The 72089-nt window shown below is 37.4% G+C and overlaps 4 protein-coding genes and 1 non-coding gene across 8 annotated transcripts; 3 read left to right on the top strand and 2 right to left on the bottom strand.

Moving 5' to 3' along the window:
* Nucleotides 1-34216: 34216 nt before the first annotated feature.
* Nucleotides 34217-44036, top strand: LOC120073318 (probable envelope ADP,ATP carrier protein, chloroplastic). Its single transcript, XM_039026088.1, has 10 exons — nt 34217-34693; nt 35187-35243; nt 35975-36037; nt 36155-36211; nt 41808-41891; nt 42100-42168; nt 42241-42353; nt 42437-42606; nt 42737-42815; nt 43464-44036. The coding sequence occupies exons 1-10, from the start codon at nt 34331-34333 to the stop codon at nt 43573-43575; spliced, it is 1167 nt and encodes a 388-aa protein (XP_038882016.1). The 5' UTR covers nt 34217-34330; the 3' UTR covers nt 43576-44036.
* A 2014-nt stretch (nt 44037-46050) lies between these two features.
* On the top strand, nt 46051-51665 carry LOC120073167 (protein root UVB sensitive 5). Of its 2 annotated transcripts, none has more exons than XM_039025826.1 (15): nt 46051-46337; nt 46526-46585; nt 46912-47066; nt 47719-47819; nt 47954-48012; nt 48253-48299; nt 48375-48453; nt 48544-48616; nt 48774-48863; nt 49066-49125; nt 49227-49340; nt 49497-49557; nt 50677-50789; nt 50979-51071; nt 51153-51665. In XM_039025826.1, exons 1-15 carry the CDS (start codon nt 46180-46182, stop codon nt 51372-51374), a joined length of 1485 nt encoding a protein of 494 aa, XP_038881754.1. In that variant the 5' UTR covers nt 46051-46179; the 3' UTR covers nt 51375-51665. The 2 variants fall into 2 exon arrangements, with proteins under 2 accessions (XP_038881754.1, XP_038881753.1); XM_039025825.1 differs by having other exon boundaries at nt 46180-46337; nt 50671-50789.
* Nucleotides 51666-52376: 711 nt separating this feature from the next.
* On the bottom strand, nt 52377-55485 carry LOC120074747 (high mobility group B protein 1). Of its 3 annotated transcripts, none has more exons than XM_039027976.1 (8): nt 55328-55485; nt 54395-54491; nt 54027-54155; nt 53867-53924; nt 53726-53770; nt 53265-53345; nt 53098-53172; nt 52377-52723 (listed from the first exon to the last, which is right to left on the bottom strand). In XM_039027976.1, exons 2-8 carry the CDS (start codon nt 54460-54462, stop codon nt 52664-52666), a joined length of 516 nt encoding a protein of 171 aa, XP_038883904.1. In that variant the 5' UTR covers nt 54463-54491; nt 55328-55485; the 3' UTR covers nt 52377-52663. The 3 variants fall into 3 exon arrangements, with proteins under 3 accessions (XP_038883904.1, XP_038883906.1, XP_038883905.1); XM_039027978.1 differs by having other exon boundaries at nt 54395-54478; nt 55328-55473; XM_039027977.1 differs by lacking the exon at nt 55328-55485 and adding an exon at nt 55155-55176.
* A 7150-nt stretch (nt 55486-62635) lies between these two features.
* Nucleotides 62636-63256, bottom strand: LOC120073585 (extensin-like). The gene has a single exon (XM_039026405.1). The coding sequence runs from the start codon at nt 63254-63256 to the stop codon at nt 62636-62638; it is 621 nt and encodes a 206-aa protein (XP_038882333.1).
* Nucleotides 63257-68468: 5212 nt separating this feature from the next.
* On the top strand, nt 68469-68571 carry LOC120074864. Its single transcript, XR_005481141.1, has one exon. It is a non-coding gene; the product is annotated as a small nucleolar RNA R71 (small nucleolar RNA).
* Nucleotides 68572-72089: the final 3518 nt, after the last annotated feature.

Here is a 72089-nt window from a genome sequence, read left to right as displayed (position 1 = left end):
TTCAGGCGGTTTGGGTCCGGTTCGGGTCGGTTCAAGCAGTTCTTCATCAAATTAAAGTTGTTCTTGAGCCATTTTTGTAATAATTTAGCTTATTTGTTTGCTTAGAATGCCAAAGTTGAACCATATTAGTGTTATTTAATTATTTTATGCATATGGTGTGTATTATTTTTGAATTAAACATGTTTGTGCATAATGTATGCCATTTTAGATTTAAAATCCTACCATAGTTAAATATGTTACATGTATTATTGTATGTTATAAATTAGTTATAGTATATAGTATGCATGCTTAGGGTTTGTTAAAAATTGATGTAATTTTTAAGTTAATTTTTGCTTTTGAAGCATGTTATGGTTGATTTAAAGCATGATTATTTTATAAGTTTGTTATAAAATGAAATTAGACTTTAAAATCCATAACAAAGATAAACAGCATGCTCACTTAAGTTAACAACTAATTTTAACTGTTAAAATAGATTGTTACCTTATAAAATTTGGTTACAAACTCAAATCGGTTCATAAACCTGTCTAAGGCTGGGGGTACTTAAGTTGACGATTTACGTAACACATCCTACCTGGGGATTATGACTAAAATATTGAGCGTTGTTAACTGATTTTATGAGCTTGCATAAGCGGTATGAGGTTTAAAACTGGTTTAAACACATAGACATCCTAGGTTAATATCCAAATATAAACGTTATACTTGGATAAAATCACATAGACTTAGGTTCTTCTTATTTAGCCGTAATAAAACCTAAGTAAATGAATACCCAAACATTTAGAACACTTCAGTGGAAGATTAAAAAATATTTGATATAAGATTAATAGCTCTCAGTTTCCAAGAGTTCACAACATGAAATCCATGCTCGACTTCGTGTCGCTTTTACCACGACTACTCCATACGGAAAGTGTTTGCATGTGTCAATAACAAGGTGAATGAGAGAAGTAGTTCATAGTAAGTGAGTAAAGGAAATGCGTCAACATTGTCCTACGGTCTCTTCCATTAGTTTAAACCATGAGATTCCTATGTTGCACCTGCTGTCGTTTTTAAGCAGCACTAGCTAATCGTTAACCACGACGATCCCCACGGAAGGTTGTAACATAGGATTCAGAACAACCCAAGCTTCAGAAATGAATAGGTTTTTATAACTCCGTCTTGGATATTGTCTTCATCTCGGGGGCGTATTCATACCGTTCTATAAAATATGAAAATGGTGGGTCACACTTACAAGAATTACTAATTATTAGTAAAGATCTTGACCAAAAACGATAAGCAAAAGAACTATAGGAATAAAAACTTATTCTGATATAGTATTTGGTTAGGATTGTCTTGCTTTAGTGAAAGAATTTTTTTACTGCCCCACGGTAGCAACTATTCTAAATCACTAAAGTATTGTTGCAAATAAATAAAGGCTTTTTAGGTACTTTGTTTTTTTTTGCTAAAAATTGGATTTAGATGCATAAGTTTAATAGAATTTGTTTAATTTTTTTCAGCAATGTCAAATTCAATTATACAATTGCTCGCTTCCAATAAGTTTAACAGGGAAAGATATTCAAACTGAAAATCCAAATTAATACGATATTAGTTGTGGATGATTTGAGGTTTGTGTTGACGGAGGAATGTTCTCCGATTCCCAGAACAACAGCGAACCGAAATATTCGGGACATCTATGATCAATGGGTTAGGGCTAACGAAGAAGCCAGTGCTTATATCTTAGCAAGTATATCCAATGTACTTAACAAGAAACGTGAGGTAATGCCCATTGCCCATGAGATAATGGCGTCGCTCCAAGAGATGTTCGGGCAACGGTCATCCTCTGTTCGACATGAAGCCATTAAGTATGTTTATATTACTCGCATGAAAGATGGTACCAACGTTAAAGAACATGTTCTCGATATGATGGTCCATTTTAATATTACCGAGGCTCATGGGGCGATGATAGATGAAATCAGTCAAGTCAATATGATATTAGAATCTCTTCCGGAGAGTTATCTATCTTTTAGAACCAATGTTGTTATGAACAAAATTACTTACAAAAGACAAAGTTGTACAAATGAAGAAGAAGGGTAAAGGGAATAAGAAAAACACTGCAAAGAAGTACGAAAACAAAAACAAGGCTCTCAAAGGCACCTCAGACTTGATCACATTAATCTCAACAGGATTGAGAGATTGGTAAAAAACGGCCATCTAAGTTAGTTAGAAGATAATTCTTTACCTTCATGTGAATCATGTCTTGAAGGAAAAATGACAAAAAAAAATCTTTTTCTGAAAAAGGTCTTCGTACCAAAAAGCCTCTCGAACTTATACATTCAGACCTATGTGATCCGATGAGTGTAAAAGCACGAGGAGGTTATCAGTATTTTGTCAGTTTTATTGATGTTTACTCGAGATATGGCTACATTTACTTAATAAGTCACAAGTTTGAAACTCTTGAAAAGTTCAAAGAATTTAAGACCGAGATAGAAAATTATTTAAGTAAAAGAATTAAAATACTTTGACCTAATCGAGGTGGTGAGTATATGGATTTACAATTCCAAAACTATCTAGTAGATCATGGAATTCAATCCCAACTCATAGCACTTGGAACAACACAACAAAACGATGTTGCAGAAAGGAGAAATCGAACCTTGTTAGACATGGTCTGATTAATGATGAGTTATGCTCAGTTACCTCAATCCTTTTGGGGGTATTTAGTACAGACTGCAATATATATTCTAAACGTTATTCCTTGTTTCAGAAACACCGCATGAATTATGGAAAGGACGCAAAATTAGTTTACGTTATTTCCGTATCTGAGGTTGTCTAGCACACGTGTTGGTATAAAATCCTAAGAAACTGGAAACACGTTCGAAGCTATGCCTTTTTGTCGGATACCCTTAAGAAATAAAAGGAGGACTATTCTTGATCCCCAAGAAGACAAGGTATTTGTATCGACAAATGCTACATTCTTGAAAGAAGATCATGTTAAAAATCGTTAACCTCGCAGTAAACTAATATTACAAGAAACGACCAAAGATGCTGCAGAAAAATCAACAAGAGTTGTTGATCTAGCTGGTCCATCAACAACTATTGTTTCCTCGTCACGTCCTTCTCAAGAGTTGAGTATGCCTCGACGTAGTGGGAGGGTTATTCAACAATCTGAATGCTATATGGGTGTAACAGAAGCTCAAAACATCATACATGATGATGGTTTAGAGGATCCATTAACCTTTAAAAAGGCAATGGTAGATGTTGATAGGGAATAGTGGATAAAAGTCATGAACGTTGAAATGGAGTCAATGTACTTCAATTCTGTCTAGGAACTTTTAGATCAACCATATAGGGTCAAACTTATAAATTGCAAATAGATCTACAAAAGAAAACGAGACCAAACTGGCAAGGTGCAAACCTACAAAGCCAGACTCGTGGCAAAAGGTTTAACCCAAAGAGAAGGGGTTGATTATGAAGAAACCTTTTCTTCTTTTGCCATGATAAAATTTATAAGAATACTTCTATCCATTGTCACATATTATGACTATGAAATATGGAAAATGGATGTCAAGATAGTTTTTTTGAACGACCATCTTGATGAAATTATTTTTATGTCTCAACTGTTGGGATTGGTGTCCTAATTCTCCCAGAGTTTCGTAGTTTGTACACATTGTTATTAATAAAATAAATCTTATTTTATTTGCATTTACTCATATTCAATAAACTAAGATCTGTGGTTATTTTATGTAGACTTAAAGATGTATGTGAGACATACAAGTGAATCATGCCTTAAGTAATAACCTAAATGGTCTGTAGTATAAGGATAAAGGAGGGATACTTTATCCTGGTGACACTACGGATATAGCTCGCTTTGTAGGTATTTACAAGTGTTGTAAAGTGCTACAAATGGTCTGATCCTGACCATTCATGTGGAGACATGGGAGCGGGGGTATCCTATACAAAGAGTTTGTATAAGACCGGATCACGAGATGATTAGTCTCTTTATGTAACGAAGTTGATAATTGAGACTTACATTTCACTAAAACGATCATAGGTGACATGACCTTAATCCTAAGTGTTTTGGGAACTCCTACCTATAAGGGCGGTCCTTTGATTAGTATAGGTGAGAGTGGCTAGATTGTCAACTCAACAAGCCTACCTTTTTTAGAATTCGTCTTATTAGGGAGTTGGGAACTCAGTTACATGAGACGAAATTCACTCCTTCCCCGAAACAGGGGTAAGTAGATAAATTGCTCCTTTAAGGGTTGATTCTGGGTCTTGAATATAATGGCCACACCCTCTCTTTGGAAGAGATGACTCAGCCCTCGTAGAACTGTGACTTATTGTTGATTAGAGAAATCAGTGGTGCTTAAAAAGTTAGATGTAACTTCAAGGGAAAAACGGTAAATTGATCCAGTTGTACTTATGAGCGATTTGTGAAGGGTTATCGCACTGTTGATTTGTTATATGGACACATAAATATATGTGTAGTGAGAAGAGTGCAATTGTCGGTCTTTAGTAGAGTGCTCGGCAGTTAACGGATGGTAGATCTCGTGACTAAACATTTTAGTCAGTTATTCACGTACCGTTGGAGCTTCAAGCTACAGGTCCATAAGGTCCCCTTGGAGCTCAATGGGTTCAAGTTATTGAGAATCAGATTTTGGGTTAGTTTGAAGTGTTCAAATTAACAAGAGGAAATTCAATTTATATGTGATATAATTGGTGTGACGTATTAGGTACATTATTTGGAGGAATTAATGTAAATATTGGATTTACAATAAGTACCATAAAATAGAAAAGAACTATGGTTTATATGTTTCATATGATGAATGTTAAAAACATTATAGGTATAAATATAATATATGATAAGTTGGTTATCATATTTATCTATAATATGTTAATTATGATGATAATTATTTCTTTTTCTCTAATAACCGATTGAGTGGAGGTTAATGAGAAGTTTTTATGGTAAACCGTGAGATAAAAGAAATTATTTCAAAATTTTTTTGGAGTTACTTCATTCGGAAAGTACTCACGGAAAAAGGGTTGTCAAGTAAAATTGTTTTATTAAGTGATAGCCATTGAGAGACTATACGATCGGCTAAGCAATCGCTTAGAGTTGACTATACGTAGTGAGTCAGCCAATCGTTGCTAACACGATCGAGTAGCAAAATTTATGCCGATAGGCTTCATTTCTACGTCATCGAGTACATCGTCTATGCGATAGACAGTATTTTATTCCCACTTAAGGTTTCTGCAATGCATTTAAAAGGTCTAAATGTGTTTGTGGATGGTGTTGATGAATGTTTATGGGATGGTTGCCTCTGTTTAAAGAGCTTTCTTTTAAGTTTACCAAGTGTAATTTTTAAAGGGCGCCTTGTGTTTTTTGGGCATAAATTAACAAGTAATTGAGTCTGTATTCAATACTGTTGAATTTGTTATGAGTCATCCGTGATGAGCTACTTTTGAATTTTTCAGGTTTGAGTATTTCTATCATCTTGCTGATAAACTTTCTAATTAAATTGCAAAGCGTTTCGAAGCCATGGAGAATGCAGTTCTCATCAAGGAAGAAGACCAAAGGTGGTCGTATCGTGTAGCCCAGGTAAAAGATCGTTGAAGATTTGACTTAAATACGAGTCGTGCTTAAAAAAAATCTTTCATCTGACTGCGAGATCGTTTTATAAAAGGCCCTTCGTGTTGATAAGTGATTAATCTATCGCGTGGATGCTTGGGGTAAACGATCACGTAAAGTATTTGATGCTCATCGTTTAATAAAATGTGCACACACTAAACGATCATGTAGTTCAACATGCTTCACCGCATAGTCACTGACTACACGATCACCCGGTATACAATACCTCACGCTTGCTCTACGGTCGTTTAGACGATTATGCTTCACTGCACCGTTGTCGTTTACTTGATCGTTTAAAGGCTTGTGTTACATGATGCGCACTGCACGATCGCGTGGCCTTCATGCTTCATCGTATAGTCAAAGGTACACAATCGTTGTTAGTCGATCATTTATGCTTATACGACGTTGCTAAATGATTGAGTAAAGAGTTTACTCTATCGTGTAAGCGATCACAAGGAGTTGGTACACAATCAAGGAGACGAGTTCTTTGCCCGGACGGTTCAAGACCTGGTTCGCCTGTTTGAATCAGTGACTCATTGCTCTTTATAATAGTTAACTTAGTTTTTTTAGGATTTGAAGCTAATTATCCCGATTCATCAACTTTTATTTAATGTACATGAGATGTATGTTTGTTTATATGCCATAGTGTATGACATATAGATTTAAAACCCACCTTAGGTTATGCATTTTATTCATGCATCATATATTATAAGTGTTATAATATAGTTATTAGCATGATGAAATTACAAGAAAGTATGCTCATGCATCATGAAATATAAGAGTTTTATTTATGCATGTAATAAACATATTCATGCATCATCTTTATATTATAAGAGTTATGGTATAAGGGTGAATGCTTGGTTCATTGCTTTGTTATATAAGTGTTATACACTAGTAGTAATGAATGAATAATGCATGGAACATGACATTTAGGCTTATTTGTAAGGGTTATGAATGCCTTGTATGTGTTGCTTTGCATTGTGGATGGTTTTGGTTGTTTCTGGTTATAAGCGTTATAATGGAAATTAGAACTAAAATCGATAAGAAAAAGTTGCATGCGAAGTTAGGTGAACTTATGTTTTAAAAGGGTTTTAAAATTGGATTGAGATAGACCTAAGTTCATGATTCTAATGAGATTAGATACCTAAGTTAATCTTTTAAATCGGTTTAATAGGATTAAATTGATTTCCATAAAAGGTTAAATTTGTATTAAATCTATTTATAAGGGACCTTTTGTCTAAGGTGAGTTCTGGCTAGGCTGGGGTATATAAGTTGACAGAAACGGAACACCCCTATCTGAGAACCTACCTAGAAAGATGAATTAGATAGATTTGCTGCAAGCATGGAACATTTGATCAAAGACTTCATTAAAAGAGTTTAATGGATGATGATCAAAAGTTGTTTGACTTTCCAAAGTAAGAGTTACTTTTGGGAAAACCTAAAAAGTCACTTAGTTAAAATCCTTAGCTGTGTTTTTTCTAAGTAAACTAAACCTTAAGTTATAAAATACTCGGTGGGAGGAAAAGATATATATGATATGTCAATTCTACTCACGTTTCTCCCTGAATGTTCACACCGTGAGATTTATGCTTGGCCTCGTGGTGCCCTGGGAGCATCCCTCATTCGGATGGTGTTTGCATAAGTCAATATCAAGGTGGACGGAAAAAGTATTTATAGTAAGTGGGTGAAGAATGTGTGTCAATATGTCCTGCAGTCTTCTTCATTGGTTTACACCGTGAGATCTTCTTCCACGGCCTCGTGGTGCCCTAGGAGCGTCCCCCTTCGGATGGTTTTTGTGTGGTTGGTCAATATCAAGGTGAACTCTAAAAATGGATAGGGTTGCTTTAATTTTTGCCCAAATCTGATTTTTCCCCTTCGGATTGGCTGCTTGGGGCGGAACTTTAGGATTTAAAATGAAGGGTTGCACTTAAGGGAAATTGTTAAGTAAGTTAATGATTTCTTGACCAAATCAATGATGGCTAGTCGTTATAGGAACAAGAGTTGTTAATGGCATTAATGACTGGTTGAAAGTGTCAATTCAGAGGAAGGATAAATTGACTACCCTTCAGTGGCTTTTGTCCTAAACCACTGAAGCTTCATTGCGAAACTAGATGTCATACGAGGTTCATTTCAATTTTGCTAAACCATATTGGATTTTTTTTTAAGAGTATTTGGTAAAATTTAATGTAGATTAATGTGTTTGTTTTTTCAGCAACATGTATGATTTTTCGTTAGTTGCCTCTTTTAATTTGACCGATTACATACATTGGAAAGAGTCTCTTGAGACATGTTTTATGGTAAACGACCTCGAGTTTTTCATGGTTGAGGAGTGTCCTCAAGTCCCGACCCTTGATGCACTACAAAATGTTCGTAATGCATTTGAGGTGTGGATGAAGGGTAAGTAGTTGGCCCGAATTCACATTTTGGCTAGCATACCTGATGCATTGGCCAAAAGGGTTGAGAACATGGTCATTGCACGTAAGATCATGGACTCGTTGAAAGAATTTTTTGAACGCCAGTTCTCACTTTTTTAGCACAAAGGGATGGATTGAAGGAACTCTTATACAAGAGTGCCTCTGAACGGAAGTGAATCGTTCCAAATACATTGTGACGGAATTTCCACATTTACAATCTAACAGACAAGATATGCATCATACTATAAATTACTGGCATACTTTGAAATTAAATAATAAGATAACAATAAAACTCACCAGTTGAAGAAGCTTTCTCCATAGCAAATCTCGTTCTCTTCAAGGGACTGTTGTCGCTCTAGCTGAAACGTCCAAGTAATCGTTCAACAACACTATCGGTCGTCTACTCACGAACAGCCTCCTCATAAACAGAACAAATGGGGATGACACAACCACTTGGAACCCTTAGTATTCTCAGTGTGAGAATCCAAAGACTCAGTGTGAGAATCCAAAGAGTGGGCTCCGTTGCAATTTGGTAGAGGCGAGGAGGATATGAAGACCGTATACAACGACCAAGCAAATGGGAGAAGGGCAGGGTCTATCATATAGACAATGCTTGATCGTTTAGAAGAATGTACATGATCGTGTAGTAAATAGGCTGCGATCGCATAGACGATCGTTAGTAAATGCTCGGCGCTAAACGATCGTTTAGAAAAACATAGGCGATCGTTTAGATGAGGCGTGCGTGCATACGATCGTTTAGAAGAGGCACGCATGTATACGATCGTGAAGCAACTTTGAGCTATCGTATAGTCTCTCAGTTAACTAAGTGATAGGCAGCATACACTTTCCTTGAGCGAATTACATGATCTATTGCAAAAGGAAAACAATTTTCATTTTATTCTTCAATTACGAAAACTGATTGAAACTTCCCACTATCACACGGTGTAAACCTCGAACTCTAGGTTTTCTAGATAAGCATGTTAGCCAAAGGAATGTTATATTACATATTTATTAAAGTAGAAATTCATGTTTATTTATAGGTATTAAGATGGAAGGGAAGGAAAAACATATTAAATGAGGGATGACGTGGTGGTTAACCCTTGAACTCGGGAGGCGGCGGGAAGTTTCTGGAAGAGGAACTTCAAAAGCATGATTATGACAATTGACATGATTAAATTTAGTAAAATCAGTGCCATTTGAAAACTGAGAGAAACTAGTTTGCGAGGTTGTCTTGCCGGAGAAAGATTGCAGGAGGAGAAGAACAAGGAGTGAAGAGAGTTCAGAGGAGGCAGAATCTCGGGTTAGTCAAGGCCTGAGGTGAAGATTAGAAGTTCTAGGCCAAACTATAAGGAATGCTTGGCTGAAATTTTAAGGTAAGAAAGTTAACTCAATTCTAAACAAGTTTATAAAAGGAAGTATCTTGAAAAAAGCTCCAGATTTTGAGTTATGAATTTTTGAAGTTATAATAGGGAATCAGTGCATAAGCAAATAGCTACTTGGGAAGAACAAACAAACAGTTCACTGTGGGGAGTTATAGCGAGATATAGGAATGAGGATCTCGCTTATAAACTAAATCTCGCTATTTTTATGATAAGGATCTCGCTCTAGAAGGAAATCTCACTAGAAATTGGGCCGAGTATCGCTAAGATGAAAATTTTCCAGGAAAAGCTTGATCTCGCTAGCAAGGATCTCGCTGATCTTGCTAGCAGATCTCGCTGATCTTGCTAGCAAGGATCTCGTCGATCTCGCTTATGGGGATCTTTCTAGTAGAGTTGTCTTTATTGATGAAAGTTTCTTTAGTAAATGAATTGTTTGAGGTATTTTACTAAGAATTCTAAGTAGTATAACTGGGAATTATGTCCTTTTAGGCCAAGAAGAGCTAGAAGATGCGTATAAACCATTAAGAGCTCTGAAGAGCAATGAGTGACTAAGTGAATTAATGTCTCCAATACTTATGTATATAAGATCAAGTAAGTTACAGTGACATTAATGATGAATTTATACTCCCCCAAACAACAAATGATTGGAGAATAACTTAACGCATGTTTCCCGGCTTGTAAAATAGGCCAAGGTATGTCATGTAGTCACTACAAAAGTTAAGTTTCTAATTTTATAATATGCTTCCTAGGGGAAGGCTATGAGAGAATGAGTTCTTGTGTAAATGATAGGCAATGGAACTTAATTTGATGTTACAAAATACCCTGATACCGAAGGACATTTGAGAAGGTATCTGACCAAGTTGATACTGAAGGACATTTAAGAAGGTATTTGACCAACTTGGTACCGAAGGACATTTGAGAAGGTACCTGACCAACTTGATACCGAAGGACATCTGAGAAGGTATCTGACCAACTTGGTATCGAAGGACATTTGAGAAGTTACCTGACCAACTTAATACCGAAGGACATTTGAGAAGGTATCTTAATAGCTTGATACTGAAGGACAAGTTTGAGAAGGTATTTGAGAAGAAGTACTTAAGATATGATGGTACTTAGCATGGCGCGTACACGTAGGCAGTTATGAATGAGAGGCTGAAGTATGGGTCTCTTGGTCAGTAATAAACGTTGGGAGCTAGAGCGGTTAGGCTCGTTCTCAACTAGGGAATAATAATGTTTAATGATGTCTAAGAATAGTTTAAAGCTACATTTAGAGACAATTGCTTGAGTTACTCATTAGTATATTTACATGTTTATAGTGATGGAATGCTTGATGTTGTACGATTCTATAGTCGCTCATTGGGCTTTTAGCTCACAGAATTTCTGTGTTTTCCCTTTTCAAGTAGCGGTCAGTTTCCTCAGGGTTGATGCTGCTGCTGCTTGCCACTGAAAGACTCGGCCTATTAAGAAGACTTAGGTTGATGATCTGTTTATGTACACATGTTTTAAGAGGGACTAGGGCTTTTTTAGGAATGTTTAGGCCATCTGTGAATAATTTTCTGTAAATGTTATGTCATGACTGTATGCATGTATTTATGTAATTTTTGTAGAACCTTAAGGGAGGTTTGCTGTGTACGTATATTACTAATGTTTTAAACAGGTAGTATTTAGATTAAAAGGCTTGAGCTGTGGGTGTTGGCAGTAGGGCTAGTAACTACCATGATCATATCCTCTTCTAGAATAAAAGGGTGATCTGGGTGGAGGTGTGACACATGGTTACAGAGAAAACGGCGGGAACAATTATCCTATAATTGTCCAATTAAAATAATAAATATAATCATATTATATTCATTAACCTATAATTTAATATCACATATAAACCATAGTGTTCTCTCCTCCACTAGATATAAATCATATTTATATCCTTTCCAATTAATGTATCTCATACATAAAGTCAATCATATCATATATAATTAAATAGTTCAATCATATCATATATAATCAAACTCTCTCTTGTCAATTTGAATATTTCAAACTGACCCAAAAGTTGATTCTCAACTTGAATCCATTGAGCTACCAAGGGGACCTTATGAACCTATAGCTCGAAGCTCCAATGGTACGTGAATAGCTGACTAAACTCTTTAGCCACGAGATCCACCATCCGTTAACTGTCACGCATTCCACTAAAGATCGACAGCTAAACTCTTCTTAACACAGATATATTTCTATGTCCATCGGATAACAATCAACAGTACGATAACCCTTTACAGATGCTCGTAACTACAGCTGGGCCAATTTATCGTTTTTCCCCTGTAATTACATCTAACTTCTTAAGTACCACTGATCCCCTTAATGAACAATATAACTTAGTCCTACTATGTGTGAACATCTCTCGAGCCATGAGAATGTGTGTAGTGCCACATTGTTCAAGACTCGAGATCAGCCTTTAAGGGAGCAATCTATCTACTTACCCTTACTTCGAGGAATGAGTGAATTCCATCTTAGCTGAGTTCCCAGTTCCAAAATCAAACGAATCCCCAAAGTGGTAAGTTTGAGTCGGCGATCAGATCACTTGCACCTATGCAAATCAAAGAACCGCCCTCAAATATAGGAGTTCCCAACTCACTCAGGATTGACATCATGTTTGGTCATCCTAGTGAAGTGAAGTCTCTGTCATGAACGACGTTATATAACGAGACGTTAACACTTCGTGGTCAAGTCTTATACAAACTCTTTGTTTAGGACACCCCCGTTCGCATGTCCTCACATGAATGATTAGGATCTGATCATCTGTAGCAAGTCACAACACTTGTAACTATTCTACAAAGCGGGTCGTATCCGTACGTTACCAGGCTAAGGTTTCCCTCTTATATCCATATACTACAAATCATTTTTATTATCACTTAAGACATGAACCACTTGTATGTCTCCACATACATGCTTAAGCTACATAATGACAACCAGGGATTTTAGTATATTGGTTTGTGGTAAAGCAAATAAAACATCCAATGTTCAAAGACAAGATGTGAAGAAAATATCATATATTATACATCACAAGCGTTTGTTCAAAACTGTGTTTACAAACTACATGACACGAGAGTTTAGAGCATCATCTTCAACAATCTCCTACTTATCCTAAAGCGACTGGGGTGTACATATAACTAGTATAAAACAATAAACAAAGGCACTAAGGCGCAGTACATAAATATGTCCCACTTGCCCTAGTCCAGCCGCAGGTGGTCCCGTAGACCCATGCTCTGAAGGTGACCCTCAAATACTGTAGCCGTGAGAGCGTTCGTAAACGTGTCAGCAATGTTGTGCTCCGAAGTGATCTTTCTGACTATCACGTCCCCTCGATGCACTATCTCGCAGATCAGATGATACTTCCGCTCTATGTGTTTGTCACGCCTGTGACTCTTGGGCTCCTTGGAGTTCGCCATAGCACCACTATTGCTGTCTCTTATACACATCTAGATGTGTATAAGAGACAGCCTATATCCATATACTATAGACCATTTTAGTTATCACTTAAGACATGATCCACTTGTATGTCACCACATACATGCTTAAGCTACATAATGACAACCAGGGATTTTAGTATATTGGTTTGTGGTAAAGCAAATAAAACATCCAATGTTCAAAGACAAGATGTGAAGAAAATATCATATATTATACATCACAAGCGTTTGTTCAAAACTGTGTTTACAAACTACATGACACGAGAGTTTAGAGCATCATCTTCAACAATCTCCTGTCTCTTATACACATCTAGATGTGTATAAGAGACAGGCCTGTGACTCTTGGGCTCCTTGGAGTTCGCCACAGCACCACTATTGTCACAATAGAGGGTGATGGGCCTAAACACTGTCTCTTATACACATCTAGATGTGTATAAGAGACAGCATGTAGTCCCTCGTTCTCCGAAGATACTTGAGGATGTTCTTAACTGCGGTCCAGTGACCCTGGCCTGGGTTAGACTGATACCTACTGACTATTCCTACAACATAGCAGATGTCTGGCCTAGTACAGAGCATCGCATACATCAAACTGCTAATGGTAGATGCATACGGGATCCGTCTCATCTCCACAACCTCTTAAGGCATCTTAGAACACATGTCCTTATACAAAGTGACTCCATGCCTGAACGGCAGTAGGCCCTTTTTGGAGTCCTACATCGAGTACTTGAGCAACATCTTGTCAATGTACGATGCCTGAGACAGCGCTAACACTTTGTTTTAATGATCCCGAAAGATCTGTATACCCAGAACAAACTGAGCCTCTCTCAAATCTTTCATTTGGAATTAGGTCGCTAGCCAGTTTTAACTGCAGTCAATAGACTTAAATCATTCCCAATGAGTAGGATGTCGTCTACATACAACACTAAGAAAACTACGGAATCGTTAACGATCTTCTTGTAGACACGAGATTCATCAACGTTTTGGTCAAAGTCGTACGATTTAATCGCAGAATCAAACCGAATGTTCCAAGATCGAGATGCCTGTTTCAGCCCATAAATGGACTGATTCAGTTTGCAAACTTTTTGCTCTTGACATTGGGTAATGAATCCTTCAGACTGCACCATGTAAATTGTCTCCTCAAGATTGTCATTCATAAAGGTCGTCTTGACATCTAATTGCCAAATCTCATAATCATAATAAGTGAAAATGGATAGGTGGATACGAATCGACTTCAATATGACAACAGGCGAGAAAGTCTCCTTATAGTCGACTCCCTCCACCTAGGTATAACCCTTTACCACAAGTCGAGCCTTGAAAGTTTGCACCTTCCCATCGGCACCCTTTTTCCTCTTGTAGATCAATTTGCAACCTATAGGTCTTACCCCATCAGGCTGATCTACAAGATCCCATACTAAGTTGATGTACATCGACTCCATCTCAAGATCCATGGCTTTGACCCATTCATCCTGGTCAACATCTTCTTCTGCCTTCTGATAAGACAACGGATCCTCAACGTCTCCATCAGCTACCATAGCCAGGATTTTCGTGAAAACTAAATAGCGAACGGGCGAGTTCGTAACCCTCCCACTACGTCGAGGTTCCCTCAAATCTTGAGGTAGAACCGACCTACTAGATGAACTATCATCAACAACTCTTGTTGACAAAGCAGACCCTTCAACAACTGTTGTTGAAGTTTCAGTAGTTTTGTTGGAAAGCTCACGTAACATGACTTTACTACGTGGACTGTGCTCCCTAATATGATCCCCCTCTAGGAAAGTAGCGTTTGTAGAAACAAACACCCTATTTTTCAATGGATCATAAAAGTAACCCCCTCGTGTACTTTTGAGGTAGCCTACAAAGAGGTACAACCTCGACTGTGGTTCCAACTTCTTGGGATTAGCCTCAAGCACATGTGCTAAGCAACCCCATAGACGAAAGTGACGTAAACAAGCTTTATGCCCGTTCCACACCTCCAGAGGTGTTCTTGCAACACTCTTGGAAGGAACACCATTGAGATGTATACCGCAGTCTCCATTGCAAAACCCCGAAAATGAGTCCAGTAAGGAAGCGTAACTCATCATAAAACAAACTATGTCCAACAAGGTTCTGTTTCTCCTCTCTGCTACACCATTCTGCTAAGGTGTACTCAGCGCTAAGATTTAGGAAACGATTTCATGTTCTATCAAATAGTCCTAGAACCCTGAATCCAAAAACTCTCCACCTCGTTCCGATCGAAGTGTCTTAATCAGTCTATCCAATGCATTTTCAACTTCAGCCTTGAACTCTTTGAACTTTTCAAAGGATTCAGGCTTTTGTTGCATTTGATAAACATACCCATACCTAAAGTAATTATGAGTAAAACTAATGAAATACTCATAGCCTCCCCTAGCTCGCACATTCATAGGACCACAAAGGTCAGAATGTACTAACTCTAGAGGCTCTTTGGCTCAATAACCTTTTCCAGTAAAAAGGTCTTTTAGTCATCTTACCCTCAAGGCAAGATTTGCACACCGGTAAAGAATTTTCTTCTAACTCACTTAGAAGTGTTGGGGTTGATGCCCTAAAGTCTCATGTCCTACAGTTTGTATGAACGCTTGTGATGTATAATATATGATATTTTACTTCACTTCTTGATTTTGCTCAGTCATTTGTTTTATTTGCTTTACCACAAACCAATAAACCTAAAATCCCTAGTTATCTGTATATAACTTAAGCATGTATGTGGTGACATACAAGTGGATCATATCTTAAGTGATAACCAAAATGGCCTGAAGTATATGGATATAGGAGAGAAACCTTATCCTAATAACGCTACGGATACAGCCCGCTTTGTGGAATGGTCACAAGTGTTGTGACTTGTCACAGATAGTCTGATCCTGATCATTCATGTAGGGGACATGCGAGCGAGGGCATTCTATAAAAAGAGTTTGTATAAGACTAGACCACGAAGTGTTAATGTCTTGTTATATAATACCATTCATGACAGAGATTTTATTTCACTAGGATGACTATAGGTAACATGACCTCGATCTTGAGTGAGTTAGGAACTCCTACCATTGAGGATGGTCCTTTGATTTTCATAGGTGCAAGTGGCCAGGTCGCCGACTCAAACCTACCACTTTGGGGATTCGTCTGATTTGGGAGCTGAGAACTCAGCTACACAAGATGGAATTAGAGGGCTGATTTCAAGACTTGAACGATGTGCCTTCACACCCTTCTTTTGACCCGAGAGGTGTTCACACATAGTTGGACTATGTTGTATTGTTTATTAGAGAAATCAGTGGTACTTAAGAAGTGAGAATTAACTACAGGGGCAAAACGGTAAATGGCCCAGCTGTACATACGAACATCTGTGAAGGGTCATCATACTCATGATTGGTTTTATCTGATGGACACAAAAATATATCTGTGGTAAGAAGAGTTCAGCTGTTGGTCTTTAGTGGAATGTCTGGCAGTTAACGGATGGTGGATCTCGTGGCTAAAGAGTTTAGTCAGCTATTCACGTACCGTTGGAGTTTCGAACCACAGGTCCATAAGGTCTCTGGTAGCTTGGATAAAGTCGAGAATCATTTTTTGGGTCAGTTTGAAATGTTAAAATTGACAAGAGGGAGTTCGATTAGATATGATATAACTAAAATGGTTAATTATATATGATATAATTGACTAAATGTATGAAATACATTATTTTGGAGGAAATTAGATATAAAATATGATTTATATCAAGTAGAGAAGAAATTACTATAGTAGATATATGATATCAAACTATAGGTTAAGAATATAATATGGTTATATTCATTATTTATTTAAATAGGCGATTATGAGATGATTAGCCAGGAATTTCTCCTAAATCTTACGAAAGTGGGAAGATTGATTTCGGTTATTGTAACTGAAGAATAAAATGAAAATTGTTTTCATTTTGTAAAGAGTTCGAAAAATTTTCTCACGGTGTGGAAACTTCACGATCGTTGAATTAAGAGTCTATACGATAGCGCCCATCGCCTAAACGATCGCACGTGATTTCTAAACGATCTCTTAGCACGCCGATCTTTCCTAAACGATCACTTAATATTTACTAGAAGATCAATTAGTAAAACCTACACGATCGTATACCTTTCTCTAAGCGACAAGCACCCGACTATACAATAGTCACCTACTATTTCCCACTTGTTTATTCGTTCTACACGATCGTCCTCTCCTCCTTCCTCTACCAATTCCATCAAAGTCCACTCTTTGTATTCTCACTCTAAGAATATCAAGGGTTTCGTGTGGTGGTGTCATCCTCGGTTGCTGCTTGTTCGTGCGCTGTCGTTCGTGTAGACGATCGTGGTGCTGTTAGGAGACTGATTGTTGAGCGATTTGGACCGTAAAGGTGTCACTTTCACTGGATTGAGTTCGAGTGAAGATAGCCTTCAACTGGTACGTTTACTTAATCTGTTATATTTTATTTGTCAAAGCATACCTTTAATTAGTGTTTAAAATGCATACCTATTTGTTAGAATATATGTGTGGTAATTTGGTCACAATGAATTAGGAAAGATTCGGACCTCCTCATGGATACTCTTGTTTAAGAATTCCTTCAAGAAGGTCATTCTTCACCAATCTCTGAATCTTATTGAGATTGATGTGCCGTAATCGAAAGTGCCAAAATTGGACATTTTCTTTTGGAGAAACACATTGACGTTTAGATTGAGTTACAGCAGTTTTAAACATCTCCATGTTATGGAGGGAACTTAAGGCTAACGATCTTAGCAAATACAAGTTATTTTCCAATTTTGCTGTACAAATTTCTACTCCATCTTTATGAATAAACACTTTATCTACATCAAAATTAAGAGTATATTTACATTGTAGCAAGTACTTTACAGAAATTAAGTTACTTTTCAACTCAGAAACTACAAATACATCTTTTAGAACAAGAAATCTATTCTATAAAATTAACTGGACTCCTCCCACTACCACAGTTGAGACGACGTGCTCGGTGCCTACTCGCATCGTCACCTCACTAGCCTCCAGCTGCCGCTAGGATCTAATCCCCTGAAAAGAAGAATAAACATGATTAGCGGCGCCCGAATCAATAATCCAGGCAGAATCATCATTCTCCACTAAACAAGTTTTAACATTAGTAAATCATATTTACCTTTGTTCGCTTTGGTCGCCTTCTTCTCCTTCAGATAATGAAGACAATTCTTCTTCCAGTGTCTGTCTTGGTTGCAGTGGAAACACTTTTCTTTGTCAACCGGCATCGGACGCCTATTCTGTTGGACGATAGGTAGTTGGTTAGCAGGTGTCTTCCCTTTTCCCTTACCACCCTTCTTCTTCTTCCACTTTGCAGTGTTAGAAGTGGAAGGTGCAGACTTCGTGCCTGAGGTCGAACCTCAATAGAACATATTTGAAGACGAAGCAACATTTGCCTCACCTCCTCTCTTCTCCTTACTTTTCAGCAAGGATTGAAATGTCTGCAACTCGTTGAGGAGAGTTGTAAGGGTATATTCCACTTTGTTAAGAATCACATTGCTAACAAAGTGGAGGAAGCTTTCCGGCAATGAATGTAGGATTATACTAACCTGACTGCCCTCATCGATTCTCGACCCATTCATCTCTACCACGTTAAAGTGGACCATCATATTAAGCACATGTTCACTAACAGAGGTGTCTTCCTCCATTTTGGAGTTGAATATGTTTTTCAGAGCCTCATGCTTGAGCTGTCCAGACGATTGTACGAACATCCCCTGCAGGGACTCCATGATCTGATGCACCGAGACCATGGGCTCATGCTTCTTGGCCAACACGTCACTAAGACTAGCCAAGATATAGGCTCGGGCCTTCTCGTTCACCCATGTCCAACGCTCGTACGCCTCCCAAACATTTTGAGCGGCATTTGGAGCTAGAATAGGAGGAAGCTCCTCCATAAGAACGAACATAAGATCCTCGATGACCAGTATTTTTGTGAGCATATATTTCCAACTAGCGTAATCGTCGCCAATTAATCTTTCAGCGCTCAGCAAAGCAATTGTGGCTGTAGCCATTTTAAAACCGTTGCTGAAAAACAAACAAACTTTTACAAGTCTTTTGTTAAACCATATTTTAACACAAATTAGTTTTAGCAAAATAGTTACCAAGTACCCTAAGTGAAAAAAACTTCTATTTTGCAATGATGCCCCAGAGAGGCAGGACAAAAGTCACCGGTGGGGTGATCAGATGTCCCTTCACTAGCATGAGACACTCTCAACCATAAGGCAGAAACAACTCTTGTAACTAACCCTAACAGCTGTCTCTTATACACATCTAGATGTGTATAAGAGACAGCCATTAGGCAGAACAAACTCTTGGAACTAAACCTAACAGCCACCATTTGTTCGATCCATAACTGTTAACCCTTAACGATTCCACGTAAGTGTAACCCTTCGTTTTCGACCCCAGAGTCCCGCCCTAATGCGCCCACCATAGAGAATAAGCATATTAGGACAAGAGACTAAGTAACCTTATCCTATACAGGAGATCAAATAAAGAAACGCGCAAAACTGCCATCCTATAATAGGACACTCCCAGGGTGCCTCGAGGCAATGCGCAGAAACTTTATTCAATCTAACGAGAGAGTCCGTGGGATATGTTGTCACACTTCCCACTCCCACTTACTATGAACATTCTCTCCATCCACCTTGATATTGACCTACCCAAACACCATCCTTTAGGGGGACACTCCCAAAGTGCCACGAGGTCAAGGATAAATCTCATGGTGTGGACAATAAGGAAGAAACGCGAAAGGTTTAAATGAAGCATCAGATGTCCCAAGTACCTCCCACTGAATGCTCTACTTAGGGGTTCATTAACCTAGACAATCCAGCTATTGATTTTAGTCTAAGTCATTTTAATCCGCTCAAAAACAACTTTTGTCTTTGAAATAAACAAGTTCAAGTAGTCACATTAAACTCTTTAATGGACAGTCCTTAACCTTGCATGCATGCATCAAATTTATCTAATTCACCTTTCCAAGTAGGTTCCCAGGTAGGGGTGTTCCGTTTCCGTCACCTTAAAAACCCCAGCCTAGACAGAACCTGCCTTAGACAAAATGTCCCTTATAGATAGATTTGCTACACTTTAACCTTTTATTAGTCAATTTAATCATATTAAACTGATTAAAATATTAAAGCCTAAGGTTGCTAATCATATTAGAACCGTGATCTTAGGTCAATCTCATCCAAGTTTTAAATCATTTTTAAAACAATGATGTAAACCTAAGTTGGCATGTATGTCTTTCTTATTGATTTTAGTTATAATTTCCATATAACCTTTATAAAAGAAACAACTAAAACCATACATTGCCACACAACGAGGTATTCATAACATTTATAAGTGTAACATATGTGTCATGCTTCATGCAATGTCCGTTAATTACTATACATAACTTTTATATACAAGTAAGGAACCAAGTATACATGCTCCATACACCCTTATACTGTAACACTTATAATATAACGATGATGCATGTCAATGCTTTATGTATGCATAAATATAACTCTTATATTATATGATGTATGAGCATGCTCTTAAGTAAGTTAAATCTAAATCATAACACTTATAATAAAGAGATGGTGCATGACCAATGCATAACCTAAGGTGGGATTTCTCTATATGGCATACCATATGACATATAAATTAAAAGATACATCCTATGTACATTCACAAGAATTAATGGACCGGGATGAATCGCCTCAAAAATGGAAAGAAAAACCCTATTTATTACATTTTTCCATTGAGCAAACTGGTTTACAGACAAACCGAGTCTTGAACCGCCAGATGAAGCTCCCTAAACGTGGCCAAGTATACGATCGTTTAGTGCACAAGACAAAAACATGTGGATGTTAAACAATCGTTTAGATAACAACGAAGCTGTGAAGCTCGATCATCTAGATGATCACTTAACACGCGATAGGTAAACGATTTACTCCGCGATCGTAAACGTCTAGATGAAGCGATAAAGCTTATTGAGCTACACGATCGTCTAGTGCGCGTGCGTAAACCAGCTCCCAAGTATTCGATACTCAACGATCGTCTACCCCATCGTTTACACGACCCCTTGGTCGTCTTCATCCTTGAAGAACAGCAACCCTTGCTACGAAGCTTCTTCACGAACGACTCGGACCCAAACAACTTTGAAATTACAGACTCGATAGCATTTAATAATCCCAAAACATAGAGGCCCTTACAATTAACTTCAAATATAAAAGAATTTAAACAATCCAGAGGCTTAATCCCAGAAACTCCATTAATCTCACACATCCACAAACGATTTAATGCTTAAACAGGGAGTAGACATGCTTCACCTACCGAGAAAGTAAATGCAATTCTTTGCATCAATGAATTTGGAATATCAGAACCTGGCTCTGATACCAATTTAAGGAACTCTTATACAAGAGTACTTCTGAGCGGAAGCGGATCGTTCCAAATACATTGTGACAGAATTTCAACATTTACAATCTAACAGACAATATATGCATCATACTAAAAATTACCGGCATGCTTTGAAATTAAATAATAAGAGAACATGAAAACTCATCAGTTGAAGAACCTTTCTCCACAGCAAATCTCGTTCTCTCCAAGGGACTGCTCTCGCTCTCGCTAGAAAGTCCAAGCAATCGTTCACCAACGCCACCGGTCGTCTACTCACGAACGACCTCCACACGAAAAAAAACAAATGGGGATGACACCACCACTTAAAACCCTCAGTATTCTCGGTGTGAGAATCCAAATAGTGGACTCTGTTGGAATTTGGTAGAGGTGAGGAGGATATGAAGATCGTATACAATGACCAAGCAAGTGGGAGAAGGGAAGGGTTTATCGTATAGACAATGCTTGATCGTTTAGAAGAATGTACACGATCGTGTAGTAAATAGGCTACGATCGTATAAATGATCGTTTAGTAAACACTCGGCGTTAGACGATCGTTTAGAATTATATAGGCGATCGTTTAAAAGAGACGCGCGTGTATACGATCGTGAAGCAACTTTGAGTTATCGTATAGTCTCTCGGTTAGCTAAGCGATAGGTAGTATACACTTTGCTTGAGCGAATTACGTGATCTTTTGCAAAATGAAAACGATTTTCATTTTATTCTTCAGTTACGAAAACTGATTGAAACTTCCCACTATCACACGGTTATGGAGAAAACGGGGGGCACAATTATCCTATAATTGTCCAATTAAAATCATAAATATAATTATATTATATTCATTAACCTATAGTTTAATATCACATATAAACCATAATGTTTTCTCCTCCACTAGATATGAATCATATTTATATCCATTTTCCTCCAATAATGTATCTCATACATAAAGCCAATCATATCATATATAATTAACCAGTTCAATCATATGATATATAATTGAACTCCCTCTTATCAATTTGAACATTTCAAACTGACCCAAAAGCTGATTCTCTACTTGAATCTATTGAGCTACAAAGGGGACCTTATGGACCTATGGCTCGAGGCTCCAACGGTACGTGAAGAGCTGACTATACTCTTTAACCACGAAATCCACCATCCATTAACTGCCAGGCATTCCACTAAAGACCGACATCTGAACTCTTCTTACCACAGATATATTTCTGTGTCCATCAGATATAACCAATCAACAATACGATAACCCTTCACAGATGCTCGTAAGTACAGTTGGACCAATTTACCGTTTTACCCCTATAGTTACATCTAACTCTTTAAGTACCACTGATCCTTCTAATGAACAATACAACATAGTTCTACTATGTGTGGACATCTCTCGAGCCATGAGAAAGTGTGTGGCACCACATCGTTCAAGCTCCGAAATCATACTTACCCATGTTTTGGGGAAGGAGTGAATTTCATCTTGTGTAACTGAGTTTCTAGCTCCCAAATCAGACGAATCCCCAAAGTGGTAGGTTTGAGTCGACGATCAGGCTACTTGTACCCATGTAAATCAAAGGACTGCCCAGGGTAGGAGTTCTCAACTCACTCAGGATTGAGGTCAGGATACCTATGCTTATCCTGGTGAAGTGAAATCTTTGTCATGAATGGCGTTATATAACGAGATGTTAACACTTTGTGGTCAGGTCTTATACAAACTCTTTGTATAGGACGCCCCCGCTCGTATGTCCCCACATGAATGATCAGGATCTGACCATCTGTAGCAAGTCACAACATTTGTAACTACTCTACAAAGCGGGTCGCATCCGTAGCATTACCAGGATAAGGTTTCTCTCCTATATCCATATATTACAAACCATTTTGGTTATCACTTAAGACATGATCCACTTGTATGTCTCCACATACATGCTTAAGTTACATAATGACAACTGGGGATTTTAGTTTATTGGTTTGTGGTAAAGTAAATAAAACATCCAATGTTCAAAGACAATAAGTGAAGAAAATATCATATATTATACATCACAAACGTTTGTTCAAAACTGTGTTTACAAACTACAGGACACGAGAGTTTAAGGCATCATCCCCAATAATTGATAAAGAAACCAGTAGTGTCAGTTCCAAAGATAATCTCCAGTATTTCTTGAATGTCAAAGGGCTAAAAGAGAAAACAAATGTTGTTGACTCTGTTGAAGTTCATCGACGAGAATTGTTCTCTGAAATATAACTTGGAGCTTATTTAGGTTCTGATACTGATCCCACTACTCTTCAGAAGAGGAAGAAGTCTAAAGATAGTAAATGTGATTTATTTGTCTTGGAGACGTGTTTGGTAAAGAATGATGATTCTACCTGAATACTTGATTCAGGTGCTACTAATCATGTGAGTTCTTTCTACCAAGGATTTAGTTCCTGGAAAACGTTGGAAGATGGAAAGTTGACTCTTTGAGTCCGTACTGGTGAGGTTAGTTGTTGTTGTAGGCAGGCTGAAGTTATTTTTGGACAAGAAACATTATCTATTACTGGATAATGTTTTTGTAGTTCATCATATTAAGAGGAACTTAATCTCAGTTTCTTGTCTGATTGAACAAGTCTATACCGTCTCTTTTTCTGAAAGTAAAGTGTTTATTTTTAAGAATGGTATGGATATTGGTTTTGGTTCAATGAAAAATTAGCTTGTATGTACTAAGGTCGTTAGTCATAAAAGCCTTGCTTAATACTGAAATGTTCAAAATAGCGACAACTGTAAAAAGACCAAAGGCTTCTTCTAAGGAAAACGCCCATCTTTGGCATCTATGGTTAGGTCACATCAACCTCAATAGGATTGAGAAGTTGGTGAAATGTGGACTTCTAAAAGGTTTAGAAGAAAACTCCTTGTCGGTATGTAAATCATGCCTTGAAGGCAAGATGACCAAACAACCTCTTACTGGAAAAGATTATAGAGCCAAGATTATACATTCAGACCTTTGTGGTTCAATGAGTGTTAGAGCTCGAGGTGGGTATGAATATTTCATCTATTTCATAGATGATTATTCAAGATATGAGTATCTATACCTAATGCAACATAAGTTTGACGCTCTTGAAAAGTTCAAGGAGTATAAGGTTGAAATTGAAAACTTGTTAGGTAAAAAGATAAAAACACTACGATCTGATCGTGGTGGAGAGTATATGGACCTCGAATTCCAAAACTATATGATAAAACATGGAATCGCATCCCAACTTTCGACCCCAGGTACACCTCAACAGAATGGTGTATCAAAAAGGAGAAACAGAATCTTGTTGGACATGGTTCGGTCTATGATGAGTTATCTTCATTTTCCAAACTCGTTTTAGGGATTTGCAGTGGAGACTGCATGTTATATTTTGAACAGCATTCCCTCGAAGAGTGTTTCTGAAACACCTTTTGAGCCGCGGACAGGCCTTAAAGGTAGTTTATGCCACTTCAGGATTTGGGGATGTCCGGCCCCTGTGCTTGTAACTAACCCTAAAATGTTGGAACCGAGTTCGAAAGTTTACCTTTTTGTAGGCTACCCTAAAGAAACAAGGGGTGGATACTTCTATGATCCGAGTGAGAATAAAGTGTTTATGTCGACAAATGCTATCTTCTTGAAAGAAGACCACATCAGGAATCATAAACCACAAAGTAAGCTTGTTTTACATGAGATTTCTAGTGAAACTGCTGAGAGTTCAACAAGAGTCGTTGAACAGACTGATAGATCAACAAGAGTTGTTGATGTCGATTTAACTAGTCAACCATCTCAAGAGTTGACACTGCCTCGACGTAGTGGGAGGGTTGCGAACCCATTGGAACGCTACATGGGTTTGACTGAAGCCCAAAAAGATCATGTCTGATGATGGAGTTGAGGATCCATTGTCTTATAAACAAGCAATGGAGGATGTTGACAAAGATGGGTGGATTAAAGCCATGAATCAGGAAATGGAGTCTATGTACATCAATTCTATCTGAGAACTTGTGAATCAGCCTGATGGGGTAAACTCTATAGGGTGTAAGTTGATCTACAAGAGAAAATGAGGTGTAGATGGAAGGCGCCTACCTTTAAGGCTAGACTCGTGGCAAATGGTTATACCCAGGTCGAGGGAGTGGATTATGAGGAAACTTTCTCACCTGTTGTCATGTTGAAGTCTATCAGGATACTTCTGTCCATAACCACATTTTATGATTATGAGATATGGAAAATGGATGTCAAGACTGCCTTTCTGAATGGTAATCTTGAGGAGACCATCTACATGGCTCAACTAGAGGGATTCATTGTTCCAAATCAAGAGTAAAAAGTTTGCAAGCTTAATAGGTCCACTTATGGGCTGAAACAAGCATCTAGATCGTGGAACATTAGATTTAATAGTGTGATCAAATTGTTTTAATTTGATCAAAATGTTGATGAGCCTTGTGTTTACAAGAAAATCATCAACAGCTCAGTAGCTTTCCTGGTACTGTATGTGGATGATATCCTACTCATTGGGAATGATATAAGTTTTTTTATTGATATTAAAAAGTGGCTAGCCGCCTAATTCCAAATGAAATATTTGGGAGAGGCGTAATATTTATAGAGATCCAGATCATTCGGGATCGTAACAACAAGAGGTTGGCCTTGTCTTAGGCATCGTACATTGACAAGATTTTGATCAGGTACTTGATGCAGAATTCCAAGAGAGGCTTATTACCATTCAGGCATGGAATTGTTTTGTCTGAGGAGTAGTGTCCTAAGACACTTCAAGAGGTTGAGGAAATGAGACAGATTCCCTATGTTTCGGTTATTGGAAGTCTTATGTATGCAATGTTATGTACTAGACCTAACATTTTCTATGTAGTAGGGATTGTCAATCGTTATCAGCCCAATCCAGGATTAGATCAATGGACGACAGTCAAAACGATTCTCAAGTATCTTCAGAGAACGAGAGACTATATGCTCGTGTATAGAGATAAGGATTTAATCCTTATAGGATACACAGATTCCGACTTTCAGACTGATAGAGATTGTCAGAAATCGACATCAGGGTCATTGTTCACTCTGAATGGAGGGGTTGTGGTTTGGTAAAGCATCAAGCAACGATGCATCGCGGGCTCCACTATGGAAGTCAAGTACGTAGCTGTTTGTGAAGCTGCTAAAGAGGCTGTTTGGCTTAGGAAGTTTCTTATGGATTTGGAAGTTGTTCCAAATATGTCTTTTTCGATCACACTCTATTGTGATCATTGCAGGGTTATGGCAAATTCAAAGGAACCTTGGTGTCATCGTAAAGGCAAGCATATCGAATGGAAATATCATTTGATTAGGGAGATTGTGCATCGCGGTGATGTGATAGTCACGAAGATCGTGCCGGAGCACAACATTGTTAATTCGTTTACAAAAGCTCTCACGACTAAAGTGTTTGAGGGTCATCTGGAGAGTCTGGGTCTACAGGACATGTGGCACCTTGTTTAGGGTAAGTGGAAGATGATACTGGGGTATAGAGTATGCCCTAGTTTATTGTATATTTTACTGTTTTATGTATTCTACATTAGTCTCCCGAGGCAGTAGGACAAGTGGGAGATTTTTGGGATTGGTGTCCTAATTCTCCCGGAATCTCGTAGTTTATAAATAGTTTGTACACATTAAATAATCTTATTTTATTTGCATTTACTCATATCCAATAAACTAAGATTCGTGGTTATTTTATGTAGACTTAAGCATGTATGTGAGACATACAAGTAAATCATGCCTTAAGTAATAACCTAAATGGTCTGTTGTATAGGGATAAAGAAGAGATACCTTATCCTGGTAACACTAGGGATGCGCCCACTTTGTGGTAACTGTGAGATAAAAGGAAAATTGTTTTCCAAAATTGGTAGTTGCTTCATTCGAAAAGTACTCACGGAAAAAGGGTTGTCAAGTAAAATTGTTTTACTAAGTGATAGTCGTTGAGAGACTACACAATAAGCTAAACGACTGCTTAGAGTTGACTATACGATAACTACTTAACTGATCGTTGCTATATGATCGAGTAGCAAAGTCTATGCGATAGGCTTCATTTACTAAACGATCGAGTACATCGTATATGCGATAGACAATGTTTTATCTTCCACTTACTCGATCGTAGACCTCCTATCTTCCTCAAGTCAAGATCATACAGAGCCCACAACTCCTAGATTCTTACACTGAGAATACCAAAGTAACACTTGTGGTGGTCTCTTTACTCTGTTCGTGAATCGAGTTGGACTCGATTGGGTTCGATGAGCATTCAGACGATCGTTATGTTCGTAGTTCGTGCTGTTGGTGTTTCTATTCGTTATGCTCGAGTGTTGCTGTGGACGCATTGTAGACTATTCGAGGGATACTTGAAGAATGGTCTTTCATAGGTACGCATACTCTATCTCATGATTTATATTTAAACATGCTGTAATTTTTGTATATGCATGACCTGTTAATTTCTGTTTTAAGACTGTAAATGTTTGTGTTCAATCAGAATGGAATTTGAAACGATCCCTTCCGTTGCTTATGGAAATCCCTGTGTTAGATTTCCTTCATCAACCAGAAGGGTTCATCAAACAAGGACAGGAACAAAAAGTCTGTAAGCTTAAAAGATCTATTTATGGGTTAAAACAAGCTTTAAGATCCTGGAATATAAGATTTGATACTGCGATAAAATCTTATGGATTTGAACATAATGTTAACGAACCTTGTGTATACAAGAAAATAGTCAACAAGACTGTGGCATTCTTAACACTTTATGTTGATGATGTCTTACTCATTGGGAATGAGATTAGCTTCCTTGCTGACGTAAAGAGATGGTTAGTAACACAGTTCCAAATGAAAGATTTGGGTGATGCTCAATATGTTCTAGGGATACAAATTTTTCAAAATCAAAAGAATACAACCCTAGCACTGTCTCAAGCATCTTATATTGACAAGATGTTGTCAAGATATAATATACAAAATTCTAAAAATGGTGTGTTGCCTTTTAGACATGGAATTCATTTGTCAAAGGAATAGTGTCCTAAGACACCTCAAGATGAGGAAGAAATGAAAATAATTCCTTATGCATCTATAGTTGGGAGTTTGATGTAAGCAATGTTATGTACACGTCCTGACATATGCTTTGCAGTTGGAATCGTCAGCAGGTTCCAATCCAATCCAGAACACAATCATTGGACTACTGTAAAAAACATCCTCAAATGTCTAAGGAGAACAAGGAACTATATGCTTGCGTATGGACCTAAGAATTTGATCCTTACTAGATACAATGATTTTGTTTTGCAGACTGACGTTCAAGGAAATCTACTTCATGATCAATTTTCACTCTCAATGGAGGAGCTATAGTTTGGAGAAGCATTAAATAGAGTTGTATCGCTGACTCCACAATGGAAGCAGAATACATAGCCGCATGTGAAGCCGCTAAAGAAGCAGTATGGCTATGCAAATTCTTGGTTGACTTGGAAATAGTTCTAGATATGCACCTACCCATCACATTGTATTGTGACAATAGTAGTGTCGTTGCCAACTCGAAAGAACCAAGGAGTCACAAACATGGAAAACATATTGAGATAAAGTACCATCTCATCAGAAAGATAGTACACCGAGGAGATGTGATTGTCACGAAGATAGCCTTTAAAGACAACCTTGTTGATCCATTTACGAAGACCCTCTTGGTTAAAGTGTTCGAGGGCCATCTGGTTGGACTAGGACTCCGAGCAACGTAATCTAGGGCAAGTGGGAGAATATTTATAGTATTAGTGATGCCCTGGTTTATTGTATTTTTCCTCTATGTTTCTCAACATTGTATTATATATTTATTCTCACTGAGTTTTAGTCTAAGTGGGAGATTCCTGGGAATGTCCTAGAACTCGTAGTTCGTAAATTTTGTGTTAAACATTCTATTTATCAATAAAATATTATCGAGTATTTTATTCAATAAAGTCATTGATATTGCATTCTATTATGAAAATCCAATAAACAAATCCATGGCTATAGTATGAATATTTTAACTTTATGTGGTGACGTAAACAGGATCAAGTTATAGTACATAGTCTAAATGGTCTATAAGTATATGGATGAAGTTGGGTATTTCGTCCCGGTAACACTATTAGATGCGACCCATTTTGTATACTGATAAAAATGATGTGGTCCACAAATCATTCATGTAGAGACATGTGAGTGGAGGCATCATACGCAATGAGTTTGCATAAGACTGAACCTCAAAATAATCATTTTTCTTTATAACGACCATTTACTGTTAAAACTGACTATTTCAAACTAAAATAATCGAGGGTAACACGATCTTAATCCTGAGTTAATTGTGAACTCTTATTTATTTCAGGATTATCCTTTGATCTGCATAGGTGAGAGTAGTCCAACAACACTGCTCGATAAGCCTCCCATTTTTAGGATAAGACCGGGTAGATAGCTGGAGACATAGCTATGCGAGATGGAATTCATTCCTATCCAACTTAGGGTTAGCAGATAGGTTATTCTTTTAAGTGTCGATGCCTAGTCTTGAACAACGATGTCCTGCCCTCTCTTGTTAAAGAGGGATATGATTTATAAATGGTATTACAAATCAGTTGTTCAATAGAGGGTCAGTGGGAGCTTAAGGTGCAAGATGTATTTATAGGGGTAAAATTGTAATTTTGACCCAGCTGTAAATACGAACAACGTGTGAATGATTGACTTACTGATATAGTTGAAATGGACAAAAACACACCTACAGTGAGGAGAGTGTAACTATCAAGCTATAGTGGCGTGCCTTTATAGTTAACAAATAGTAATTAATTCGGTTTAAAGAGTTTAACCAATTAATTACAAATCGTTGTAGCTCATGATCTGTAGGTCTATTAGGTCCCTCTACTAGCTCGTAAATTGGAATAACAAATTGAGTATTAATTGGATGGATTTTGGAATTAAGGTTATGAATTTGAAATGTTCAAATTCAATTTAGGGTTTTCGATTAATTGTATACGATACAATTGAAACGTTTAATTTTATCGAAATTAAACGAAATTAAAGAATCAATTAATATTTAAATTTTGATTTAAGTATTAATTATATGAAATTGAATCATATTAATGGAATTGGTTTATTAATTTAATATTAAGATATTAAATTAATATTTTAATTAAAATTAAAATTAGTTTTATTTAAAATTGATTATTTTGAATTAATTTTGTAAAACTAAATATTTAAATAAAATAAGTTTATTTAAATATAAAATCATTTTTAACCAATTTGATTAAAAAAAATTAAATTAGATTGAGTGGATTTTGGAAAAATCCACTCTGTGATTAAATGGTTAATCACCAAATCCCACTCGAGTTTCATTAAATTGGTGAAGTTGAAGTTGGTCTCCATGCAATTTTCAGCTTATAAATTTAAGTTCCATGCTGAGAAGTTGGTATAGAAGCTGTGATTTTGAACCAGAAAACTGCTGCTGTGAAAACCTACAAAACCCACTTAAGTTCATCCAAAATTCAACTCAATTTGAGCGTTTGCACCACACAATCCTCCTTGAGATTAGTAGAGAAGATCTTGGTGGTGGTCTACTTGAAGATTTCTAGCTTAAATTTCTAGATTTCTTGCTGAATTTGTGGAGTTTTCTTCAAAGGTAAAGTTTGCTTCAAACCCTCTATGAATATCACTTGAATAGCATGTTTAAAACTCAAATTAAGAGTAGTTAGAGTGCTTATTGATTCTAATTTGTTTTATTGCATTCCTTTCTGTATTGTAGTCACTACGCAGGTAACAGCCCCGAGGGCGAAGATGGGGTGGGAAAGAAAGGTTCAGAAATCGAGTTTTTTGCTCGAATCCAGTGGCAATGAGGAAAGGAAGGACGGGTAAGAAAGGGTTTAGCTAATGAAGATATTAACTCTTCCAGGAACTAGTAACGTGTAAACCATGTCAAACCAAGATTTGAATCCTTTGGATGACTTAAAGGAAAGCGATGAGAGACTTCGCAAGGGCCAAAGACATATGAACATTTCGGGCCTCAGTTTCTACATCATGAGAGTCGCTTTGAAAGTATTACCTAAACTCTTCTGACTGAATATAATAAATGTTGTTGAATTAGACCACGAATTAAAAATGTCTGGAAAAGCTCTATTGTGATTTCGTAGTGGGTGAAAAAAGTAAATAGAATAGCTTACTTACGAAGGCGAAGGGAACGTGTGGAGTATACGAAAGGTGGTGGGTGAAAAAAGTAAAGAGAATAGCTTTCTTCTATCTATTGGTAAGCCTGAAAGCATGTTATATTACTCATTCACTATGATCATCTTGGTGAAATGTAAGTCTCTATTATGAACAGTGTTATATAATGAGATTAGTCATTTTGTGGTCCGGTCTTATACAAACTCCTTTATATAGAAAACCCTCATTCACATGTCTCCACATGAATGATCAGGATCAGATCATTTGTAGCAATTTACAACAATTGTAACATTTACAAAATAGATCGTATTCGTAGTGTCACTAGGATAAAGTATCCAATCTTATTCATCTACTACATACCATTTAGGTTATCGTTTAAACATGATCTACCTGTATGTCTCTACATACATGTTTAAGCTACAAATGATAACCTTGGATGTTAATTTATTTGTTTGTGGGTTTAATGTTGGGTCAAACTACTGTTTTCCCCTTGTAATTACATCTAACTTCTTAAGTACCACTGATTCCTCTAATGAACAAACAATTTATAGTCCAACTATAAACTAATATCTCTTAGGCCAGTGAGAGGGTGGGGCCTCATTGTTTAAGACCTGAAATCAACCCATAAGGGAGCAATTCATCTACTTACTCGAAAGAAGGGAAGGAGTGAACTCTATGTTGTGTAGTCATGTTCATAGCTTCCTACTTGGACAAATCCCCAAAATGGTAGGCATATTGAGTCGGAGAATTTGGCCACTCTCACCCATACAGATCAAAGAATTACCCTCATAGACATGAGTTCATAACTCATTAAGGATTAAGGTTGACTCACCTATGGTCATCCTATGAAATGTTAATCTCTTCAATTAACGATGTTATAAAGAGAGATTAATTATTTTGCAGTATGGTCTTATATAAACTCTTTGTATAAGATACCCTAACTTACATTTCCCACATGAACGATTATGATAAAATTGTATGTAACACTTTACAACTCTTGGAACAATTATGAAGTATCCGTAGTGTCAACAAGATAAGACACCCAACATTATCCATATACTACAAACCATTTAGGTTATTACTTAAACATGATCCATATGTATGTCAACCACATACATGTTTAAATTACCTAAAATATCCTTGGATCTTAGTTAATTGCATTGGGTTAATGCAATCTAAATATCGAATAAAACAACTCATTATTTTATTATAAATAACTTGCATACAAATACAAATTACAAGAACCACGAGATTTAGGGCACCAACCCCAACATATTTAAAGTTGGTTGGCCTAACATTGAGTTGTATATGCCAACTCAACCCAACTCATGTTGGTAAGCCTAACACCCTTGTCATTACCTTGATAAAGACAAAAAAATGAACATACCTAAACTATCTCTTCATAAGTCATGTCATCAATTTCTACTATAATAATAAACTATTCAACATCTCAAGCATCATTTTAAGATGTTGATCATAAGCCTACAAAGCAAGATTGCCAACAACATAGAAAAAAATATCAACGGAAAATCAATAAGCATAACCATAGTTTTTACAAATTTTCATTGCATATTTTTTTAAGGAATCGAATTCCTCAGCGGAAGCGCGTGTGTTTTCGAAATTTGTTTTGGAAAACAAGAAACAAACAGAGCAATACAGGATAAATATAAAACTCATGAGCATTTTGTTTATGGGAAGAAGAAGACTTACCCTTGATGATAATCTTTAATGCTTCCTTCTCCGTGTCACGAACACTTTGTACCACGAACATCTCCCTTGATCTCAACGTACAACCATGAACAAGGACACCACCACCTGGTCTTTCCATGCTATTCTCCGACAAGGAATGTGTTTGTGGGAACTTCTTTTGGAATACTTAGAGAAGAAGAGAACTACAAAGAAAACTTTTTTCCCTCTTTTTGTGTTTGTGTTGAAAGTTAAGAAGAGAGAATGAGTCAATGAGAGAAAGTTAGAATTACAAAACTATTATGTGTTCTTCCACCAATATCATGTTGACCAACCATTTAGAGAGAGAGGGTAGTTAATTAAATTAACTTCCCTTAACTAAACTTTATAACAAAATATAACAAAATATAATATCTATCAATGTTTAGACGGTGATAGACATTTGATAGTGACACGTTAATTAGTAAATAACTTTACACTTTTTAAATAAGTTAAAATATTTATTATCTATGATATTATAATCATTAACGTTTTGTTATTTGTTTTTTTTTTTAGCAAATATCAATTTATACCCCTAAAATTTGGGAATTGTATCAATTAAAACCCTAAACCAAGAAGTGTACCAATTTAAACCTTAAACCTTGAGGGATCGTGTCAATTTAAACCATGAACTTTGAGATTTGTATCAATTTGAACCCAAAATTAATAATTATATCAATTTAAACTCGGAATTTTCATAAGTGTATCAATGTAAATATCGAACTTTCGTAAATATATTAATTTAAACCCTGAACATTCACAAGTATATCCAAAAAAACACAATGGAGGAGTTAAGTTGATACAATTAGGAAAATTCAGGGTTTAAATTGATACACTTATAAAAATTCAATATTTAAATTGATCCAATTATTAGTTTAGGATTTAAATTGATAGAATTCTCAAAATTCAGAGTTTAAAATTGATACAATTATTAGTTTAAAATTTAAATTGGTATAATATAGTTTAAAGGTATAAATTGTATTTCATCGATATTAAAACCTACGAAAAAGTAGAAATAAGGATGAAACGAAAATTTAATTGATAACGTAAATATCCGTCAACCTGTCGATATTTTCATCACCCAGATCGAGGAATTTGAATAAGATATTTTATTTTTCAATTCAATCAGTCCATAAAGAAACTGAAAACAAAATTCTCCTTCGTTGTCTCTCCCGCAACTTACCTTATCTTTTTCATGCTTCCTCTTCGGTAAACAGATTTCTCTCCAATGGCGAAACCCGCGAGAAATGAAGACAACGCCGCATTGGTATGGCGGAATATCCCAGCCCTCAGAGCCTCTCTGCAATCTCCTGCAGGTATCTCTGAAGGATTATGGAGCAATAACGCTCAACTCTGCCGTATTCCGGCCGCCGATTGCTGGCGCATTCGATGCAAATTTGCGTGCATTTCGGTTGTGGAAAAGAGAGACCAACACGAGTTCGTACCGTCTCCATCTCAGCTCCTGACGCATCCACTGGCCTTAATCGCGTTGGTGCCCAAAGACGCTGCGCTTTTTGCTGCCGGCGCTGTCGCCGGTGCTGCTGCGAAGACTGTGACGGCTCCTCTCGACCGTATTAAGCTTCTTATGCAGGTGTGTTGTGTTTCACGCGGTGAAGTGCTGTTTTTATGTTTTGATTGCGATTATATTCGTGTTCAAATTGGGGCTAATGACGTCGTTGTTTTCTGTTTTGTTTAATGCGTCTTTGTGCTCGTTCTTAAATATTAGGTAGTTTCATCTAGAATTTCGGCTAATTGTATGTCATTTACGCCTAGTATTTTAATTCCAAAGCTCGTTTGACCTGATTACTGAGTTTCATCTTGGACGTAGGGAACTGCTAGTTTTTGTTGTCTTACGGACTCGACCAGTTTGACACTAGTTGCTTTTGTTAAATTCATTCTTCTTGAGCTGAATTTTATTTTGTTGGAGTTACGTAGAGGCTAGAGGCAAATGTTTGAGGTCTTAAAATATTATTACGTGGGCTATTTATTCAGAGTGAGACAGAAATTATGAGGAATTTGAATTTAGGATCTCATAATTCTCATGCTTGATTAAATTGTCAATTGATAGTTTGATATACTTGCAGACTCATGGTGTACGAGTAGCGCATGAAGGCACTAAAAAAGCAATTGGTTTCATTGAGGTATGGCTATAGATGGTTGTTCTTTATAGCTTTGGAGGCAGAGTTTCTCACATGTAACTAGTCCTCTTGTGTTGCCCCAGAAGCTGTTGTAGACTTGTCGTGTTATAATGTGATGATACTTGTGGGATTGCTAAAAATTATGGCTTAAAACTTTCAAATAGAAAACCCTAATGTTGACTGGGAGCACCTCGAGCTAAAATGTGGTGAGCAGACAATGAACGTCAGGAATAATTTGGATCATTACATGGTTAGTTGGAAAATGAAGATTTCTTTTACTAATTTGCATGTTGAAACCGGCGATTTTTACCACCTGATATCATTTTTCACACCCACCATTTTTGAAGCACATTGATCCATTGTATTATACTTATCTCTTATGGCAAGCATGGAAGACCCTTCCAAATCCTAGTTAAAGTTGAAACGTTTGTTTTAGAGGATTGCAACATCTTAATCAGTGGGGTTGGAACATCTTTGGCCCAAATTTTGGAAATTTAAAGAGGGAGAACGGATAAAAGTGTGGTAGGGTGTTCAAGGTTGAGGATAGGGAAGAGGCACACTATTTCAAATTATAAAAATGATAGAAAATGACTGAGGGAATTTTGTTGTAAGTGCTAGTCTACAAAAGATGTTATTTGTAGTTCTGTGGTTCACTAGGTTTATCTGTTATCATCGATCATTGTGACTAAATCTTCATGTTTACATAGTTTTCCCTTGCTTGGGTTTAACCGCAGGCTATAACAACTATAGGTCAGAATGAAGGAGTTAAAGGCTACTGGAAAGGCAACCTTCCTCAGGTATTTGTCCTAAAATTACTTGCTGGTGCTCGGTGATGTAGAATTTGACTTTTTTCGGCTGTACTGATGAAGATTTTGAGTTATGATTTCGTTATAGTTCCTTTCTGAATATTCCAGGTCATACGGGTTATACCTTATAGTGCTGTCCAGCTTTTTGCTTATGAATTTTACAAGGTATGTCTCTCACTATAAGCAAGCTTGAAATGCTACATAAACACCTGTTAAAAGAGAAAAGAGAGAGAGGAGACACAAGGTTTACGTGGAAAACCTTAGAACAGGGAGAAAAAACCACGATAGAGAGTCTCCGTTTTATTAATTTTTACATAACGTGAGAGATACAAGATGATTCTTATTTATAGGCTCCAACAAACCTAAACACAAGAAATGAAAAAAAAATTGGATAAAGGAAATGACTATAATACGCCCGGGACTATAATTATAAACAATCAACTAAATCCCTTATTTCCAACACTCCCCCTCAAGTTGGGGCGTAGATATCAATCAGAGCCAACTTGCTAACGCAAGAGTTTACCAGAGTAATCCTTTAGTGAGAACCTCTGCAACTTGTTGATTTGATGGAATATACGGAATACAGATACTGCCATTGTCCAATTTCTCTTTTATAAAGTGTCTATCAATCTCCACATGTTTCATTCGATCATGTTGTATTGGATTAATGGGTGATACTTATAGCAGCTTTATTATCACAATAGAGTTTCATAGGTAAGACACCATCTTGATGAAGATCAGATAGTATTTTCTTCAACTAGATTTTTTTACAAATTCCCAAACTCATAGCTATGTATTCAGCCTCTATACTACTTCTAGCAACTACACTTTGTTTCTTACTTCTCCAAGTAACCAGGTTATCCCATACAAAGGTACAATACCCTGAGGTAGACTTTTTGTCAGACACTGATCCTGCCCAGTCAGAGTCGGTATAGTCTTCAATGCATTTCCTGTCAATTTTTCTGAACATTAGATCTTTACCAGGAGTGCTTTCCAAATATCTCAGAATTCGATTCACAGTTTCCATATGTTCTTCATAAGGTACCTGCATAAACTGACTGACAACATTGACAACATAGAAATGTTTGGACTGGTATGTGATAAGTAAATTAACTTTCCCCCTAGACGTTGATACCTCTCTTTATCAACTGGAACTTTATTAACAAAATCTCCCAGTTTAGCATTAAATTCTATAGGAATGTCGGCAGGTTTACATCTAGTCATACCTGTTACCTTTTAACAAGTCAAGAATGTACTTTTGTTGTGAGACAGAGATTCCTTCTCTTGATCTGGCTACTTCCATTCCAAGGAAATATTTTAGATTCCCGAGGTCTTTGATTTCAAACTCGTCTGCCATCTTCATTTTCAGTTTGGTGATCTCATCAATATCATCTCCTGACAAGATAATATCATCCTCATACACGATCATGACAGCAATTTTCCCCGACACTGACCTTTTTGTGAACAATGTATAATCAGAGTGTCCTGAGTGAACCCCTGGGACTTAACAAAGGTAGTAAACCTTTCAAACCAAGCTCTCAAGGACTATTTTAGACCATACAAGGGTTTCCTAAGTTTACACACCTAATGATCAAACTGAGCTTCAAAACCTGGAGAAGGGCTCATATACACCTCTTCTTTTAACTCACGATTTAGAAAGACATTTTTCTCATCATGTTGGTGGAGAGGCTAATCTTTATTTATTGCAACAGAGAGAACCCGAATTGTGTTTAACTTCACTACAGGAGAGAGTTTCTGAATAGTCTACCCCATAAGTTTGAGTAAACCCTTGCTACAAGTCTAGCCTTGTACTTGTCTAAAGTACCATCAGATTTATACTTCAGAGTGAACACCCACTTGCACCCAACTATTTTACGTCCTTTTGGGAGAGTAACAAGATTCCACGTATTATTCTTTTCAAAAGCTCTCATTTCTTCCATAACGGCAGTCTTCCACTCTAGAATCCCCGTAGCCACATATATGTTTTTTTTGGTATTGTTGTCGTGTCAAGACTAGCAGTGAAAGCCCTGAACTTAGAAGACAAATTACTGTAAGATAGAAAGCTATACATAGGATACTTGGTGTAAGACCTGGTGCACTTTTTCAAGGCAATTGGCATGTCGAGAGAAGCATCATAATTCCCAGGTTTGTCTGACTTCTCATATGCTTTCCCACCTATAGTAGGATTCTGATCGCACGTTTCAAGATGAGATAGAATTTCACTATCTTGTGTTTCTACTGTAGTCTCATCACTGTTTGCCACCCTGTTATTTTTTGGAACTAACACATCAGTTTTGTCATTCTCAATTACATCCACAATATCATCCTCAACACATAAATCGTTATTATCAGGGACACACTCAGTAGTACCTTGAGATCTTGTGTTGGTTTAAATTCATGGACTGGAGTCGGCGGAACAGTAGGGGACATAATTTCCTTTATGAGATTCTTCCTGTAGTATGTTAGCCAAGGGACCTGTTTAGTAGGTAGAACAGTGTTATGGGAACTCAAGATGGGCTTAGGAAGATCAATAAGGATTGAGGATATTGACCAGTTAGTCTCTTCACCAGTACTCTCCCTTTGAAGATGACTAACAGGGAAGAATGGTTTATCCTCAAGGAATGTGACATCCATAGAGATAAAGTATGTCCAGGAAGAAGGATGGAAGCATTTATAATCTCGCTGGTGAAGAGGATATCCAAGGAAGACACATTTCTTAGCATGAAGGGTAAACTTAGTTTGGTTAGTGCCATGACTATGGACAAAGACAGAACACCCAAAAACCCAGAGAGAAACATCAGGAATGAGTAATGTGATCGGGTATGACTCCTTGAGGCATTCAAGAGGGGTTTGGAGTTGGAGAACACGAGAAGACATTCGATTAGTAAGATGAGCTGCAGTAAGAACTACATCTTCCCACAAATAAGATGGAGAAGAGGTAGATAGCATGAGAGATTGGACAACCTCGAGGAGGTGATGATTTTTCCTTTCGGCCACTCCATTCTGTTGAGGTGTATAAGCACATAAACTTTGGTGAACAATGCCTTTGGAAGACAGAAATTCACAAAGAGTATTATTGAGAAATTCACGACCATTATCACTTCGAAGATTAGCAATTTTAGCATTGAACTGTGTCTCAATAGTGGTGTAAAGTTGTTGAAATATCGACGAAACCTCTGACTTTTCAGTGAGAAGAAAGACCCACGTAAGACGGGTATGATCATCGATAAATGTCACAAACCAATGTTTTCCTGAAAAGGTGGTAACACTAGAGGGACCCCAAACATCACTATGAATAAGATTAAAGGGCTGTGAAGGTTTGTAAGGTTGAGAGGAAAAGGTGACCCTATGTTGTTTTGCATAAATGCACACATTACAAGAAAGAGAAGAGACATCAACTTTATGGAATAAATGAGGAAATAAAAGATGACCAAGGCGAAAATACCATAACATACAATATTTTTCTAAAGTTGAAAAATACGAAGATAACAAACTAGTCCTATAGCTGTTCCTAGAAGAAGCATCATCATCAAGGAAGTAGAGTCCCCTATTATGCCGGACAATGCCAATCGTTTTCCCTGAGCTCAAGTCTTGAAAGAAAACATTATCCGATGAGAAGACAACTTGGTAATTTAGATCTCGGGTTATCTTACTAATAGATAGCAAATTGTAAGATATTTTAGATACATGCAACACATTTGTAAAGTTAAGCCATGGAAGGGAGAAATATGACCCTTGCCTGCAATAAGAGCAAAAGACCCATCTGTAATTCTGATTGTTTCATTGCCAGCACAAGGAAGATATGATAGGAAGTTATCAGATGACCCAGTTAGATTATTTGTATCCCTTGAATCAAGTATCCATGGTTTATTGTCATTTATACTTAGGAGACTTAAGGGTTGTGATGTACCTGATTGAGCAATTGTCCTAAGAGAAGGGGCAACAGAGTCACTTTGACAATTCACTTGAGATTGTGACTGGGAAGCACTCGAAGATTCATTTACAAGTGCACGGCTGGGATTAGACTCGTCATTCGGAAGGCATCTTCTACCATTCAGTGGTCTACCATATAATTTTCAGCACTGTTCCTTCGTATACTAGGGTTTTTTGCAATGTTCACACACTGGAGTCTGTTTCCTGTTGTGCTAGTCACCATCATTACTAGATAATTTCGCACTAAAAGCAACAAAATCAGTAGATGACATAGTAGTGATGTTCATAGCACTGGATCTGTCTTCCTTAAGGCGAACTTCAGAGCACACTTTCGTGATAGAGGGTATACGTCTCTGTCCCAGTATACGACCTCGCACTGCATCGAATTTGGAGTTCAAACTAGCTAGGAAATCATATACCCTATCTACTTCCTCAATTTTGGAATATTGGACACCTCCCAAACGGGCAATCCCAAATAATTTTGCGACACAAGTCCATCTCCTGCCAGATTAGGGACAGTTTATTAAAGTACGAATTGACATCTATCGTCTCCTGTTTGCACTCGTGAACTTGTTTGCACAAAGTATAAAGACGAGATGCATTATGCCTTTTTGAATATAATTTTTGAACATCCCAGATATCTCGAGCGGTGGCAGCATTATTCCCTATCTGAGGCTCCATACTATTAATCAGTAGTGATCGTAGCAAGGAGTCTGCTTCTTTCCAAATGCGCTCTCGAGGATCCCCTGGTTTAGGCCTGGGTATCTCGCCAGTCAAATAACCGAACTTGTGACGCCCTTCAAGGGTCATTTAATATACTGAGACCAGGAGAAATAATTCTAACCGTTTAACTTTTCTCCTGCAATTAAGCCTGTGGAATTTCCCATAGAACCAGACAAATAATTTACAATAGTTAAAGCAGGGAAAGAGGTTACCGGATTCTCTGGATACATCGGTAAATCAGAAGGAATATTTGAATTCAATACACTTGAATTTAAGTTTGTGGTTGTGGAAGCACCTAGGGTTGCCCCAAGAGCGGCGATTTGTTGTTGAAAACTCGCCTGGAGATCAACTTACTATTGTTGAACCATTGTTGGAGAGAGACCCATAGACTTGTGATGTTCATAGTTCGGCGACGGTAGATGGAGGAGCCCAAGTGGCAACAAGTTGTTATAGGTGGCTGGCGGCACATCACTCCCGATTACGGACTTGCCTTGGTGATGCGTGGGAGATCCAGTAGCACTAGCTTCAGATTCCGGCGGTTAGATGAAGTGGTTGGCGGCGGTGGGAGCAGAGGTGACGGCGGCGGCACTAGGAGTGAAGCTGGCGGCACTGGGGTTCCCAATCGGCTGTTGTTGAGGATGTATTTGCAGCAATCAAAGATACCGGTCAACGGCAGTGGCAGCGGCAGTCAGAGGCTCCATTGGTGGTTGTGGCGGAATTGGTGTTGGTGCAACACTAAGATTATCTTGCACCGGTTGGTTTTCGTCGATGGCGGCTAAGGTTTCGTCACTTGGCTCTAATACAATGTTAAAAGAGAAAAGAGAGAGAGGAGACACGAGATTTACGTGGAAAACCCTAGAATAGGGAGAAAAAACCACGATAGAGAGTCTCCGTTTTATTAATTTTTAATAATGTGAGAGATACAAGAGGATTCTTATTTATAGGCCCCAACAAGCCTAAATACAAAAAAGGAAAGAAAAATAGGGTAAAGTAAATAACTATAATACTCCTGAGACTATAAACAATCAACTAAGTCCCTTATTTCCAACAACACCCAATATATTTCGTGTGATATTGCTACATTTTCTAATGTCTAAATTTACAGAAACTCTTAAGGGGGAAAGATGGTGAACTATCTGTGCTTGGAAGACTTGCTGCAGGTGCTTGTGCTGGCATGACATCTACTTTTGTGAGCAATTCCTCAAATTTGCTGTTTCTTTGCTCTTGTATTTTCTTGGGCTAGTAATATCCTTGGCATTAGTTAACGTCCACGTGTTTCCAGAAAATTATAATATTTATGTTCTGGTAGTACATTTATATATTTTCTCCATTTTTTTATCACGTTCTGTGTCACATCATTACAATTTCTCTAACTGGTGCTATTTGTTTCCTTGTAGATTACATACCCACTCGATGTCCTAAGATTACGGTTGGCAGTTGAACCAGGTTACCGAACTATGTCTCAGGTATGATTAACCAGTCTGTTCCAATTATAGGAGTAAAATTCCATATGAAGATGAAAACTGTATCATTTTCAGGTTGCCTTGAATATGCTAAAAGAGGAAGGCATTGCGTCCTTCTACTATGGTCTTGGGCCTTCCCTTATTGGCATAGCTCCTTATATTGCCGTAAACTTCTGCATTTTTGACTTGTGCGTGAATCGGAGCCTCCATATGCTTTAACATTTCCATGGAATTTAAGATTTGATATTAATAGGTTTTGTTTTCCATATAGATTGAAGAAGTCTTTGCCAGAGAAAGTTCAAAAGAGAACTGAAACATCTCTACTAACAGCCTTGATATCAGCTTCCTGTGCCACACTAACTTGTTATCCTTTGGACACTGTGAGGAGACAGATGCAGATGAGGGGCACACCTTACAAGACAGTTTTGGAAGCCATCTCAGGTAACACAATGAACATTCGTTAAAATGGCAGAATAAAACTGTATAAATGCTTTGGATAGGCAATGAGTTGTTAATATACATGACTAAAATTTTTGGGTATCAATTATCTTCGTTGACATCTCTGATGTAGGTATCATTGCACATGATGGAGTCGTTGGCTTGTACAGGGGTTTCGTTCCAAATGCTTTGAAGACCCTTCCAAACAGCAGGTTGGCTTTCGCTCCTATTGTATGCTTCCTATATGCTTCCATTGCTCCACATACAGATGTGTAATGTTAATATCCATTATGGTTTTTACTGCTTCCCTTGAATTTACACGCATCCTGCATCCTCAGAGAATTTTGCCAATAGATTTAGACATCTATTTTCTGCATGATTTTGATGTTTGAAAGTCCAGAGTAATTATTTGAGATTGTTTTTTATTTTGGAGGATAACAAATCCATATTTGAGGACTCAAACAGCCGAATGACATAATTTCTATTTAAGGATAATTGTGCCATCATGTATTGTCAACAATTTATTTGCTTCTTGCCAAATTCAGGCATGGATCTGGGTATCTTGTTTCTAAGCATGGTTGTAACCCATTTGAACTGGAACCGAGGTTTCAAGAAACTGATGACCATTTGATGATCAAATACTATTATGCTGTCCTCTCTTTTTCTCTTCATCTTTCTTTCTTTCTTCTGGAAGTTATGAAGCTTTATTATTGGCATGGCACATACAAGCTATGGAAGCTTTTTTTACCTCCCTTGATGGTTTCCAACGCTACAGCTGGTCGTTTGAATTCTTTAAGTGTGAAGCTTTCTACATTTACTGTGCCAGCTAGTAGTCCTTTACCTTATTTCTTATATTGCAGCATCAGGCTTACGGTTTACGACTTTGTGAAGCGTCTCATAGCTACCAGCGAAAAGGAGTTTCAGCAAATAGTTGAAGATAATCGTGAGAAGAAAAGCCAAACAAGTAACTGAACGATACTGAAGTAAACTCATTTGACTGTCTCTAATCATTGTTTACTGCATTCCAATTTTGAGATAGATGCGGCTGTAGGAGAAGCAAACATTTTCGGCGTATTCACTTGCCAAAGAAAATTAGCCTAGAAAATTTTGAGATGCTAGCATTTGTGTTCTTGAGCTGTGTTTTATACTTTTATTATTCTACACTTGTACTTGTTTAGGCAAGTTAGCTTCCCAAATTTTGCCTTCCAACAGATGGTTTAGTTTTGGATTTCTTCAATGATAGATCACTTCATGTTCTGTCAAACATTCACTCCTACATCTTATTAGGATGACAAATTGTGAAGCTGGAAACCAAGATTTTACCATATGCTGAAGTTCCAAATTTTAGGCTAATTGCCAGATATAGCCTAAAACAGAGGAGGTTTGTGCTGTTAAATTGCTTTTAGAATTGCATGGAATTATATTTCTTGCAATTGTTTCCTTTTTCTTTTTCAGAAGAGTGTTTAGTTTTTGTTTTACTATATGAAATAACTTGTTTAGGCTATTAAATTGGCTTCTTTGTTGATTGGTGGGCAAATTGAAGTAGCAGCCAAATGTTTATCCTTAATTTTTAGTGTGTTTACTTACTCCATTAACTTTATAGGTTAGTTTTATATCAAATATGTCTAAGAACTTTAAATTTTGTTTCTATATGTTTTGTGAGTGTGTCCTATAAATTTCTGACCTTCAAAATTGTAATAAATTGTTTGATGTAGTGGCAACTTTATATCTAATGCACAATTGGACTTTAAAATTTTAATTTTGTGTTTGGTATGTAAATGTTGAATATGAGATTTATTATGCGTGGAACTTTAGACACTTTTAAACTTCATGAATTAATTATAAAAGTTTTTAAAATTTTAAACTTCAAAATGTTGTATTTTTATATTTAGTTGTAATTTTTTAGTTTAGGGGAAACTCATTTCAAATGATCGAGCGGTGTATTATCTGGCGATGTAGATTAATTTTCGAAAATTTTAAATTTCAAATACTTACAAGGAAGTGACCTTTCTTATATTAGGTTTTGTTTAATGAGTTGGATGGAAAAATTCTTTAAAGATTCTCCTACAAATAGAGATGGCAAAATTTCTCGCCGGATTGGATTTTCATGGGTTTCTAATCCGATTGGGGCGGAGAATCGTCGGTTTGATCGGAGATGGGTTCAAGCTGGAAATTTAAATTGGGCTCCTAGTTGGGGATGGGGTGGAGATCTCCGCCTTGAACCCAATCCCCATCCCCGTCTCCGTCTCGATTTTATCATAATAATAATTATATATTACTGACAGTAATTCAGGTATGTTTTAGTTTTTTTTTTAATTTTAAAAATCTAATATAATAAATTTAATTTTTTATTAATTTATAATTTAAAAAATATGTAATATTTAATTTAAATAACTATATGTAACAATAATACTAATTTTCTATATAAAATTTACATTTTTAATAGAAATATTAAATTTAGTTACTTTTAAATAATAAAATAAAAAGTGGAGATTTTTTCTTACGGGAACCTGAATCCCCGAACGGGGATTCCCTAACCTCGGTCCTAACTCCCCAAAACGGTGAATGGGGAGTGTATCTCCGTCCTGCCTCGATCCCATCACCATCCCTATTTACAAAGTTGTTTCTTTTCCCTTTTTGTTCTCTTCCTCGTATTCTCCGTCTATTTTTCCTTTCTTTCTTTGTTACTTTCTCCTTTTCTTCTCTCCTTTTCTCCATCTCTTCTCATTTTATTAGCTTGCCCAAATCAACTTTGATTGTTTGGAGTCACGTACCTCTCCCAAATCGATGAAAACTACCATGTCGATGATCGGTTTGATCCCAAAACTGATAAATACCTCTACGTTTTAGTATTTATCAAAATTTTAGCATTACATTTCATTCATTAGAATCAAATATAGTTGTAAATTCTTATTTGAGAGTTTTCATTATGTTGAAACTTTGCAAATATGGACGAAAATGGTTATTTTTTAAAATTACAATAACCAAAATGCACGTTTTAAAAGTACAAGGAATCAAATGAACAAGAACCACAAGTATGGACATCAATCTAAATAATTTGAATATATATGATCTAAATGAATCGAAGTCAACAAATAGATATATGGAAATAGTATTTAAATCTATCGATTAAAATTGATTGAATTGCCAAAATAAACTTAACTCAATGGTAGTTGATATGACTTTTCTCTTTAGAGGTTGAAAGTTTGATTATCAATCCCGCAGCTGTTGGAAAAAAAAAACAGTTGCAAGAACAACCATCAAGCTCATAAGCTCATAGTACTAGAGCACAATGCAATTGGGCCGAAAATTGAGAGCCCATCTTATCACTTGGGCTACCTTGCAATGGGCTTTTAGACCTATAAGGCCGTCAAATCACCAACTGGGCCACATGAAACGGGCCGGAGAATTAGGATAGAGAGCTTCTCTTGTTTGCCACGCGGCAATTGACCAACCAGACAACCCCCCACCCACAGACTCACTCTGCATCTGTGCATTCCTCCGTTTGTAGCTGACAGAGTCGGAACAAAGGAGCTCTAACACGTTGTTTAGCTTCAGCAAACGCTTTCACTCCGCATGTCTGGCGCTGTGCAACTCTCATTGCCTTCTTGTGCGTTTGAATCTTCAAGTTTGATCCACAGTGGAAGACTGCGAAATCGTAGTCAGATTTTCTGCAACCAAACCGACCTTCCTCATGGAGAAGACGATGAAAAGAACGGTGTTCATTGCAGAAGGTACGAGATCTTTCTTTCTCTACATTCTTCCGTTTTGTTATCTTGAAAACTGAAATTCGATAATTATGTATTTGATATATCGTTGTTTCCTGAAGTTTTTTCGAGTTTTTTATTTTTTTTATTTTTAGCGGTAGTATATTGTTCCTGATCTGATTGTATTGTTCTTCTTTTTTTGTTTCTTGTTGCAGAGAACACAGCCAACGGCGAGTAATTTTGGTCGAAAAGTACGGAAATAGCGCTGTGAAGAAGTCGGTGATGTTTGCCTTAGAATTCATTTTTTACGTCTCTGTTCCTCTATTCTTTAGTGGATAGGATGTATTCTGGTTCGTATTGCTATGATTTTGCTAATATCACTCTCTTGAAGCGATTTATGTGTTAGATGCATTGTGCCGTAGACTTGCTGAGGATAGATAGAGGTTCAAATTAATTTTAGGATAAAGCTGATGGTTGAGATTATTAAACATCCTGTAAACGTAGTCAGTATAGTTTATGACTTCGAGAACTGGTGCACCTTTTTCTTCTTCCGAGAGCTTCGATAAGAGTTTCATTTTGGTAGATTTGATTCCATGAACAGGTATTTTTTAGATGATAACCTACGGTTGCAATCTTTTCTTGATGAACAAACATCTCCGACATTCAATGGCTTCCAAGAATCTTGTTTTTCAGAAACAAAATTATCCTGGCTTCCAGATCTCATAAAAGATTTTATTTTACCCACGGGATTTCCAGGTACCTACAATTTGGGGGCTCTTTTCCTTTCTCACTTTTCCTGTAAATGATTAGTTCATTGAACTTTTTTGGTATTTGACGTTTTCCAAGCTAAAATATTTGGTTCTTTTTTTTATCATCCAATTTGATGTATTCCATTTGTCTAATTAGGCCATTTCTTTCCAGACCATTTTTTTTATCACATGCAGTACTCTGTACTAATAAGGATAAAAAGTTTCCCTACACTTTTAGGTTTACGTTTTCCCTCTTTTGATTCCCTCCAGTTATAGAAATCGCTCCATAATGCACAAAAGAGTATAAAATATATAAAGGACGAGAAATTCTCTCTTTTGAATCCAAGCAACCAAATTAGATTTAAAGAAGCTTTTTGATTATAATAAGGATAAATGTTCCATCACTTGCATTGGTCTAGATATCCCCTTAAAATCCCTTCATCTCTATACAAATTTCTCAAACCAAGGCTGCAATGATATTGTCCCACGAGATTTTAGTCTTCCTAATAATATCATGTGGCCAATAAGCAATTGAGATAGGCAAATATCACTGACCACTTGACTATGAACATATGGTTAACAAAAGTAATGTCTCAATTTTTTCTCTGACAGTACCTTGGTATACCTGCTCTCTTACATTTTTATTATTTTCATGGCAGAATCAGTTTCAGATGATTATTTGCAGTACATGATATGGCAGTTCCCCACTAATGTCACTGGATGGATCTGTCACACGTTGGTCACATCCAGTCTCCTCAAGGTAGATGATTAAGAAAATAAGAACTCAAATTCTTCATATAATTGATAAATGTTGCTAAAAATACGTTTTCATACTATCATAAGATGGTTCTCTAAGAAAAATGAAAAAAAAAGGTCATTAACGATTGTTTGCAGGCAGTTGGTATAGGCTCCTTCTCAGGAACTTCTGCAGCCGCTTCCGCTGCTGCCATCAGGTTTCTAAGTTTTCCCATAACATTTTTGTGGGCATCCTCCATGACTGGTTTATCTTGTAATACATTCATATGCATGCATAAAGAGGCCTAGTAATGATGGACATTTTTCAGTCTTTTGGTGTTCATTGTACCCTATGCAGTCATTGGTTTATTGTTAGAAACTGTTCAAACTATTGTATGCCAATATAGTCTTGTACTCTTGTTATAGACTTTAATGTAGGTTATTTATTGACTAAGCAGATGGGTCTCCAAGGATGGCATTGGAGCAGTTGGACGCTTATTCATTGGTCTGGAATCATAAAGAGATCTAAAATATGGAAGGTTATATTGAATTTTTCAGTGAGTGTTGCCATCCTTTCCAGGTGGACGGTTTGGTAATCTTTTTGATGATGATCCGAAACAATGGCGAATGTATGCAGACTTCATTGGCAGTGCGGGAAGGTTCCATTTTCCTAGCACTCTATTTGACAACAAAATTGTTGATTTCTATTAAAATTGCAAAACCTTAAATTGTAATTGTCTATTGTGCAGCATATTTGATCTTGCTACTCCATTGTATCCTAGCTATTTTCTACCATTGGCTTCTCTTGGAAATCTTACCAAGGTATTTTAAACTGCTAGTTGTGTATCTTTTTCTTTTTCTTTTTTTTCTTTTTTCTTTTTTTTTTTTTTTAAATTATGTAGAAAAATTTTAAAAATATTCAACTATGTTGTTGATAATTATGCATTCATCATTAGTCTCTTAAACTGAAACTATGTAGGCTGTTGCGAGAGGACTGAAAGATCCTTCATTTCGAGTTATTCAAAACCATTTTGCGGTCTCAGGAAATTTGGGAGAGATAGCAGCAAAGGTATATGCTAATCCTTTCTAATGTCTTTATCATGCAAAATGCTTATTCAGTACTATGTTATGCATGAACCAAATATTTTTGCTAACGAAATAATTTGGATGCACGGGTATTCATATTTTATCATCCATACAAGATGCACAAGGAGGTTTGTAAGTTATTTTCAGATATTTTTCTCATAAGTTATGCGATTCAATTCAATCAGGAAGAAGTTTGGGAAGTAGTTGCCCAGCTGCTTGGTCTTGCCATAGGCGTCCTAATCTTGGTACATCCTTTATAGATCACATTGTTCAGAATGTAATCTCATTCAGCCAACCAACGACTTCATGATTTGCTGAAGTAATTGGATTTCTTGTTGTCAACTAGGATACACCAGGACTTGTAAATTCATATTCAGTGTTATCAACGACGTGGTTAAGCATGCGGCTTCTGCATCTTTGGTTGCGGTACCAATCTCTTGCGGTCTTGCATTTTAACACTGTAAGAGCATGACAAACACTCGTATTATATTGTGTGCACACAGAGGTGCTCTTGTTAAGCTTCGCTTCTGGCTTGAGAAGTATGTGGGAATGGAAATATGCTGGTTTTATAGGTTTAGGTGTCTCTCTGTACTAAGTCATTTTATCTTTCTTACAGATAAATATGAAACGTGCTCGTATCCTAGCAAGGGCTCACATTTTGCACAACAAGGTACCAGGTAATTGATATTTACCGTCAGTGTTGTTACGATAATTTTAGGACAAGACTAATTGCCAAATGACATGATTTGCATATATTAACAAGATAAGAATGGCATCCCTTTTTTATAATCATGTTCTATAATCGCTTATCCTATTTGTGGATGAAGTGCCACTGAAGTTGTATTCAATTTTTGTTGATTTTTATAAATATATAATTGTTATTATTTAGTTTGAGGCAAGGGAAGCATATAGTTGCATAACTTTTTTAATATGGTTTTTTTTTATAAGAAACAATTTCATTGATGGAATGAAATTATCCAAAAAGATTTCCTATTAAAGGGATTGCAAAAATGTTCCTTCAATTAGATACAATGGAGGTTAAGTTTGGAATGCTTAAAAGGTTGTATATGTTTACACTAGTAGAAAGCATTAAATAATGCCAGCTCCAAAACTTCTTGAGGAGTTAATTTTGCCTTGAAATTTCTGGAGTCATTAGACATTTAGTCCATATGTTAACAACAGCACAGGGGGAAATGGATGCTACACAGCAGCCGGCAGGGAAAGAGGAGAAGAGAAAAGGGAGGAGGGGAAAAAGAAGAATAAGAAATGGAGGAAAGGAAAAAGAATGGACTGAGGCGACAATCGTGGATGGAGAAGGAGAAGGTTGGGAAGAGGGGAGGATGAAGGGAGAAAGAGGAGAAAAAAGAGAGTTTTTTTTTATATAGGTGGCATCTCTTGATTTCTATAAGAGGCGTCATCAATAATAGGTGGCATCTCTTTGATGAAATGCAACTCGTACTGAATTTCATCTCTCTCAGAGACGCAAACTAATAAAGATATTAAAGAAAAAAAAAAAAGGAAAAATGAAGCTGTGTGTGAAATTTATAGTTTGGAGGGTTGATTCTATAGTTGTCATATTTTGCTTTTTTCTTTTAGTTCTAGTCCATTGTTGATATTTTATTTTCAAATGCTTTCTATCACTTCCCGTTGGATACTTCTAGCTTCTCTTTATCCTTGTTTCATATTATCCGCAACATTGCTAAAACAACCCCCACAACTATTTTCCTCCACCGGCAAGTGATTTCATTGCACACCACAAGAATAATCGACACGTTAGTAACTTTCTTCAGGAACAGTTGACTGCAACAACGAAGAAAACATATTAGTGTGGGAAAGATTTACAAGGCCTTCAATCGTCTTTGGTGTATCATTGGAGGAGATGATGGATGGTGAGAGATCTTCTTCCACGGTATTCCTCAACTCCCACTCCCCTCCCATATCGGATAGCTTTGCAGAGTATTTGTGTCCAACTTTTCTTTTGTAGAATCTATAACAGAGATGGAAAGCAATGTGGAATGTTGCTCGAGGTCTTAAAGGGAGATGCGGATTCCATAATTTGTCGAAAATAACATTAATTTGCACTGTTTTCCTTGCTTAGGTGATGAAACTTTTGAAATTATATGCCAATGAGAAATTCATCCTCATGCTGGATGCGCAAGACAAAGACTTAAAGGTTGTCGTCTCCTTCAAGGTATATGAATCATCTCTCATGGAAAAATTTGGGGATTGTTGCTATCCTTTCAGGTGGTTACATCTAAAAACTTCTTTACAGGTGGGTGCTTCTAGCATGGCAGTTTTACGTAGTATTTGGCAGACTTACTGGCTTGATAAACACTGGGATTCCTCGGAGAGCGTCGTTGATCAGCTTGCACGGAGCCTATCGGAGATGGAAGATAAGTTCGATGATTTTGTGCAACTGCTGGAGGGAGCTGGTTGGGATACACATCAATTGAGTTTAAAAGTACCAAACAATGTCCAAATTGATGTTTCTTAATCCTGTTTTGAACTTTTACTCCGAAAATTGAGACCACACCCTTTGCCCCTAAAAAGTTTGGTCTGGCCTGTAGTTTATCCTTTGGTTAGAAGGAACTAGGTTTGGCAAAGGTATACGACCATGACCCTGCAAAATGAAACCTCTCCAGGCAAAGTCTTCTATATACATATACGTGTATAGGTCCCTAAACGATAAATTTAATAGTGTGTTTAATTACTCTTGGAACTTTCACTAGTCTTAAATAGGTCTTCAAAACTTGAAAGAATACGTAAAATCTCCATGAACTTTTAACTTTTGTCTTATCGAGTGTCCCCATTGACCTTTAAAATTCAGATGTACTTGTGTCTAATATGAATTTTACAAATCAATTAAAGTCAAAATGTTATTGCTCTAGTAGACATTTTTTAGAGCGACTTACGAGAAATCGTACACTATTTCAAAGTTTAAAAGTAACTATTAAATCATTTTTTAGAACTAATTAACAAGAAATGTCTAATAAATCAATTTTATCTTTAGCAGGTATATATATGGTTTAAAGAATATTTAAAATGTCCCAGAATGTTAGATTATCTAAAGACGGGACTTTGACAGACCTTTTTAAAAATTCTCGTAAAATTTGTAAATTCTATTTTTTGTCTTGAGACGCACGTAGATTTTTTTTCCCATCATTACAATGACACGAGTAAGACAGTTTTGAAAGTTGAGATAATTATTGGAACTTCAATGGTTAAGAATAAAGCATTTCAAAGTTGTTCCCGTTCAAAAGATGAAAAATGAAGCAAAACATTTCAGCGGGAGGCAATTATACAACATTAAAAATGTCTGAATTTTTCGAGGGAAAAGATGTCTAGATCTGATTATAAACATAAATGATTAGGTTAAATTAAAAGTCATTGTTGATTTGTCCGAAACCGACAATGACCTCAGATGATTCTCTCTAAAAGTTAAAAATAAATGCATGCAATTCTTCAACTAAAAAAACAAGAGTAGAGGCAAACTTTATTTACAGCTTTCAAAAGATGTAATTGATAATTTTATAACGGTTAACAAAAGAAGGCCAAAACACCCAAAGATTTTAACAATGTATATGAGAAGCGATGCGGAGCGGAGGAGACCATTTAAACAAGTAAACATATTACGGGAGTGGCATACGACACTTTATCATGTTTGCACACAAATTACAAAATTAACAGGAGCACCCAAGTACCAAAAATATGAACATACATGACCTAGTCCCTCCCTCTGCCAGCTGGGTTGGCCATTACAAACGTCAGAAAGTTTATTTCAATTTAGTCATCGTCTTCGTCTTCGTCTTCATCATCATCCTCATCATCATCTTCTTGATGCTCCTGCAGATATACGTAAAAATTGACACTTGATTTTGATAAAAAGTTTCACAGTAGGGATTAAATTGTTACAAGTTATAAAGTATAAGGATGAAATTGTAATGAACTAAATCGTTACCAAATAAAATTCATGAACTAAATTGTTACTTTCATGAATGCATTCAATGACCAAAAGTGTTTTTTAACCTATAATTTTTGTTATTTCCAACTTCAAACAATCAGCAGGCTCTTATAAAATAAAATATGCACACGCAAAACAGCAGAAAGGCATCTTATTTGGCTTACTATGAACGGAAATGCATACAGTCCAAGAACAAGCATTGAAGCATTTCCTTATTATGATAAATAATAATAATACTAATAATAATAATAAATACCTCCTCACTGGCTTCATCCTCGTCATTCACTTCAGATTTTGACCTCTCTGATTCTTCGTCATCTGCCGCGCTGGCCTATATTCCCAAACAAAAAGGGTTTGCAAGCACTTTAAGTTTGTAGTCATGGCTTATAAATTTGGTTGATACACAAAAAACAGAGCACCTACCTTCTTGCTGTCATATGCCTTCATAAGCTTTTCATATTCAGCCTTCCTCTTAGCTGCCCTGGCTTCATATGGTGCTTTTTCCTTTTAAACCATTAAGAAGTTATTAAATAAAAGAAACCCAACAAGTAAAGAACTGTTCGAGAAAAAAAAGGTACATGGTTAATGAGGAATATTGCTCAATTGTAAGAAAATATCGATACAGAGGCAGAAAAATTATTCCAGCCCAACAAAACAAAACCTAAAGGAAGAAAAAAACACACAAACTTGATAGTCAATATGGGGCTGCAGCGACACTAATCCAAAGGCAATATAAAGTTTTCAAGATTTGGCAGCAACACAGATGTCACACCTCTAGAAACAGAGTTCTTCATCAACATCATACATACATGCAGTAAAAAAGGAAAATGACTCGAGGATTCTAAGCCTGCTTCCAATTTTATGTGATGCAGAACAGTACTTACGGCATGACTCAAGGATTTCCACTTCTCTCCTCCAGCTTTTCCAACCTGCAGGAGTGGAGACAATGTTAACAATTTACTCTATATTTGCATTGCCAATTGGCAATTATGTAAATCTTTTGAACAATTTCACAGATCACATACTGCAGATACTGCCTTCACATTAGGATTTTCCCTTTTGTACTCCTTTCTGAACTCCTCGCTGTTATACAAAATTTAAACAAATAAGAGAATTTTCTTCCTTGAGGAAATCAAACAAATAGTTTTTCACCTGAAGACAAAACGTTAAAGAACAAATACGAACAGGAAAACAAAGAAAGCACTTGGAGGCCTCTTAGGTTTGTTGGGATCTTTCTTGGCCTTCAAATCTTTCTTCGTTGGCCGATTGACACCCTTGTCAGCTTTGACGGCAGCCTTCCGCTTCCCAACCTTTCTGAAAAGAATAGAGATATTTATGATCCGTCACTACAAAATTCCTGTAAACGCTGTATACACATCACCAAGTATGTGGATATTAGACATCAATAGAACTCAAAAACTTGCTGGAAATTCGATACTCCAAAAACAGATGCCAACAATGGATCACAGACAAGTATAACCAAACAATCTACGAAGTTTTATCAGACCAATAACATGAGAGAAATGTAGTGGAACAATAGGCAAAAAAACTACCTATCATCCACTGGCTTCAACGCTTCTTTGGACACCCTTGATGTTCCCTTACCCTTGGAGCCCTTCATTATGCAAGGCAAATACCTGTACAAAATAACTACTCGTTGAGCAGCAGTATAACGATACAGCGAGTTAGTACAACTCCAATAGTTTAAAAAACAACAATCTACATGCATGAGAATCAGTACAAGAACAATTTGAGCCAACTAAGAAGGAGCAGTACCTCAAACAGTACAGGAATCGATGAGACAAGATTTCTAACATAAAAGTACATGCCAAAGGGGCAGAAATGCAGTGAAAGCAACCTCTAGAAACCGTTCTTACAAAAGTCAAAGGAACACTAACTCTATATGATACGCAACGACTGATGAACATCCAGAAACAAACAAAAGTGAATAGTAATAATATACATATTCTTAAACATATTTGACCTTAACGAGACAAGAAGCCCTAGATTTCAATTATAAAAGCCATCTCTAAAATTGACGAACTAATAATCAACCAGCTACAGATAATTCACAGCAGAAAACTACATCCAATAAAGCAAAAAAAGTCTCAGTCGATTACGCATGAAAAACCATCTGTTTAAATCGCTAACAGAGCATTAGACTGAAAAATAAACCTAAAATGTAACTGAACTAACACAACTTAATTCTTCAACTCCTACTACTACTTCTTTCTTCAGTTTACTCTTCCATTGAAGTTGTTAAACAACGCCAGTACTAAATAATAAGATGATAAACAAACCAAAACGCCTTACGTATAGCTCAAAAAGCGATGATTCTCCACAGAATTAGAAGAAGAAAAAACGCAAGAAATTAGGTTACAACCGATGATAATTTTGCAGGAAAAACGTACAGAATTAGATTAAAAGTAAAACGAACAAGTAGAAACAAAGAAGATAAGCGATCTAGAAAGGAGAGAATCGATTACCTTCGAGGAACTAAGCCGTCCGATCCTAAAGGAATCGGAAAAGAAAGAACAGAATCAATACCGGAGATTTTTCGAAGACTCAGAGAGAGAGTAGAAGGAGAGAAGAATTCAAAAGAAGTGAGGTTGAATAATTCGAACCTAGGGAGGAGAAGGGAATTGATTAGAGCAACCGGAACTACCGGTAACACTTGCTACTGTTGCCGCCACACGAGCCCCGCGAAGAGCGACCTTTTACTGGGAATAGCCAGTAACCGATATTTTAATTATTTTAATAAAATTTTCAAGGGAAAAAAAAAATAGGAAGAATATATGAATACGATCGGAAAGGAATTATCTTTTGGGTTTTGTGGAAATGATCATTGCCGCCAAAGCGATCCCATACAGACAGTGACAAACAGAGATATTATTACAAATTATAAATCTGTGGCACGTACGTTCCAACTTCTCACACGTGTGGGATTTGGGCCTTCGGTCCACTGACCTTCCCTGGTTTCACACGTGTAAGATTTTGGACGCACGGCCCAGGTGACGTCATCTTTTCCGGGTCTCTAGGGCCATCATAGTCAATAGCCCATCACACATGCTTTTTTTAATTTTTCTTTTCTTTTTTAAAAATCAATTTATGCCTCTTAATTCGAAACTTGAATCAATTAAAATTTAAACCATAGTTAAATTTTCGTTCTAAAATGGTTAATGTATGATTCACATAATTATTTTAAATACATTGATTAACGTAATATTAAAATAAAATGTTGGAGAAAAATTGAAAATAGAGAATTTCATTAATAAAAATGATTTTTTCATCTTCTCTAGCACTTTTACTTTTTCTTGCTTTATTAAGAAGAATTATGCAGTAGTTTTTCTTGTTACTTTCATAGGATTTTAGGATCTTAGGAAATTCTTTTATTTACTTGTTGTTTTTGTATTTTGAATTTGGTTAATAGTACTTAAAAAATATGTAAATCATTATAATAAATAGGGAGGAAATAAACTTAATTTGTTTAAAAATAAAAGTAAAAACAGAAAAACAAAATGATTACCAAACGAGATCTTAATTATTAATTTAAAATTTTAATTGATTCAACTTGTAAATTAGTTTGTTTTCCTATATTATAGATTACATTTTTTAAGATGGTCACAAAAGGCTAAAAGTAAATAACACTTTTAGTCCGTAAAGTTTGAGATTAGTGGATATTTAACCCTAAAAGTTTCAAATGGATAATTTAGCCCATTTAAGTTTAGAAAATAATTCCAAAAGATTCTAAACTGATCGAGAAGTTAGTGGGACATTGTTGAGTTGACAATTTTAAATGACTCGGTTATATTTTTACATTATGTGGCACTTATTTTCTTTCTTATCTCCTTCCTTTTCCTCTCTCCTTCCTCTTTTATTCTCTTCTCTCGTCCACTTTTTTTTTTTTTTTTGTTAATCAATTAACGGTCAGTTTAACATATCGACTATTTATATTTTCAACTTCAATAATTAAAGTGTTACTTTTGTAGATAGCAAGAACAAAATAAAACGTTAATCTTAGAAACTAAAAGCATATTTTACCACCACATTAAATATGTATTAATCTCTAATGTCTGATTGTTTTTCAATATAATCTCTATTAAAATGTTTAAACTTTAACAACGTTTTCTATTTAGCCTTTATCATGAGTGAATATCAAAATTGACTTAAGATTAACGATATAGAATAAATAAACTATTGATTCACAAAAGAAATGTATGTATATATTTTGGTTCACTGTCTTTATATGACATGGCCCGACTTGATGACAAATAATTAGGTAAGATGTTCATACTTTAAAATAATACTACGTACATTATCCTTTCCCATCTTTTGTTTAAATATAAATGTTTATGGTATAATGATAAATGATTGACTAAATCACGTACTAAAAAATGATGGACTAAATTATATTTATATGTATGAGTAAATCCATACAATTTTCTTTTTTTAAATAAAAATCAATAATTAATTTAAAGATTGGACTATCATCCTTGAATTTATAAATATGAACTCCCCCTAACTATAGTTGTCCCTGACTATAATTAAGCAGTCAAGTTATTAACCATCTATCTTTCTTTTTGTTGATTCACATCCCACAATTTTTTCCTATTAATTATTTAATTTTGAAATAATTACCATATTAGTCTTTGAGATTTGAGTTAGAGTTTTATTTTATTCTCATATTTTTAAGCATTACATTTTTTTTCGAAGGGTCCAAAAAATACTCGAATACATATAGAGTTGACGTAACATTCGTTTTCTGTACACTAAAATTGAAAATCCCAAAATCTTTCTGAAAGTGTACAAATGGAAGCTACACTAAAATGAAAGCTAAGAAAAGAGACTCTCTCGACGGCGAAAACAACCGTCGAAAAATACATCATTGGGAGAGAGACTGCCTCCCGACTACGTAAGGGTATTGTCGAGAGTACTCAATAACTCCCGATGCCTCACCATACTCGTCGGGAGTTGGAAACGAAGACCAATCTGGACGGGACGAACTCCCGACGGTTACGATAACCCGTTGGAAGTTCCAATTTAAAACACCCAAATCAAACCTCCATTTTCATATTTGCTTTCTGTTCGTTGCTATCGTGATTCGCTCTAGGAGTGTATTGTATAAAATAAAGTGGAAGAATAAGTTCTAAGTATAAGTGATGCGTTGATGCTGTGATGCGTTTAAGTATTTGTAACGCGTTGGTGCGTTAGAGAAATGCAACAGAACGCACAACACTCCTTCTAATGACGTTCAAGTTTTCCTAAACCAGACCCAAGTATAAATCTAATTTAGGTTCCTGACAAGTCCAGGGTCGAACTCAAGGATTCAGTTAAATAAAGCAGACCTTGCGTTGTATCTATTGTAGGGGTTTTCCTAAATATATGAAGAGAAATGTGTTATTTACACTAGGTGTTGTGCCTGTGCAAGATGATACAAAAGAGTTGAGTGGTGAAGTGATGGATCATGCGAAAATGGAGTTTAATGTGAGTGGATGCATCGGCCTAAGATGAATGTACACAAACCAAAATGTAATGCGGATGAGATGGGATGATTTGCTTATCTTTTGTTTATGCGTTAGACTTTATTCAACACTTCTCAAATGCGAATAACAAGCAAAACCTATCTCTATGATGCATGCGTCTAACACAGAATGCAATAGACACCAGTAAGTCTATCTCTAGCTGTACTAGGCGTCCTACTTAATGCAGCTTAGTTATTCTCTCGAATAATCTAAGTTAGATATGCTTTTACCAAGTGATCAAGTCGGCTTGAGCGTTTGAAATGAGGGTTTTGCATAAAGTATGAATGCAATTCAACATAAACAAGAAATAAACAATGGCAAAAATGTGATGGATCAAATATGAATTTTATAAAGAAGCAAATTGTCTTTACAAAAGAAATATTCAATCAAATGAAACAAAAGTGATAAATGAGATGAAAGGAACTGAGTCAAGCCGCAGAGTACAATCTCTTATATCTCTTTGGCTCAATTCTATTGTGTACAATCACACTTGTATAGGAAGAGGACGAAGTGTCTTTCTCAAGCTTGGCTTCCTCTGCTCCCTGACCAGCGGTGGTAGTGGTTCTCAACCCTTCTGATCGTCTTGGCACCACAACACCTTAAACTGTGACTACACTAATTACAGAGAGTAAGGATCTTGATAATTTATGAACTGAATAATTTTCTAACTCCGAAATCTGGAGGGACTTCATCTATTTATAGGTGTTGGTCATGTCCACTTGGTGAATGGGTAGCATTAAAGTCCATACCCTGGTCAGCATTAAAGTTCATGCCCTGGTCAGCCGTCTGACTCTCGGGAGCTTTTCAGATACCGCCTACTGCTTGGTAGCTTTTCAGACGCCACTTGCTGCAGGTGCCCATACTTGTAAGTGGTGATATGACACAATCAGCCTGGATCAATGAATCTTCTCTACGTTGAACTCCCTCCGACGCATGGCCCATGCGTTAGTGCTTTCCCTACGACACCTTCTTGATCATGCATTAGCTTTTTGTAAAGATCCTGCAATACAATGCGTTAGTGTCGTGATATTTAGTAATAAAACTTCTTTTGCATGAGTTTGCTAATGTTTGAATAAATCCATGCGTTTCTTCTAAAAATGAGGAGAATTTATCATTAAAAACCTTAGTTGTTCCAACTTAAGAGCAAAAATAACTTGTATTTCTACAAGTTATCACCACCCCAAATTTGAACAATGTTTGTCCTCAAGCATTCCAAAATAATTCTTTGTTATCTCCTTTGTCTTAGGTGGGCAGAGTTCGCCTCTCATCATATTCAGTCATAAGTTGGAGACAAGAGTTTGGAAAATGCAACTCAGATTGACTCTTTTTTAAAAGGACTAATGTTCAGTTTCAGATGCAGCAGGCCTTTTATCAACAACTTCTTTCGTTTCTCAAAACATTCTCGTTTTTTCTAAACCAGCAATGCGTTAGATGTTCTTTTTAAGATAAATGCCTGATAAAAAGAAAAAAAATTATGAATTCACTTACCCATGCATTGTTCCAGGTATCCCATTTTCGTTTTGGCTTGCCCCCACGGGTGTCATGTGAGCATCCAACTACGGGTGATAACCCTTCACAACTAAACTCATATCTAATATTCATGCGTTTCAAGATATATTTTCTTCAGACTAGATAGAGGAGTTCTATGGGACGCGTTGGTCTAAGAAATTTAACTTCGATTTGGCTTGCCCCTACGGGTGTCATGCGAGCATCCAACTATGGCTAAGTTCCTTTTCCAACTTAACTCATGCCATTTTAAGGTTTTTTTCTTTTGAAGTAATGACAGAGGAGTTGCGTTTAACATTTTTCTTATTTTTTTTGTTCCCTTTTTCTTTATGATGTAATCGTTTGATGCGTCTTAACTCAGATTTTCCTCATCCCCAAATTTAGAGATGAGCTATACTCATCCCAAATTTGGAGACGAGCTAAATCTTCATTGCTAAAAGAGAGACAAAATTTCAAAAAGGCTTTGAGAGTCCAAAAATAGTTTAAGACTTGAAGCTTGCACGCGTTAGAAAGTAAACTTAGTCTTTTTAGAGAAGTTCAGGCCTTGTTGATTTTCCTAACGCCTATTCTATACTTATAGATTTCATATAATTGATATCATTAAGGTCAGGCAATGCACAAGACTTAGAAAATATCTAAAGAACAAAAATAAAGTATGCTAAGGTCAAATGCAAGGAACAAAATGATAGGAATTTCTCATTTTCATAGATTCACATGAAGCAAACAAAAAAAGTCAAGCAAATACAAAAGAACATCAATTAAATCAAAATAAAAAATTAACCCAACACCCCAAAACTCTACTGTGCTGGCATGTCATCTTTGCGTTCTTCTCCAAGGTCTTCATGCATAAAGCGCATAGGGTTTCTAAGATGGGCAGGCAGTGGAGGCAGAGCAAACATTCCAACGAAGACCTGATTGATGTACTGCGTTGTGTAAACGAATTGGTCTTGCATCCGTCTTGTTTGCTGCCTTAGATAATCCCTTAGAACCTGGTTCTATTGCTGAAGACCTTCGATGGATGCGACCAATGGTCTGAGCTGATCACTGATAAAAGTTTTCAACTCTTCTAAATCGCTGCGTTGAGATGGTGTTGGTTCTTCACTTCTTCCAACTAGGTCTTCAAAATTTGCTGCGTTGCTCAATCCTAACCCAGTTGGTTCAAAGATTATTGGAGGAGGCACAAAATTGGGAGTTGGACTTGGTGGGGGCGAAGGAAGAGAATAAGGGATGTCTTGATCCATATGAGTTGGTTCTTGATGCGTTTGATCAAGACTCCCTTCTGGCGGGGCTAATGGTGAGTCATGGATAGTAAGGTTGAGGCTTGGGCGCGCTTCTTCTTCCGTAAATTCAAGCTCTGCTTCATACTCTTCATGCTCTGAAGCTTCATCGCTGTGTTCAACAATCTGGACGCGTCTTCTTTTGGGGGTGTGTTTGGATGATCGAGGTTTGGCTGCCACTTCTTTGGCAGGTAAGGCAGGTTGATGCGGCGAACCACGAAGTAGACGCCTTACTAACTTGATATCTATCAAACCATCAATCTCTTCATAATCATCTCCTAGAGGGATGCCCTCGCGTTCACAAAATGCACAGATCAACCATGGGAAGTATAATTGTCCTCGCGGTTTGGTCTTGATGGCCTTGATCTGATCCCTTATTATTCTTTCCAAGTCTAAAGGGATGCATTGAATGATGCAATAGGTAGCCAGGACGCGTTCCTTTGATAGTGTTTCATCATGCATTGTAGGCATGATGCTTCTTTTGATCAGGTAGTACCATAGGTTCGCGTCTGGAGTTAAGTTCCTGGAGGCTAGCATCTTTGCTCTGTTTCTAAATGTTTACCACTTGCTTCCAGGTTTGGCTACCGTCCTTAACGCATCTTCCAATTGACTTGCCGTTGGCTGCTCCAAGATGCGATTACCTTCCATGTCCGGATTTCTATCAATGTTGAACACTTCGTTGATCTTGTAGGTTGAGAAGCACACTAATACCCCATCAAAAAAGGATGTGTTATTCTCCATGTCAAACTCGCTGTTGTAGAACATGCAGACAAGGTTGGGCCAAATACGTGTGTGCCCAACGCAGAACTAACTCCACCCTAATGCATTTATTGTTTATGTTATGTATATAGGCAGTGGGTGGCGCTCGGGAAAGAAGCCCTTTTCTACAAGTATATCACTGAATTGACGCTTTCTTCCCGAGGTCTTCTTAGGTAATGCGTCGGTTACCTTACGTTTTCCTGCTGCGTGCTCTTTGGCTTCCCATGCCAGTTCTCTCAATTCATTCTCCAATTCCCTTTGGAGAGCCGTCTTCCTTCGCCCTTACCTTACGGGCTGGTAGTCTTCCAAGTTCTTCTCTAGTGCGTCGTGCCTTGAGCAACTCCCATGCGTTGCATCCTCAGGACCGGATGCTGATTGCTCATCTTCTTCCTCCAATATTAATTTCTTTTTCCTTTTCACTCTCTTTAATTTTAAAGGCCCTTCATTCGCGTCGGTTTGGCGTGATTGAGACGCGTTTGGGCCAATTCTCCCATCTTCTTCTTCTCCATCTTCTTCTCTATCTTCTTCTTCTTCTAATTCTGCCTCTAACATCATAGCGTATCGCTTCACTTTGTCCAACTCAAGTGATGCGTTAGGTGGGTCAGAACGCATCACTTAATTTTCCTCTTGGCCTTGATTGAGGCTTGCCAAAATGGCTCCAAATACTTCCTACTCGTCCAGTCGAGCCAATTCAACCAACTCTTCAGGGTTGTGCTTTGACGCAGGACTGTCAGAGGGGGGGTATGGGTGGAGTAAATGTAGGGGTGCCTACTGGGGTATGAGGCATCCCAGGGGAGGATATGACGATGGACGAATGCAGTGGTTGGCTAGATGCGTCTGAGTCGACTGAGTAGATGGTTGCTAAGGGTTGGATTGAAAGTGGAGGCGGTGGACGCACGGCTGGAGATGGGGTGTTGTGAAGGTAGGTTGGAAGTGGGTCATGCGTTGCACCCATCGGGGTTATGTTAGGAATGAATGGTGGTGGGGCAAGCTTGGTGTAAAGCTTAGTGGCAGCCGTGGATGACAGATGCTGCCTCGGTTTTGAAGGTTTTTTGGGCTCTGACTTATGGGTAATTTTGGGTTTTGGTTGAGAGGTCTCGGCCGGAAGAGTAGCGATGGCTTTGGAGGTTTTGGAAGGGAGTTTTGTGGGTGTTGTGGTAGGCTTCGACGGCCTTTGGGAGGAAGAGAAGGTTGCTCTGTCGTGCGTAGGTTTGGATTGGATAGAGGGTTTGGAGGTTTTTTTAGGGCTCCGAGGAGACGAAAGCGAAATAGACGAGGAAGAGTAGGAACTTACCAGCGAGTTGTTTCCAAAGCTCATGGTCTGGTTCTGACTATCTGAAGCAGACGACATTGTGGCCGGATATAAGCTTGAGCAGATCGAAGATGAGGGAAACGAAGAGGCTAGGTTTTTTTTTTCTTTTTAGTTTCAGAGAGCTCGAGAGGAAAATGAGGAGAAAGAAAAAAATGAATCGTTCGATCGTTTTATAGGCTGAGAGAGGGTTAGTGGGTTGACATCAGATGGCGCCTGACGTCTGTAATAAATGTGAAGCTGAAGGGACGTCTTGGGTTTCTAAGCACTCGAGTGCTTTTGTATTCTCGAGACGCGTCCCTTCAACTGGGGCATGCGTTAGACTTGAGTCTAATGCGTCCATTATTCCCAACTCGATTATACATAACTTTTGTTAAAAAGAAAACCAGTAAAATTTCTAACTTATAAAGGCAGAAACAAAGAACAATCAAACTTGAAAACATAGGCAAACAAGCAAACCAACAAACTCAAACGCATTATAAAATACAGAATGCAAAAAGACAAGGATAGAGGAAGCGTCCCTGGAATATATGGCGATGCAAACACAGGGATGCTCCAACGCGGGCCTCAGCTGGCTTCGCGTAGTGCGAGAGATGACTTTTTACGTTCCAGTTCATCTTCAAAGTATGGCTTTACTCTTTGGCCATTTACTTTGAACGCGTTAGTGCTATCTTCTTGTGTTAATTCCACTGCTCCATATGGAAGATTTTCTTAATGATAAAGGGTCCTGACCACCTGGATTTTAACTTCCCTGGAAACAAACGCAGACGTAAATTGAACAATAGAACTTTTTGCCCAACAACAAGTTCTTTCTTACTGATGTGTTGGTCATACCAATGCTTTGTCTTCTCTTTGTATAGCTTGTTGTTCTCATACACGTTCAATCGCCACTCCTCGAGCTCATTGAGCTGGAGTTTGCGTTAAGTGCCCGCGGCGTCCAAGTTCATATTTAGCTTCTTAACTACCCAAAACGCCTTGTGCTCCAACTCTAAAGGTAAGTGACAAGCTTTTCCAAATACAAGAGAGTATGGAGACATACCTATAGGGGTCTTGTAAACAGTCCTGTAAGCCCAGAACGCTTCATCCAGCCTCTGTGCCCAGTCCTTCCGCGTTACATTGATAACTTTCTCTAGGATTGATTTGATTTCTTGATTGGATACTTCCGCTTGACTGTTTGTTTATGGGTGGTAGGCAGTAGCTATCTTGTGCCTAACATTATATTTTGCAAGTAATTTAAAAATGATGTGATTAATGAAGTGCGTACCTTCGTCGCTTATCAGGGCTCTTGGCATTCCAAATCACGTGAAAATATTCCTGGTAAGAAACTTGGAAACAGTGGACGCATCATTCTTAGCACAGGCTACTGCTTCTACCCATTTTAACACATAGTCTACTATAAGCAGGATATATTGTTGGCCACAGGACAAGGGAAAAAGTCCCATAAAATCAATACCCCAAACATCAAACAGCTCAACTTTGAGAATAATGTTCAAGGGCATTGCGTCCCTTGAAGAAATATTCCCGGTGCATTGGCAGGGGTCACAATTACGAACAAACTCCCTCGCGTCTTTGAAGAGGGTGGGCCAGAAGTATCCGCTCTGAAGAATCTTCGCAGCGGTTCTTTACCCACTGAAATGCCCTCCGTAAGGAGAATCATGACACTCAGCTAAAATGCGTTGTGTCTCCTCCTCCGGAACGCATCGATGCATTATAGAGTTAGGACCTTGCTTATATAGAAACGGTTCATCCCAAAAATAAAACTTGCTGTCATGTATTAACTGTTTCTTTTGCTGAGAGTTGAAGTTCCCAGGGAATTGCTTGGTAGTCAAATAATTGACGATGTCTGCATACCAAGGTTGCCTGCCTTCAACTCTGAACAGGCATTCATCGGGGAATGCGTCCTTGATTTCACTTTCTTGATCTTGCATTTCTTAATGTTCTAGCTTGGACAGGTGGTCAGCCACTTGGTTTTCGGTTCTCTTTCTGTCCTGAATATCTATATCGAATTCCTGTAGCAGTAGCACCCATCTTATCAATCTTGACTTCGCGTCCTTTTTACTCATCAAGAATTTTATGGCTGAGTGATCGGTATATATGGTGGCTGACGCACCAACTAGGTAAGATCTAAACTTTTCAATACCAAACACTATAGCCAACATTTCTTTTTCAGTGGTGGTGTAGTGTTCCTGAGAGTCATTCAGAGTTTTGGACGTGTAAGAGATGGGATGTATCAAATTTCCCTTCTTCTGCCATAACATTGTTCCAACTACTACATCACTCGCGTCGCATATGAGAATAAAACGCTGCATCTAATTTGGTGCTATCAATACCGGGGCTGTCGTCAACACATATTTCAAGGTTTCAAACGCGTCAGTGTAGTCTTCATTAAAATCATAGGGCCGGTTTGCCTCTAGTAATGCGCTCAGTGGTCGCGCAATTTGAGAGAATCCTCTAACGAACCTTTTATAGAAGCCAGCATGCCCTAGAAAAATTCTTAAATCTTTAACATTCGATGGTGGTGGAAGTTTTGCTATGACATCTATCTTGGCTTCGTCTACTTCCAGACCAGCCTTGGATACTTTGTGGCCTAAGACAATTCCTTTAGTCACCATGAAGTGACATTTTTCCCAATTCAGTACAAGGTTTGTTTCCTCGCATCGAGCGAGGACGACCTTCAAATTATCTAGGCATGAGTGGAATGAGTCTCCAAATACTGAGAAATTGTCCATGAAGACTTCAACGGTATTTTCTAAGAAGTCGGAGAAGATAGTCATCATACACCTTTGAAATGTCCCCGGTGCGTTACACAGCTCAAAGGGCATGCGTCTGAATACAAATGTTTCGAAGGGACAGGTGAATGTTGTCTTCTCCTGATCTTCTAAATCAATCAAAATCTGGTTATAACCAGAGTATCTCTCAAGAAAGCAATAAAATTCTTTGCCCGCAAGTCTGTCAAGCATTTGATCAATGAAAGGAAGGGGGAAGGGGTCTTTCTTAGTTGCTGCATTGAGCTTCCTGTAATCCATATAGATGCGCCAGCCCGTGACAGTCCTCAAAGGTATGAGTTCATTATTACTGTTGACTATCACAGTCGTTCCCCTTTTCTTGGGAACGCATTGGATTGGACTTACCCAACTATTATCGGATATAGGATAAATAACTCCCGCGTCCAACCATTTTAAAATTTCCTTCTTGACCACTTTTTTCATTATGGGGTTCAGCCTTCTTTGAGGCTCGATTGACCCCGACTTCCCTTCTTCCAGCCTAATCTTATGCATGCAATAAGATGGACTAATGCCACGGATATCCGCAAGCGTCCAGCCTATTGCACGCTTATGCTTTTTCAGCATCTGCAAGAGAGATTGCTCGTTAGGCTCTGTAAAATTTGCGGAAATGATCACAGGTAAAGTGTTGTTAGTTCCAAGGAATGCGTATTTCAGGTGACTAGGTAATTGTTTTAACTTGAGTTCTGGTGGTTCCTCAAGTGATGGACGCGTTGGTTTTGTCTGCCACTTACTCAGACTTGGCGGCTCTGATTCTTTCAAGTTCTCCAACGCGAGGACTTCACATACATGGGTCTCTTCTTCAGGTAACTCAATACTGTTTAGTTGACAATTTTCACTATCTGGGAATTTCAATGCGTTGAGCACATTGAACTTCACCTCTTGATTATCTACGCGTATAGTTAATTCTTCTTTATGCACGTCAATTAAAACTTTCCCAGTAGCTAAGAAGGGGCGTCCAAGGATAATTGGTACCTCCCTATCTGCTTCATAGTCTAAGATAATAAAGTCTGCTGGGAATATGAAGTTGTAAACCTTTACCAGAACGTCTTCAATCTTTCCTTCTGGGTACTTAATTGTTCTGTCAGCAAGCTGAAGAGTAACAAAAGTAGGTTGTGCTTCGCCAATTCCCAGTTTTTTAAAAATTGAGAGTGGCATGAGATTAATGCTAGCTCCCAAATCGCACAACGCATGACCCACATCCAATCCTCCTATCGAGCAAGGAACTGTGAAGCTCCCAGGGTCCTTCTACTTCTTTGGTAGACTGTTGCTTATTAACGCGTTGCACTCCTGCGTTAGCGCGATTACTTTCTTCTCACTGACTCTTCTTTTCTTCGTCAAAATGTCCTTAAAAAATTTGACATATGTTGGCATCTGCTCCAAGGCCTCTATAAGTGGAATGTTGATATGCAACTGCCTTAGGAGCTCAAGAAAGTGCTTGAATTGTTGTTCATCATTCTTCTTCATCAGACGTCTAGGGAATGGTGCGTTCAGCGGCACTTCAAGCTTTCCCGCATTAGACGTATTGGGTTCTAAATGGCTTATAGTCTCAGGCGTTCTTTCTTCTTGATCCATTGAACATGTGATACGTTCTTTCGAAGGACTGCTATTTCTTGGATTCATTCTTTCTTTAAGAGATTTTCTACTTCGCAATGTCACCGCGTGACATTGCTCCTTCCCATTGTTGTTCCTAGGTGTTTCAATATTGCTAGGTAGAACTTCAGGTTGCTTGCTTTTCAACTCGCTCGCTATCTGCCCTACCTGGATTTCCGGTTTCTGATAGATGACGCCTGGCTTTTCAACAACGCGTCATTCTGGGCCATGTACTTCTTCAACAGGTTCTCAAGTGGAGATCTTGAGCTCAACGCCTGTCCTCCTCTATTAAAGGGCTGTTGATGTGACTGATGCGTTTGTTGAAATGCAGGCGGTAGTACACTCCTTTGCTGTTGGTTTGCCCCTGGGTGGTGCTCCTGATGATTTTCTCCCGTCCAAGAAAAATTTGGATTGTTTCTCCATCCAGGATTATATGTATTGGAAAATGGGTTGTTTTTAATGAAACATACTGACTGAGGATTCTGTGGGCAATCCGCATAGGAGTGAGGATCTCTACAGCCCACACAGCTAACCATGGGCTACCCAAACGCCTCTATCTGATTCACCTTCTGCTGATTTGATGCGTTTCCTAGCATTATGTTCTGTAAAAGGCTGGTCATCTAGCCACTTGAGCAGAAAGTGTGGCTATTGCGTTGGAATCGATAGAATTAACGTTCTGATATCTCTTCTTCCTGTTAGCTCTTCCATCATACGTATCGTCCACCCATTCCATGTTGTGCTTAGCAATGCGGTCTAATATCTCTTTAGCCTCAGTGTAAAATTTGCCCAAAAGTCCACCAGCCGCTGTTGCGTCTGCCGCCATCTGCGATGCCCTATTCAATCCTCCATAAAACGTCTCCATTTGGATAGTTAGTGGTAGTCCATGGTTCGGGCAATTTTTGACCAGTCCCTTAAAACGCTCCCATGCGGCTCTTAAGGTCTCAGCTTTCTCTTGTTCAAAGTTTATAATCTCTTGATGCCTCCTCGCGTTGGTGGTAGGTGGGAAGTATTTTTGCATAAATTTTTCCACCAACTTCTCCCAGGTGGTGATTTCACCAGGCTCTAGTGAGTTCACCCATTGTTTTGCGTCATCACGCAAAGAATAGGGGAACAAATAGAGCCTGATCGCCTCTGGGGTGATTCCAGGAATCACAAATGAATTACACGTTTCCAGGAAATGCTTCATGTAGGTGTGAAGATCTTCACCACGACTAACCACAAATTGTCCAGCAATCTGGAGCATTTGGAGCATTACAGATTTCATCTTGAACTTGGTCCCGTCTGACGTTAGGTAGATGATTCCTGGAGAGAAATCATACAGTACAAGGGACATGTACTCTCTCATAGGACGCGTGCTGCTATTCGCCATTAGGATTGGATTCTGTGCAGCATGAGCTAGTTGCTGATTTGCCTGTTCTTCTGCCATTTCTCGTTGCATGATCTGTTGTCTGAGAAATTGCTGCCTCAACCTTCGACGACGATTAGATCGGTTCCTACACTGAAAGGTCCTTTCAATCTCGGGGTCGTATCTAAATTCAGGCGTGTTGTCCATACTCATAAACGTTCATAAGCTTAGGATTAGCTTGTAATACTCCTTCGACCGAAGTGTACCTACAACAAATACAAACGAAATTTCTGGTTAGTCTTGTTTCTGAATCCCCAACAACGGTGCCAAAAACTTGTTCGTTGCTATCATGATTCACTATAGGAGTGTATTGTATAAAATAAAGTGGAAAAATAAGTTCTAAGTATAAGTGATACCTGTGATGCGTTTAAGTATTTGTAACGCGTTGGTGTGTTAGAGAAATGCAACAGAACACACAACACTCCTTCTAATGACGTTCAAGTTTTCCTAAACTAGACCCAAGTATAAATCTAATTTAGGTTCCTGGCAAGTTCAGGGTCAAACTTAGGGATTCAGTTAAACAAACGCAAACCTTGCGTTGTATCTAAAATATATGAAGAGAAATGTGTTATTTACCCTAGGTGTTGTGCCTGTACAAAATGATACTAAAGAGTTGAGTGGTGAGTGATGGATCATGCGAAAATGGAGTTTAATGTGAGTGGATGCGTCGGTTTAAGATGAATGTACACAAACCAGAATGTAATGCGGATGAGATGGGATGATTTACTTATCTTTTGTTTATGTTTTAGACTTTATTCAACACTTCTCAATGTGAATAACAAGCAAAACCTATCTCTAGGATGCATGCGTCTAACACAGAATGCAATAGACACCAGTAAGTCTATCTCTAGTTGTACTAGGCGTCCTACTTGATGCAGCTTAGCTATTCTCTCAAATAATCTAAGTTAGAGATGCTTTTACCAAGTGATCAAGTCGGCTTGAGCGTTTGAAATGAGGTTTTGCATAAAGTATGAATGCATTCAACATAAACAAGAAATAAACAATGGCAAAATTGTGATGGATCAAATATATGAATTTTATAAAGAAGCAAATTGTCTTTACAAAAGCAATATTCAATCAAATGAAACGAAAGTGATAAATGAGATGAAAGGAACTGAGTCAAGCAACATAGTACAATCTCTTATATCTCTTTGGCTCAATTCTGTTGTGTACAATCACTTGTATAGAAAGAGGACGAAATGTCTTTCTCAAGCTTGGCTTCCTCCGCTCCCTGACCGGTGGTGGTGGTGGTTCTCAACCCTTCTGATCGTCTTGGTACCACAGCACAACTTAAACTATGACTACACTAATTACAGAGAGTAAGGATCTTGATAATTTCTGAACTGAATAATTTTCTAACTCCGAACTCTGGAGGGACTTCATCTATTTATAGGCGTTGGTCATGTCCACTTGGTGAATGGGCAACATTAAAGTCCATACCTTAGTCAGCATTAAAGTCCATGCCCTGGTCAGCCGCCTGGTTCTCGGGAGCTTTTCAGACGCCGCCTGCTGCAGGTGCCCATACTTGCAAGTGGTGATGTGACACAATCAGCCTGGATCAATGAATCTTCTTTACGTTGAACTCTCTCCGATGCATGGCCCATGCGTTATAGCTTTCCTTGTGGCACCTTCTTGATTATGTGTTAGCTTTTTGTAAAGATCCTGCAATACAATGCATTAATGCTGCGATATTTAGTAATAAAAACGTCTTTTGCATAAGTTTGCAAATGTTTGAATAAATCCATGCGTTTTTTCTAAATATGAGGAGAATTTATCATTAAAAACCTTAGTTGTTCCAACTTAAGAGCAAAAATAACTTGTATTTTTACAAGTTATCACTTTCTTCCATTCTTCTAACCCCAGCACACAGAACAGAAACCCCCAAATCAAACTAGCTGATTTCGATTTTCGTTCGTCCATTCTTCCATCGTCCATCGTCGTTCGTCCTTCAATCGTCCGTTCGTCCATCGAACCAACCATTCATCCGCATCGTCCATCTGCCAAATCGAACCAGTCATTTGTCTGTCATCCGTCACCGTTCGTCCATTGTCTGTCGTTCGTCGTTCGTCGTTCGTCATCTGTTCGTCCTTCAATCTTCAAGGTAGTTGGTCGTCGTCCATTGGGAACTACTTTTGATGAGTTAAACTTTTCCTCTTAGAGTTGTTTGTTGCATATATTACATTTTATATCTTTAGTGTTATGTTTCATATCTATCATAATAGATGTTTAGTACCATAAATTTCACATAATTAGGAAATTCTTTTCAATTAACTTTTGATAATTCATTGATTATATGGACATAAATGTTAAAACTTTGGTAATAAATGAATTGATTCCTTTGCAAGAACAAAAAGTATGTAAACAAATAAATAGATTGATTTCTACATGAAGAGTTTTGTAAACTAATTTAGCATTAATCTTCTTTCGGCATCGAATCTGGTGGATAGGTTTGTAGGATGAAAGGGTAATGAAAGGAAATAATAAATGGGATGGGTCATACTTGTTTGGTTGGGGGTTTTTCTTATAAAGTTGTAATATTACCTCAACCTTATAGTTGTGAATGACTTTGGACTCATGATCCATAGCACACACAAAAAAAAAAGTATTTTGAGGGTAATGTAGTAATTTATCGTTCATTGAAATATTTTGATTTACCAAAGAGGCATATATACAAAGGCTTTTGAATGATCTTTATATTTTCTATAACGTGTTCTCTATATCTCTATCTCTTGAAATTAAAAATTTGGAAGTGTTATGATGTTTCTAGAAGATGGTTGTGCTTTTGACCCTCCTCCAATTTCTTTTGTTATGTTATTGTCCTATAGCTTTTTTGATAAGATGTTTATGACTTCTATTGAGATTTGTTTCGATGTTAATTAATGAGTTTTGTTTAGTTTGCTTTTTGAAATTTATTAGCCATTAATGAAAATTACATTTTCAATTTAAATTGATATATATGTAGGTAGGAAGAATTGTTAAAACCTAAGGAATGTAACTTTTTATTTATTTATTTATTATTTTTTTTATAAGACATGGCTTTCCTCAAAGAAAGTAAGGATTGACTATATTTTACCTTGAATGAAAATATGATGAT

Source organism: Benincasa hispida, chromosome 3 (assembly GCF_009727055.1).
Source record: "Benincasa hispida cultivar B227 chromosome 3, ASM972705v1, whole genome shotgun sequence".
NCBI lineage: Eukaryota > Viridiplantae > Streptophyta > Magnoliopsida > Cucurbitales > Cucurbitaceae > Benincasa > Benincasa hispida.
The sequence above is the reverse complement of the archived record's forward strand: the minus strand, read 5'-3'. Positions and strand labels throughout refer to the sequence as shown.

Bases quoted from the DNA above. Each gene is read 5' to 3' on its own strand.
- LOC120073167 (XM_039025825.1), top strand. From the start codon at position 46,180: ATGTCTGGCGCTGTGCAACTCTCATTGCCTTCTTGTGCGTTTGAATCT. The intron at 46,338-46,525 runs GTACGAGATCTT...TTCTTGTTGCAG, and splicing joins AACGGTGTTCATTGCAGAAG to AGAACACAGCCAACGGCGAG. The intron at 47,067-47,718 runs GTACCTACAATT...TTTTCATGGCAG, and splicing joins TTTACCCACGGGATTTCCAG to AATCAGTTTCAGATGATTAT.
- LOC120073585 (XM_039026405.1), bottom strand. From the start codon at position 63,256: ATGTCGTCTGCTTCAGATAGTCAGAACCAGACCATGAGCTTTGGAAAC.
- LOC120074747 (XM_039027976.1), bottom strand. From the start codon at position 54,462: ATGAAGGGCTCCAAGGGTAAGGGAACATCAAGGGTGTCCAAAGAAGCG. The intron at 54,156-54,394 runs GTAGTTTTTTTG...TATTCTTTTCAG, and splicing joins TTGAAGCCAGTGGATGATAG to AAAGGTTGGGAAGCGGAAGG. The intron at 53,771-53,866 runs GTATGTGATCTG...CCACTCCTGCAG, and splicing joins ATGTGAAGGCAGTATCTGCA to GTTGGAAAAGCTGGAGGAGA.
- LOC120073318 (XM_039026088.1), top strand. From the start codon at position 34,331: ATGGCGAAACCCGCGAGAAATGAAGACAACGCCGCATTGGTATGGCGG. The intron at 36,038-36,154 runs GTATTTGTCCTA...TGAATATTCCAG, and splicing joins GGAAAGGCAACCTTCCTCAG to GTCATACGGGTTATACCTTA. The intron at 36,212-41,807 runs GTATGTCTCTCA...CTAAATTTACAG, and splicing joins TTGCTTATGAATTTTACAAG to AAACTCTTAAGGGGGAAAGA.